The sequence below is a fragment of the Panulirus ornatus genome, chromosome 69 (genome assembly GCF_036320965.1).
Source record: "Panulirus ornatus isolate Po-2019 chromosome 69, ASM3632096v1, whole genome shotgun sequence".
NCBI lineage: Eukaryota > Metazoa > Arthropoda > Malacostraca > Decapoda > Palinuridae > Panulirus > Panulirus ornatus.
In genome coordinates this window covers 16,333,413-16,390,911 of record NC_092292.1, presented here as the reverse complement: position 1 = coordinate 16,390,911, position 57,499 = coordinate 16,333,413, and the positions used below count along the sequence as shown (strand labels likewise).

The following is a 57,499-nucleotide window of genomic DNA, read 5'->3' as shown; positions in this document are numbered from 1 at the left end:
AGATGCTCCTGTGTCAGTCGAATGAATATTCTCTGTATTAATATCATGAACACATTTTGAGAGAGTAGTGGTCTTCTAATACAGTAGGCTTACGGTCGAACGAAATGATCAAGCCCAAATAATCATATGCTGCTTATCTATTTACTATAATAACTAATTGCGTGCAAATAAAAGCTGCAGATTTTAATGACTGACTTCAGGAAAATAAGCGCTCCGCTATAAAAAAAAAAAAAAAAAATTCGTTTGGCAATGAGGAAATCTCAATAAAATTTTCTCTACAGAGTATGAGATGCTTCGAAAACAAGATTTGGCTGTCTCGTCTGCATCCCAGTTTTGAAGCACTGGCAGCCTTGCAGCAACATATCTCTTTTCAGTGCAACTCTGCTATTTTCCTTACCCTAAATACTAATTCATTTGCCTACTCTGCGTAAGCTGAGGGGCCTTAACGCTGTGTTAATCGACGGCTTAAATATCGAAATTCATGACGAGGCGCGTTACTCTTGTTAGGTAAGAGGGTCGTTACTTCGCAACATCCTTCGTGCCTCTGAAATTTACCCCAGCATCAAACCAGACGAAGAGGGTGACATAAAGATATGTAGACACATCGATCATATCCCAAAAAGCAAAGTATCCTAATTCATTTCATTGAGTTTTTCTTTCCCGACCTCACATATGGGAACTTAAAAATCAAATCTCGGAAAATCGAGATGAGCTTTCGTATTTTCTAACGTAAAGCTAGAATTCAGCTCCATTTACTGGTGTTTTGCCACCTCTAGTAACTTACTTCTTTCCGGCCATAAGAGAAGTACCCCGTGGGAGTGCAATGGACGTTGAAAATTCGTGTCCGAATTATATTCATTGGCAGGACAAACATCAGAACTTGCCAACGATGGGGGTGACGTTTTAGCAAATCAATGAATTTCGCGAGCGGACTAATAGACCTGGAATGAAGTTTCGTAGTGGGCCATGGGAGGAGAAACCTTGTTATCAAAATACATATCCGTAAAAGGTTAGATTACCTTTATATCTAACAACATACATACGTGACATACTTTTAAGAAAGGTTATTACTATGCCATCAATTCGTTCTCAACTGCGAAAGTATGAATATTATACCCACTTAAACTGAGTTCAAACACGAGCCCAATGATGATTCGATAATTTCGAACTTTCGATGATACTGAAGGTTGGAAGTGAATTCTTTTAATTTTATTTAAATCACATTAAAGAAATTTCTGTCGTACCGATTCAGCGTGTTTATTCTTTTTAATTCTGTAATATATATATATATATATATATATATATATATATATATATATATATATATATATAATTTTTTTTTCTTTTTCTTTCTTTCATACTATTCGCCATTTCCCGCATTAGCAAGGTAGCGTTAAGAACAGAGGACTGGGCCTCTGAGGGAATATCCTCAACTGGCCTCGTTCTCTGTTCCTTCTTTTGGAAAATTAAAAAAAAAAAAAAAACGAGAGGGGAGGATTTCCAGCCCCTCGCTCCCTCCCCTTTTAGACGCCTTCTACGACACGCAGGGAATACGTGGGAAGTATTCTTTCTCCCCTATCCCCAGGGATATATATTGGGAGGTGTTTGAATGGAGAAAAACTGGAGGAAGTGAAGTGTTTTAGATATCTGGGAGTGGATCTGGCAGCGGATGGAACCATGGAAGCGGAAGTGGATCATAGGGTGGGGGAGGGGGCGAAAATCCTGGGGGCCTTGAAGAATGTGTGGAAGTCGAGAACATTATCTCGGAAAGCAAATATGGGTATGTTTGAAGGAATAGTGGTCCCAACAATGTTGTATGGTTGCGAGGCGTGGGCTATGGATAGAGTTGTGCGCAGGAGGATGGATGTGCTGGAAATGAGATGTTTGAGGACAATGTGTGGTGTGAGGTGGTTTGATCGAGTGAGTAACGTAAGGGTAAGAGAGATGTGTGGAAATAAAAAGAGCGTGGTTGAGAGAGCAGAAGAGGGTGTTTTGAAGTGGTTTGGGCACATGGAGAGGATGAGTGAGGAAAGATTGACCAAGAGGATATATGTGTCGGAGGTGGAGGGAACAAGGAGAAGAGGGAGACCAAATTGGAGGTGGAAAGATGGAGTGAAAAAGATTTTGTGTGATCGGGGCCTGAACATGAAGGAGGGTGAAAGGAGGGCAAGGAATAGAGTGAATTGGAGCGATGTGGTATACCGGGGTTGACGTGCTGTCAGTGGATTGAATCAAGGCATGTGAAGTGTCTGGGGTAAACCATGGAAAGCTGTGTAGGTATGTATATTTGCGTGTGTGGACGTATGTATATACATGTGTATGGGGGGGGGGTTGGGCCATTTCTTTCGTCTGTTTCCTTGCGCTACCTCGCAAACGCGGGAGACAGCGACAAAGTATAATAATAATAATAATTATATATATATATATATATATATATATATATATATATATATATATTACCGGACTACGCCAGCATTAGGTTACACGGAGCAGGAACTCATCTTTATCAAGTTTATATTACTGGGATTACAGTCTCGTCAAAATCACTTCTCTCCCAGGGAGTCCACGTTTCCTGCTACTGGAATAGCGCAACCTCTGGGTGCACCAGCTTTTGAAAGAAAAAAATCATAAATAATTCCAGGACTCTTTCTTATATGTCCATTGGTAATCGTAACACACACATATATATATATATTACTGAACAGGTGTTACGAAGTGAAAAGTTAGTATGGGTAAGGCTGTATTATTGGGAGGTCAGACCTATCAAAGTTCTTATTCCAAAGGAGTCTACACTTCCTTGCAAATGGAAGTAGTGCAGCCTTGGGATGTAAGAGCCTTTACTTAGGAACGACTTGGTTATCACCATGACTGATCAAGAGAGATAAGCTACAGGGCTTTTCCTCGATAGATGAAAAGGAGTTCAATGTCGAGAATTAATTTCTCAAGAGGTGTACATTGTTTGCCTGCTACTGGTTAGAGCATAGTATAAAGATTTGTAGAGATTCAATAGAAAAGATCTTGGGGTTGTATAATTATGTATAGACTTACTTCAAGTGCTCCTTACACACAGCTGTAGTCTACATGGGATCCTGTCATTGCAGCAACTTGGTAAACACGGGTGCCTTGCAAAACCACATTCCTATACTTTGCAACATAGCACATCTGGCCTGCTCTCAAACTTCATACTCCAGGTGGCATTAATGCTCTTAAAACTGTAGACGGCACTGTATGTCTACCAGATATACCTGTTTCTCTTGGACATTTAGAAATCTGAATAATCATTTTAGGATCTTATTGAGAAATCCACACTGGCTACATTACTCTTACCCCTATACATATTTAGGCAGGTAGTTGGGAAAAATTCCAGTTTAAAGTGTAGATTATAACCAAGTCAACTCACTGAAATAAGATGACAAGCTCAGACAACAATATCTTAACTATCTCATCTTACTAATCAATTCATTTTAGGAGGTTGTAATAATCAAAACACAAAAGATCTGTGTAATGAATTATATTCATCTTCAACCCAATTTTATAACAAAGCTGCTTTATTTAAAATTGTGACATTGGAATAATTCATGAACCTTAGTAACAGAGACCTCAGTGCCATATAAAGTTAAAACATACAAAGAAATAACATAACATCACTAAAGAGGCTGAACTAATTCTGTGCCGTGAAAAAATTTATGAAAATCCCTTAGTGGTCAATCAGTTGTATTTAACCCTACTACACAGGCTCAGCAATAAATAAATAAATGAATAACATATATATATATATATATATATATATATATATATATATATATATATATATATATATATATATATATATAAATAATTACATTTCCCACTACATACAGCTGATAAGAAAAGCTGGGAACCTTATCACCTGCACTAGCAAGATATTTTCTTAAAAGAGGCCAGATAATGCCTATAAAAAAATGAAAATGAATATGTTTCATGTTGGCCTTCTTGACTGACTACACAGATTAATCCTCTGAATATGGATTTCATAAACCAATAATATTCATCAGTTTACGGGGTAACATATGTTGGTCCCATAACTGAACACAGGTCAAGACTGAAAAATTCTCCAGTACCAATCCACTCATCATTGTCAACATCCTTGCAGTCTACACCAATGTGCTGTGTACTGACTGATAATTCACTAGTGAAATCCCTGTTATAGCAAAGAGAAATACAAAATACAGCAACTCCTTTTTTTTAGCTTGATAATGAACTGTCGTATGAAAGCATACATTTAAGATACAAATAAAATATGCCTACACTTGGATGCCATTTAAAATTAACTTTGAGATACTTAATTACTTATACACACACCAACTTAAATGCACACACTCGCCTCTTGCCTCTCCCCCACATGTATGCACTGACAAGCAAGTACTGTACAATGATTCTTACTCTCTATCCTCTCACATCTTTCCCAATAACTATGACCTGCCCCATTTTAAAATACAGGTATTGAACTTCCTTCAATAATTGTGAATACTTTCCTTGTCCCTTCTTTTTCATTAACCTCTTTATATTTCAATTTAGGACCAGTCTTGATAAGGGCTTCGGTCTATAACTGGAGCCTATTATACACTCAAACATACCCATTCTTGCCCAGATAATGTTGTTCATTTTGACACATTCTTCAGGTCTCTCATAACCTTCCCCCCCAAACAAACCTTTGACTCACTCCATTTGCTGTCATGCCCATTAGAAATTTAATATTATATACAAAAAACTTTTTCTTCAGATTATCATTTAGCAGACGGTCAGATCTGAAGCATTTAGTGATACAGTAGCAACATTCAACATTTCCTTTTTTTCTGCAAAATGAACACATACCAAGTTCTTTCACATAATAGCAAATCTAATCATCACAAGCTATAGTGTATTTTACAACTTTCTACATTCAATAGATTTTCAAAATGAAGTAAGGTGGCAATTACTTTCCTTAGTTTACTTCAGATACTACATTCTTTCTTCTAGCTTATTTCAAGATATGGCACATAATCTCTGACATGTCTACTGACTCCACATGGAGGGGATTAAATATATACAAAATAAGGCGAGAGGAAAAGATTTTGGTCATTCAATAAGAACAGCATATCACATTTTTCATGTACCACCATTAAGTAAGTTTACCACTTTACTAAGCGTAAGTGGCTCCAGTAAGCAAGAGCATGAACTGCCCAATATTCAGGGTTAAACCTTACCTGGAGTTTGTAATGCTGTGTTGCTACTTACCAGTAAGCACTCTTGTCCCCAAACACAGGTATCAAACATCCCTTTTCAATATAATATCTGGTACAACTGCATCTTGATGAAAGGTGAAAATGCTGTTCAGACTAGATATCTGCCAAGCCTCAAAGACCTTTACCTATTTTTCTTACTTATTTTTCCTTTATATAAACTAATCCTAACAACTAATATAAAACACATGAAAGTGGATTAGAAATACTTTGGTTTATGAAAATGAGGAGTTCCATTACACCCATTAGCAACATTTAGTACAGGCGATATGTGCAATACATGAAAAGAAAAAATTGTGCCACTTATCATTAACGCATGACACCTAGCACGCATGACACTTAGCATATTTCTAGACTGTTATCTAAATCGAATTTTCATATGTGTGACCTTTGCCCTTTCATACTATGTCATTGGCTGACTTTTTCTAAAGTGGCAGCCATGCATCATTAGCAAGAAGTTAATGGCAGTATGTAAGCAATGCATTTTACAAGTAAAACTGCATTATTTCATGTTTATGGGGGCCAAGAGATTGTCATTACCTTTAGGTTCTTCTAATTAGAATTTTACTGAACATATTGCATAATTACATAAATTGCCAAAACTATATGTAATTCCAAAACCATGTGCTTATGCCCATGATGATATAGTTTTAGAAAAGGAATACTATTCACTAAGACTTAAGGTATCAGAAATAGTTGGGTGCATAATACTACAGGTACCGAACCATTTATCCAGAAAGCTTGGGACCAGAGGCAACGTGGATTTCAGGATTATCCGGTTTTCTGGAATACGGCCTATTATATAAGTACAACATAAAATAAACAATGAAAAATAAAGAACAACATTATATTGATACAAATAAACAACCTTCTCAAACAGGGTCTTTTTGATCTACGAAGCTTGCCACATTCAAATATTTATAGCCAGTTTCAAAAATATCCAGATTTCTGGAATCCAGAAAAATGGTTTGGTATCTGGATTTCAAAGTGGTTACTCACATAGTACAATACTGCATATCTGATCTTCATCAAAATATGCTGAATACACAAATATGCAACATCTTCATATATTATGTTCAGTTGGAACAGAGCTATCACAATATGGCAAGCAACCATAATATGCTAAGTATGATGTCAAGTAATACCAGCACTGGTAAGAATACCAATGAGTTTCACTCAGCATCAAGATGGTGCAACACATGCATCTGGAAAAAGGTTAATTATCACAGCCCCCACAAAAGTGGCACAAACTTATACACATCAGAGCTACTTCCATGCACATGCATTTAACTCTGTATGTCTTTTGATTCTTGGTGTGACTGGTGGGTCTTGTTTCCAATAAATCACCAAATGTGGCCATTATACTGCAGCAACTGGGCTGTGCCATGTTGCTGATAAATATGCAAATGAACTGGGACTAGTTGTCTGGGTCATCAAAGATAAACCTACAAGCACCAAGAGTGACTGGAACAAAATTCATCTAGCAATATAGTTCGAGTAACCTTATGAGTTGTCTTCAGCTGAAGCATGTTCCTCCAGACAATATTTGCTGCTTTGATCAAGCAAGTGGCTTCCTCACCCTGGTTGTCTCAGTAAAACTTTTCCATTTAACAGCCTGTGTCCTTGTCAAATACAAGCCGTATATCTTACCTTTCTGTAGTAACGCTTACATCAGAGTACTGGCTCTGGTTACAGCTTTCAGTTTTATAATATAGACTTGGGAAGTGCCCTCGTTCCTAAATTGCTAATAAGTGAAGTACAGCCTATTCAATCACGTGAACTTTAAGATTGGTGCTCTCTTCATCAGCATGGAGATCTTCTACACAAGACACAAGTTCTCAATGGCTTTACCATGACAGACCTCGTCATTGCTAGCCCAGTTTTCTTTGTCATGCAGTGCAGCAGCTTCATTACAGTGTTGCCAAGAACTTTACAGTACAATATTTTGCTTCCAAAGGAACTACGCTGTCAACACTTAATTTTGCATCAATTATTCATTTTTCAGGGTCTAAGGCACACTTTCTAACAAAATTGTCAAAAAGTAGACACTCTTGGATTGTTGTCCATGGTGATCACTCAACAAAGAGTACTTCCATGATGTGGGTTTTTCATCATGTCTATTGCTCTTCCCTTCTTTCTACCTTTCAGTTTGGTGGTGTTAACTTAAGGTGATAGGACTTGAGCCACTTGGCTTGGTGCTCCTACAGATCAACTGGCATGTCAGGTCAATCATCAAGCTTTGGATATCTATTGGTTTAGGTTATTCCCTAAAGTCATAGAACCTCAACAGGTTATGGTACACAACACTTTTGTCACTGCAATTACTTTCTGCTGGGAACTGCAGGCATTCAGATGTCATTACCCAACAAAAAATATACTTGTCCAATCTTAGGCTGTACTTGCTTTAAAATTGACCATGTTCAACTTCCACATTTATAAGATTATTTTGCTTGCCGTCATATCACCCTGCTTTCCCACATGTTCAAAGTTCACTACTGGAAATCTCATATATTTGCACCTTTAAATATAGATATTAAAGTTGTTGATACATATTGCATGACTATTGAGTCAAAATGCATAGTATCCTGACAATGTTAGTAATCTGCACTCAAATCATGATGTTAAGACTTCCTGCACTGACATCTTTAACCAAGAAAACATGGACATAAACACTTTTATGATGTTATAATGTAGGGTTACAAAAATATTAAAAAAAAGTTTTGAATAACTGTGGCATTAATTTGCTTGTTACAAAGTAGATGTAAAGCTTGTAATGTTCTTAATGGCATTATAGCAATCACTGACCATTAAGACATGGGTGGGGATACCAAATTTATGGTATAATGTCTAGTTAACAAGAATTATTAAAGAAAATGTTTTCTGGTAAAGGCTACAGCATAATGTCCACCACTTTCAATAAGGAACTTTCGAAACAGCCTCCACATTTGAAAACATTTGAGACAGCATAGTCTAGAAGTGTGCCAAGACTGATATATATTCTTATGAGGCCCAATTCTTTCACACATCACCTCTACTAACTCTGTTTTCCTAGAACAATCAAGAGCACTTAACAGAAAATAACCAAGCATGATTTGAAATTCTTCCCAACTTTATTACATGGAAGAAATGCTTTACTTTCACAGCCATGGTATCTACAGAAATTGATAAAAGGATACTAGTAATCATGGTCCATGTTTTAGCAAGTATCTGTTAGATCACTCATACTGGAAAGGTTTATTTCTAACCGAGTGATTTAAGTTCAGTGATGAGATTATCAAAAAACTTACTTGACTGTGAACACTGCAAAACCCTTCCCATTTCTGAAACTAAAGTTATGAAAAAATTCAAGATAATTCTTATAGAAATTTGTTAGTATATGTGTTCCATTGAAGTGTATCTTATGAAAATTAGCTTTGTTGTAAGACTAATTTTTGCATTTTGCTACATGTGTCTTGTACGACACATGCTCAGCAATCCTGTCCAGTTTAACTAGCTGGAACCTGATGCAAAAGCCCAACTACCTCATCAAAATTCAGCATCACCGACCATTCAAACAAATGAAATAGTCACCATATTCCCACCGGAGTCAGATAGTCTACAGTTTGAATACTGGAGGACGCCAGTCTAATAATTTTAATACTCAAGGTTGCCAGTTAAGCACTGGCCACAGAAAAGCTTAGTCCATAGGCTACATGCAAAGAGCAAATATGTTGTATTAACATTATAACACCTGAAGAAAGTATTAAGAAAAAGAGTATTCCATTGGTGAATATAGCTTGGTGGTGGCCCAAATGACCCTGGTAGTTGATAGACCTAAAGGCCAAACAAAAACCAATACACCAACAGCATGGTCCAGCACTCCCAAACAGTGGGATGGGTGACTCGCAAATGTTTTTTCTTTCATAATCTCCTCTATTTCAGTGCTGAATTTAATCTCAACATACAAAACTGATTTCCTGCAATTTTTTGAACTCATGAGGACAGAAAAATTAAATGAAAAGACATCATAACACATGGGGGTAAACAGCCTCTCTTCAACCATGAAAAATAGCTCAAATGCTAAAATATCTTTCTTTCCCTGAACTTTATCCAAAGCTAAAACACTGTCCAACACTGGTTAAATAATCATAATCAGGCATGACAATTCTGATAAAATGAACTGCTGGAAACATAAATCTTAAAAAATAAATCTGAAGTCCTAAAACTCTTATCTTGAAAAAAAAAAAAATTAATAAGAATAACTGCAAGCATATCTTATGGTGCACTTTGCCTAAAACATTTCCAGGTACTATACTGAAACTGAAAGTCTTTATAACACATGTACAGGACAAAAAAGTATATAATCTAGATAAACAAATTCAAAATTTTATTATGGGCTTACATACCAGTATATAAGTCATGTCATATATACAGGTCTGATCTGCTCCACAAAATCTAAAGATAATGCAGTTATTTCACCCTCCTAACTGAAGCTACAAGCAGTAAACCTAAGTTTTTGATTGATTCCAGGTCTAATAACCTTAATTGGCTTAAATAATACTTTAAAAATCAATTCTTAAAGACCAAGTATACAAGTGTAAGGCTTTGAATAGATGATTAAATATAAAGACCCTTCATGAAAATTTCAAAAACAGAACACAAATATCAAAAAATAGTGTCTGATTGTGGAGAGGAAGATATGGTTTCAATGTACTACTCATGACAGCCAGGGAACAGATGTGAGAGCTTGTGGCCTTTTCTTCATCTACTCCTGGTGCTGACTCACTCACATGGGAAAACGGTGAATAAATATGAATAAAGAGGCCTGCTTTGTACCAATAATTTATGAAAATCTCAAAAACCTGAAAAACTTCTCTGATTGAAAACGGTAAATTCGAACATGAAAGTAAACAACCTTGGAAGGAAACAAAGTTTCCCATAACACTCAATGGCCAAATCTTGGTAGTTATTCATACTATACCCATCTTGACATCAAAACTTATGTATCTACTTAGAACTTAAGGATGTACAATAAATTCATTTGTATCACCATTCTCAGAAATGAAAATCCTTAGTAATCATAATGATGGAGACATCTCATGGCTAACTTTCTCTTACAATGTTCTGATATAATAAAAGCAACATGTATTTCTTCAACAAATTATAATAATTGCAGGAATTTGCAGAATGTAACTTAGGCCAATGTTCACTGTATTCTAAGCAACAAGTTTCCTACTTTTGCTTAATCATGGATTATATTTCACCTTAAAAACCTGCTCTAAGATGCTCCCCTATATCTGGTATTAGGTTTAAGGCACTACTCATTTACTACTATTCATTCTGGACTAATATGAGACCTTTCATATATGATATAATGGTTTGACATTTGAAGAGTATCCATTATATCATAAGCAGAGGGAACAAAGGTAAGGGGGTGACCAAGGAGATACAAGAGTGGAGAAAATTAGGCATTTAGGTATGGGACCAGAACATTCAGGAGGGCAAAATGTGAAGATATTGGACTGAAAGAAGTGAAGAAATATGGTATATTGGGGCAACTTGCTGATTACAAGCTGAGCTAGGGTAGAAGCACTCAGGCTAAATAATGGAGGCATCCAGAGGGGCTTGGCTGTTGATAGTAGAATCTAGATTTCTAAAATTTTTCATGAAAGATAAGACAGGCTATGTAAATGAATCCATGGTTATTTGTTCCTGATGTGACCTCATGGAGGCAGGAAAAGCTTTTAGGGATGTTTACAAAAATTACATTAATAAATAACTGCAGTGTACAGATAGAAAAGAATAGAAAAGAATTTACATTACATACTTGAGGATAAAATAAATGTTTCGAAGACAAGGGGGCTATCAGCAATTAATGAAATGTACTTCATGCCTAACTCTCAACTATATGCATTATATCTAATATTTACTTCATGGTTTAACAATGTAGTAACGTTAGAGTCCTAAAGTTCTATATCATGCATATGCAGAGTATCAAAATCTAAGAATGTAACAGAGTTTATTCATGTTTCAAGGATGAAAACTAGATACATTATCATCATCTTAGTTCTCACTTATCTATTCTTTATCTGAATCAGTATTGTATATGTTAACAGCATTATTCTTTAAACCTAAATGCTTCTTTAGTCTTAGTGAGGTCCCAACAGTAACAAACGAACAATGGCCTGATTTGCATAAATCCACTTTGTATCTGTCATATACAACATACACAAAGTAGAGCCCACCATCCACATCCATGTCCCACAGATTATTCCATGGTTAAAGCATATCACATGGTGAATATTCAACTCGCATAATATTTTGATTCTTATTATACAGTTTGAACATGGTATAATAAAAAGGGAAGATTTAGCATGACTGATTCTAAATGTACTGTCAAAAAATAGAAAAAAAAAATTGTCCACCTCATATATTTTCAAAGGCAATGTCACACTTACATTTTATTACTTTGTCATCTCTCCTTTGGCCTTAATTACTATCTGTAGACATCTAGGCATGGAACTGGCAAGGTTCCTCAAGTCTTCTACGTCCATAATTTGGGTCCAAAGTGTCTTGATATCCTGATTGAGGCAAGACACAGAAGAGATGTTGCAGGAAGCAGCCACGTGATTGTGCGTTCTAAGCACCCAATGCACCTAGAAAGCTCAGGTGCCCATATTTTCTTGCTTCCAGGTGAGAATTCAGGCATTCTCCTCCTAAGAAAGCTAAAAGCCAACTATCTTGAAGCACAAGTGGAAGAAATACAGCACCCAAAAGCAACATTCCCAAAATGAAGTAGCAGCCTGGAAGAGTAAAGAAAGAACATTCCCTCAAGATAGCTTGAAGCATGCTAAGATGGGTTACTAGTGCTATCACCATTAGAGGAACTACTCTCAGTGACCAGATGTACAAGGATTTCACCGAGAGCATCATATGCTTGAACCCACAATAAACCTCAGCCGTGTATCACCTTCGAAAATATATGGGGGCGGACAATTTTTTTGTGGACACCGTATATCAAAAGAACTACCCAAAACCAAATAGCTATGGGTGTAAAATTACCTTTAATTCATGACGTGGCCTTTTTCACCTGGATTTCTTCAATGGACCATCCCTAACAGAAAACTTGAACCTGTATATCATGAACTCAGAACAATATCCTCATCCATTTGTTATGTTACTGTAAACTGACTAGTGTATGCGATTTTTTTCATCCTACTACATGCATATTCAAATGCAGTTTATAAAAGAGCTATGGTGGGATTTCATGTGCCATCTAGATGACACACTGAGTTTCTTTATTGGCATGAGAAACTTCCAGTATCCTGAAAGGAATTGGAATGGAGCTACTCTACATTAGCCAAAGCTTGATCATTTAAATGTTTAAATGTTTTTGTAAATAGGGTGAAAATTTTCTCCTTCAGAATTCTCAGACAATTACACATCTTCACGTCAAGAATGTAAATGTCTGTATCAATATATTCAGTTTCCCAACAGACAAGACTTTTCTGATGTTTACCAGTGTTAAAGTCACACTCTCAGTGAAACTGGAGAGAAGTTTTGTGACATTAACTTTTTACTTATCTTCTGAATTGGGACTGGCTAACACACAAAAGGCAGAACTATGAGTTGCTATACTTTGTTTGCGTAGTTCAGCTTTTGATGACAGGATCAACTGCTTTCGCTGGACAAGAATCCTAACTTTTGTCCCTTACATCAGTTGAGTAAAGAACATTAACATCCACCTTTCAAAAATTTGAAGTAAACACAAGTGTACACAGAAATATGTACATGTATGGCTTTACCCATTACTTTACATAAACTTGCAAATGGCCAGTGATTAGTACATGATTATCTTGATATATAAATCAATAATCTATAAATAATAAGTATAAATACATTTACCTTTCATTGATGATGGTAGTCTTATAATGACATACCTTAACTGATACCTGACCAACAATCATATTCAACATGTCAACAAGTTTATACTCTTTCTGTATGCCATTTACTACCCAACAAATCTAAATTCCTGTTACTTCCTTGAAAGTAATGATTCTATTCATATCACATAAGCCACTTTACACATTAAAAGCTCAGTGATACGAGTATATGCTTATGATTGCAAACGTCAAATCCCATTCTAGAAACACATTGGTCACTTTTATGGAAAATTCATCACAATAGTTCTGTTGATTATTTTCTTGAGGGAAAACAAAGGTGTGAAAATTATTTTTCAGTAACATGCAGTGGTATAGAAAAACAGTTAAGTACAAGTATGCTTCTTGACCTCATAATCAGTATTTACACACAAAAAGTATTTACAACCCTGTTATTTATACATTTGCATCTTGTGGCAAGTATTATTCATAAAATATGCATATGGAGTGATCTGGTATAACTGTGTAACTTTCACAATACACCATTAAGTTCCTCAATATAGCTAAAATATACCCACAGCACTATATTCAAAGTGCAATATAAAATATATAACTATACAGACCTCTCACTTCACTGGCTATAAAGGATACACACAGAGCTAGGTGATGAACTGAAATAAGTGCAAGATGTTATTCTAGGTGTAGACTCAATGAACATTCAAGAGATAATTCAAGGTTATACTCATCAACTAAATAAAATGCATAACTCATATAATCTTAACATATTTTGGATCATGCACCAACAAACCAAACTTTAGTAGTTCAATTCACATACCCATTTCATCACAAGACCAAAATGATAATCAAACTAATAACAAATCACGAACATGAAAAAAAATCCTCTTAACAAGTACTTCCTTTCCTTGGGTAAATTCCATTCCTTCAATTTGGTCAAACACAATTCATTCAACACTAAAGAACTATGCAATAACTAAGCAAACTATCTAATTACACTGCTTTTGAAAACATGTCATATAGGGGCCTGTAAATGAAAGTAACAATTCCTAAGTGTAACACAATTTCCACGTATGCAACGTCAAATAACAATATTTCAAAAAATACTGGTCTTGTTACAGCTCTTACTCTTTGATAGCACAAGCCCATTGAAATACCACCTAGTTTCCTTAACAAAGTTGGGGACATCCTACAGTGAAAATGATATGTGACCCGAAAGGAATCAACTGATTAATGCCACTTTACCCATTCATCACTTTGAAAATTCTCAAGTAGTAATAACACCTGAAAAAAAACTTTTCAGTGCCAAAACTTATGGTAAACGCAAGTTAATGCCAGAGATATAAAAGCTGAGCTGATGCATGACCACTGTAAATGCATGCACAACAGCATACAAAATGCTCATGAAGGATGGAAAATAAAAAAAATTATCAATTCACACTAGAGATAAGAATAAAGCCAATTTCAAAATTCTTATTCAGGATTCATTCAACCAGATATTAACTTTGTTTATTATGGAATCCTTCAGCCAGTTAATATAATTTTTCTGAGCAAATTCAATCTTCATCCACAGTTAACAAATCTATTCAAGATCTTCTCAAGTTACACTAACAGTCAAAAAACTAGTACTCACAGCTAAGCATACTGTCTGTTACAACAGTTCTATAGAAAGTAAATTATCACATCACTGTAATACCATATAATACATTGCAATATTCATCTTGGAGAATATAATTTTTCAACCATTACAAGAATAACTGATTATTTGTCCTGCACACCTTCACAATCACCATCCTAGACTCACCGTATGAAAAAATGGCTAGTAAGCTTAATGAATATGGATAAATATTTTTATGTAATAAGTGTAATGAATTACAAATGTATGGTACCATAGGTATACAATGTCCAGACTTTGTTCAAGCATAAACATGTCATATAAATATTCTAGTAAAAAACAAGGGAACCAACATCTATAACACAATGTAACATCTAACACACAAGCATGAACACCACATTTGCTAAGGACACAGATCCTTGCAAGAACACATAAGTGAACATGTGCATGAGATACCAATCCTTGCAAGTACACAAGTGTGAACTTGTGCAAGAGGTACAATGATCGTGAAAATGCACTAGCATAATCACGAGCATGAGATATTGATACATCTGGAACCATAAACACAGACACCTTAAGTGCACTGAATGAACATTTTCACAGACATTTCAGCAGTATCAATCTTCATGGTAAGCACAGTCCTAAACATTTAAAGAAAAGAGTAATAACTAAAAATAAAATCTGTCTCCATTTCACAACCCTTAGAAAAGGAGATCTTTTTCTTTCTAGTCCCAGTATTCAGTAAAAAGGATAGAATATTAATCATGGTTCTGAATCAACAGGAGTTTATCAATTATTTTCAGAAAAATATAAATCAAACAATATTTTCTTTGAAAATATCATCACAGTTTCTACTTTCCATTAAAACAGCAGAATATTTTGGTTCACCTGTAGCACATGCATATAGTCCCTACAGGAGTTTTTTTCTTTTTTTTATGGGATAACCACAGCACAAACTGGCTATAGACAGAGTGTAACTCCACCCATCTAAGTCTTCAGAATTTTTTTAATGAGGTTGTCATATACCGTGTCAGATGTTTCCAGTGCTACAAATCATAATCTGGCTTGGCAATTGGCACATGCAAGTCCAAAAAATCTAAACCACTTGATCCCTAAAAACTTGGATCAAAATATCATTTTCAACATCTCTTCATATCTTCTGCATATCTATCATATGAAGCCTGAAGCAACAATGTAGTTAATGAGTAATGATAAATTGCTTGCAACTTATTTCTTCAACACATCTGAACTGGACGTAATTCCTACTACTTTTTATGCATCACCATCTTTTATTCACTATTTCATTACAGTCACCGGGCAGTTTTTACATATTTCTATTTCTCCTTCTTTCTTTGATAGTACACAAAATATCTTGCAAAATATAGTCTTCCAAGTTTGCATGATATGTTTATAAATTTCATGGAGCATACATTAAGTGTTCATAGATCATGACCACGGGAGCCTGCCACAGACACACGTGTGGGAACACTTGCTGACGAACCCAAGCCTAGATCGCCATCATACACTGGGTTAGTTACACTCTGTGGAAAGAATAGGAATCCTTTTGAACTCCCCATTTAATGCTGAAAGCTCCAAAGAAGTACATCCTATCCCTCAAGAATGGACAGGCATTATTTTGATACAACTTTAAAAACACCAACTTATGAAGGATGGCACTAAGCTGCAAAAAAAAAAGTATGAAGCTTCACATATACAAAACGAACATAAAAAACTCAGATACAAAAGCAGAGCAGACAGAATTAGATATAAAAACATAACAACAATTAGTCAACCTGTCAAACTGAAGTCTGAAATACAGTTGTCCTCTGGTAATGTCTATCCTGAAAAGGATATCGAAGTACACAAAAGTTAAAAATTCTTGTACTTCAAAAATTCCTCAGAGCAACTGCAAAATCATAGATTGGTGAATAGACAGAGGCTGCAAAAGAAAAATAGGAGAAAACATCTAAGACATCCAACTGGTGCAATGGGGAGGCAATGACTGTTCTGTTAAGCATTTGGTTTGGACTTATCATTCTAAGACTATAAGGTATCAAATTTTCACTATTAATATGGTAACAAAGAATCTTAGGAATGTTTATGACATAACAAACAAAATATTGTTTCACAGAAATTTTCAACTTGTGCAACCTCCTGACAGAAGGTTATGTTTTCAAAATAGATGTTAACTTGAAATTTTGAAACATTTATGGTAAGAAAAAAGTTTGTTGCATTTTATAAAGTCTGTGCACATTACTTTAATGGCAGGCTTGTTGGACAATTAAATTCTCGAAGAATGTCCACATGAACGCCGTGCAACAAATCTAAGTATTCAAACCAAATGCCTCTTTGCCATGTCACATACCAGTCTGGTCGTTCAGTAGTTAGTAGTTCCATGGTGGTGGTTGTGGTAGTAGTAGTTAGTAGTGGTTGTGGAGGTGATGAATGGTGAACAGGGTTGTTAGTTACATGAAATTCTGGGCGTCAATACTGAGTTGGCTACGGTTATCTGCTGAGTCACGCTCCCGCTTTAGTATCCGGGAACCAGAGCCGATGAGTCCGTCCATAAGTTATCATGGAACAAAAAACAAAAAAAGAAAGGAACAAAATAAGCATGAAAAAAGTGCAAAGGAAAGGTGTGGCACTAGCTACAAAATATCAAAAATGTTCTAGCTGATGGCAGTACTAATCTGTAATGAATATTAGCAGCAACTTCACTCATCACACAGAATCTTGCATAAATGATAATAGCAAAGGCCAAATACATATACATGAAAACATTATGCATATAATTTCACCTATAGCATGATTAAAGCCAAAGTGGATGCTAGTTTCAACCCTACATTTCTACCGGAATTCATTATTCTTCCTAATAATGACAATTTCAATCAACAAAATGACAAAGATGTTTAAATGAATAGCATCAAAAGTTTTTGACCTACCAAACAAGATACCTATTTCAAACTCCTAACGTTCTGCACAGAATTTTCCTTTAGTAGTGAACATCTGCATTATCTGAGTGAAAACTATTCACATCAAAATATCACTGCAACTTATCACCTTTCAAAAACCTGAAACAATTATCCCACTGAAGTAAAGACAGCACCACAATAACAGAAGTGTGCATTATCAGAAGGGTAACTTTCAGCTTACAGTCTCATTGCTGTAACTGAATGGTTCACATACCTCTGAGCCAAATCTAAGAAGTACTATCACAATTTCCTAACATAAGTTTATCATCTTCACTTCTCTCTCTTATCATTCCTATCTTTTCCTGTGTACTTCTTGGGAATCTGAGGTCTCTCATAATCTCTCGCACATCCAGTGCCACCAATGTAAGTCCTTGATTATCATTGCCATTCTTTTCATCAGGTCATATGTCATAAAGATAGGGTGAAATGCTATATACATTTGAGTAAAGGGACAGAGAGCAGGTGCAGAAGACAGCATATGGTAAAGCAGGAAGCCATGTTTAGGAATTGTATGTATCATGGTTAACAGTGCTGACGAGGGAAACAGATGATAATGCAGATAGTCACATTTAAGAAGTGTACATATTATGGTCAACCGTGCTGACAAGGGAAACATATGGAAATGTGAAAAAATATATGGATTACAAGTGTGAAGGGTTCTGGTACCGAGAGTAATCTGAAATACATAAAATATCTAAAGCTCAGAGCACGTTTGTTTAGAGCATTTTGCCATACCTGTGCACCAAGAAATTTTGAAAAAACATTTAACATATTGTGCTGTGTAGTAAACTAGTAATTATCATCCTTCTCAACTTTTCCCTGGCAGCAGTCGAGTTGGAGGGAACAGTGGTTGGATAGGTACCTTTTACTTTCTTATCCTGTTTCCCCCACAATAATAGTATCTAAAAGTACAATGCTTTCTTCACTATTATGAAATTCTTATAAACAAAATCATCAAAAAGTATATCAATATTATTAAGTCTTGAAAAACTCATCAGATGCACAATGCAGTCATTAATCTATACCAACTCAACAAAGAAATCTGATGAAGTGTTTGTGCACCTTATGATGGCTACCATTAAAAAAATCAACATGAAGGCAATTTTCCATATCAACACCTCTGCACTCTTGAATAGTAGCACTAATAGTACAAGCTTCTATAGCACCAGCTTCTTTAGTGTGTGAGCAACCTTGGGATTAATGTACAATAAGCTACATAAACCTAGCTGCAGACACATTTGTTTCCACGTTAACACAGCAAAGGAAAGGTGATCATGTAGACAATTTTTGTGATATCAGCCTCTCACAGGCATTAATAACAGCCAATATGATGAATCAAGTGCTCTTTCTGACTTAATTAAAAGAAAAGGGCTGTGCACAAATTTACATCTGCTTAAAATAAATGTCATATCAAAACTGAAATAACAATATTAAGAATACAAAAGACACACATTATTCAAGTTGGTAGTGAAAATCAAAACCTGCCCTTTTCCACTGATAGGAAAAAAAGCAATATCAGTAAGCAGATAATGAAAGCATAAGATAAAAAGAAAACTATACTAAAGGGCAACTGAGTACTGCATCATCACACTCACCTTACCACTTGAATCTATAGAGGTGCGCACTCCTCCTGAACTGATAAGGCTGTCATCTAATGGGAGGTCATCATTGAGGGGGTCCCGGTCCTGATGGTAGGAGTAAATTTTATGCTGTATTCATATCCCACACTTAAGATCTATTATTCTAAACTCCATTCCTATCTACTGGATTGACTCATATGCAAACATGCACTTTTGTATGACTTCCTTTTACAGAAACAAAGTACCTAGCTCCAATCCCAAACCCACTATCTGGCAAAAAAGAAAGGATGCCAAAGTCCTGAAGTAGGCTTGCTACTCTGCTTCCCTTCTCTGTACTTGCAAGGCACTTAATAATTGCAAAGTAGCAAGCTATAAAACATTTTCTTGAATATTATTCAGGTATCCAATACTGCCAACAAAAAGTCAACCTCCTCTACCTAATGATAATCATATTTGCTTGATTCTTAACTTTTCACAAGAATGCATATATATATATATATATATATATATATATATATATATATATATTGGAACAATGTGGTATACCCGGGGTCGACGTGCTGTCAATGGACTGAACCAGGGAATGTGCAGCATCTGGGGTAAACCATGGAAAGTTCTGTGGGGCCTAGATGTGGAATGGGAGCTGTGGTTTCAGTGCATTATTACATGACAGCTAGAGATTGAGTGTGAACGAATGTGGCCTCTGTTGTCTTTTCCTAGCGCTACCTCACGCAGATGAGGGGGAAGGGGGTAGTAATTTTATGTGTGGCAGGGTGGCGATGGGAATGAATAAAGGCAGACAGTATGAATTATGTACATGTATATATATGTATATGTCTGTGTGTGTATATATATGTATACGTTGAGATGTATAGGTACGTATATTTGTGTGTGTGGACGTGTATGTATATACATGTGTATGTGGGTGGGTTGGGCCATTCTTTTGTCTGTTTCCTTGCGCTACCTCTAATGCAGGAGACATATATATATATATATATATATATATATATATATATATATATATATATATATATATATATATATATATTGGGAGGTGAGTTTGAATGGAGAAAAACTGGAGGAAGTGAAGTGTTTTAGATATCTGGGAGTGGATCTGTCAGCGGATGGAACCATGGAAGCGGAAGTGGATCATAGGGTGGGGGAGGGGGCGAAAATTTTGGGAGCCTTGAAAAATGTGTGGAAGTCGAGAACATTATCTCGGAAAGCGAAAATGGGTATGTTTGAGGGAATAGTGGTTCCAACAATGTTGTATGGTTGCGAGGCGTGGGCTATGGATAGAGATGTGCGCAGGAGGATGGATGTGCTGGAAATGAGATGTTTGAGGACAATGTGTGGTGTGAGGTGGTTTGATCGAGTAAGTAACGTAAGGGTAAGAGAGATGTGTGGAAATAAAAAGAGCGTGGTTGAGAGAGCAGAAGAGGGTGTTTTGAAATGGTTTGGGCACATGGAGAGAATGAGTGAGGAGAGATTGACCAAGAGGATATATGTGTCGGAGGTGGAGGGAACGAGGAGAAGAGGGAGACCAAATTGGAGGTGGAAAGATGGAGTGAAAAAGATTTTGTGTGATCGGGGCCTGAACATGCAGGAGGGTGAAAGGAGGGCAAGGAATAGAGTGAATTGGAGTCATGTGGTATACAGGGGTTGACGTGCTGTCAGTGGATTGAATCAAGGCATGTGAAGCGTCTGGGGTAAACCATGGAAAGCTGTGTAGGTATGTATATTTGCGTGTGTGGACGTGTGTATGTACATGTGTATGGGGGGGGGGGGTTGGGCCATTTCTTTCGTCTGTTTCCTTGCGCTACCTCGCAAACGCGGGAGACAGCGACAAAGTATAAAAAAAAAAAAAAAAAAAAAAAATATATATATATATATATATATATATATATATATATATATATATATATATATATATATTTCTTTTTTCTTTCGTACAATTCGCCATTTCCCACGTCAGCGAGGTAGCGTTAAGAACAGAGGAATGGGCCTTTGAGGGAACATCCTCACCTGGCCCCCTTCTCTGTTCCTTCTTTTGGAAAATTGAAAAAAACGAGAGGGGAGGATTTCCAGCCACCCGCTCCCTCCCCTTTTAGTCGCCTTCTACGACACGCAGGGAATACGTGGGAAGTATTCTTTCTCCCCTATCCCCAGGGATATATATATATATATATATATATATATATATATATATATATATATATATATATATATATATAAAGTATGACTACCTGCTATTTGTCCAAAGCAAAGATGGCATGTGGCTCAAAATGTGTGAGCTACTAAACAGATACCTAAAAACAATTTTCTTTCCAAGAAGTCACTCATTTACTTTTAGAATGTTTGCACCAATTAGCTGCAAGCCTAATGTGTGTCAAAGGTCCATTTCTGGCAGTCATGGTTAACAATAAATCAGGAAGGATACAGACAAAACGGCTTGGTATAACTCGAGCTTGTTAAATGATAATGCAAGCTTATCTAAAAAATGCATTATGTATGGAATATGCTTTTTCAATAATGCACTCTTCCTAATCAAAAAACATTCATAAATAAGCAGAATGAAAAAAAGAACATCTGACCTATATCAATGTACATAATGATAAAAATCAGTTTTAATTAACTGATGTTAACAGTTACAAAATGATAACTGTACCAAAATAAATGTATCATAAAAAGTCTATGATCCATGCTCCCCCATGGAACTGATACCTGCGTGAGCTGTTCTGTTGTCGTGAGAAGCCTGGCAATTGGAGCACAGCACAGTGGTGTGGTATCCAGAAGGGTGGGACGACTATTGGTTAAGAAAGGCTTCATAAACCGTACATCAAATTGAGACCATATACGGAAGAGCCATGCTTTTTCAAACTTGCTGGAACTAATCGCATCTGCTGTCCCCTCTCCTCCCTCCTCTGCACCTGGACCCTGTAAATATTTGTGTCTGAGAAGATGATGGAAATATTAAAGTATAGTTAAAAATGGTAATCCAGGAAACATACTATAAACTTTCTATGATGATGAAATTAGATAATACTGTGTTTTGATTACTTCAAACTGAGTAACAACTTACTCTTATATTTCAACATCTATATTAAAGTTTATGAACACCTGACCATAAAACTGTCTTTCGTAACTTTCTCCAGTGCACACATAAATCATCAAACACACCATCTGACAATATTGGTGGTCTAGAAAGCTTTTTTGTGGAATACCATAATCACACAGAGAAATTTATCAGTCAATCAGTCTGTCATTCTGCATTGCTTTCCATATCTTCATACCATTCCCCTATATTGACCATGTATAATTACAACATGCCGCATTTAGAGTATAAGCCAACATTTGCATAACAAAAGGTAACAACCTATGTTAAAATCAATGTAATTTAAGATAATGGCAAAAAATACATAACCAACAATTAAATATTAAGGAAAACTCCCAAAACTGCATTTCTCTACCAGTTGCAAATCTGGTGTCCAACATGGTACCTCTTACTATAAGATTTTAACTCTTTCACTGCTGATGTGAAAAGTTCATTTTCCAGTGCAACCGAAGAAGAAATGAAGTAAAGTGAAAAAAGTTCTCATTTTTACTGTGGCAGTAACTAGAGTACTTCTTCCTGATTACAAAAATTTTGAACTCTTATAAATACACTTGTTTATACCAAAACAGGGGACATGAATTCGGTCTATAAGTTTTGACACATGTATGAATGTGTTATTTCTTTTCTTGTTTCTTTCGTATCACTAAAATATTGTGTTAGCACTCTTCAGTATTTATGGCAATAGATCAGTTCATATGCCTATTTTGCTTTAAATTAATGAAATCTGAAACAAAAAAGTCCATGTAAATTCTACTGGAGTTTACTTCACTGCCACAGCGGTGTAACATCATACTCATACCTTTAACACATACAGAGTAACTAAGCTGTTAAGCCCTTTATTTTCTTTCAAGTGGGTGAAACTCACAGCCTCTGGCCATTTTCTATCATCATGCAATTGAAACTTGAGCTACTTTAAAGGCATAATGTTAAAATATTAGGCAAAGAAAAGTTGGGACATGCAGTGAAATATGGGGAGCCCAAGTTTTTTTTTTTGGGGGGGGGAGGTACAGTAAAGAAATTAAGCAGCTAGAGACAAATGGAAGTACACCTCCACTCAACAATACAAAAGTTTGATGAGCTGGCCTCAGCTATCAACAAGAGCCCAACCATGGAAGATATAATAGGAATGTCCTTTCTCTTGCTGGTTACTTACTTTGAACATAATAAAGGAATGTACTCTTTCTTCCCGTGCCTTTTCATTCTTTTAACCAGATTTACACCGCATTACTACTTGATTCTGTGTTAGTCTTAAATGTCTGCACCTCAATGAATGCTAATTACAGCATGCCAATCTTTTTCTTACTTCCAGTTACTTGTGCCTACAAGCAACTTTTCACTCTCCTACTTCTAATTGCACTTCAGTACACTCTTGCAGTGTGACAAACTTTTTCTCATACTTGAAACTGCAAGCAACTGCAGTTACTTCACATATAGGAAAGACACCCTATCTTTATCAATTACCTGCATTGCCATCTACTCTCACTGAATCTGATGCATATATGTAACTCTTACAGCAATTTTACATAACTTGGGTCTCAAGCCCAACCCCAAATGCTGGCAAAAGGAAAGAGATGCCAAACTCCCTAGGTGTAGACTTGCTACCCTCAAAGTTAATGCAATTTGCATGAGTACTGGTTCTTTCACCATGATGTGCCACGAAATTGGTAACCAAAAATATTGGCAAAATCTTTCTAAGAACTCTCATACTTTCAACACAAGAAATAACCTAATCATACAAACAAATAATCAGTACAAAGATCATGTATGTATCACCCAACTCTGAATGCAAAAAATGGAATATAAAACTACTGCTATGAATTACATATTTATATCCTTCATAACCTTTCAACTAAATAGGAAGCAAAAATCACTTTTCAGAATATCCATGCTACAAACTAACAATTCCAAAAATGCTGTAGCATGGAGCTTTTCAAGTACACTAACAGTAAGATGAGGGGCATCATCTGTGTGTCTAAAGTAAAGGGCTGACCATGTACAACATGTACAAGTGATTTCACTGGATACAAGTGTGCCCAAGGAGGGGTAGGTGTCAGTTATAATTTCATGGCTGTTTAACCCTTTTGGGGCAGTGGACTTCTAGGTGTTTCCCATACCCAGTAAATCTTTAGCAAAATCAAAAATACTAAATAACACAATGTCAGATAGACATTTAAACTTAGGTGCACTGCTAAGGCTTATAAACCTTCATGGATTGCTGCCATTTAATATTCATACTCAAGAAAGTGCTTGGTGCTGTATCCCTATGCATGTGTACCCAATGATTCCATGACACGATCCTCCTCCAAACTCAAGTCCTGTACTCTTATACTGAGTTGTTCTTTAGGTTAATATTGTTTATTTACACTGCATAGTATGGTGGGACCTCATGTGAAGTGGGCACACGGTATCTTCAAACCACAGTTATCTCTGGGTAAATGAGCCTTGGTGCTATTTCTGTAAAACAGAGACAGGAGACATCTGGTATCTATAGATGCTTTTAAAGTGAAAATCAGAAACTTAACAGTTACAAGGTCTATCTAAGCTGCATACCTGCATATGTTGTGGAAATCATCCTTTAACGACACGACAGATGAAACCATAAGAGATTTTTAAAGGACATACACACGCAAAAACATGATTCAATACAAACAAAACTAGAAACCGGAAATGCTGTTATAGGTTGATGACATGTTTATAGGACAGATGTAACACCAAAGAAAAATTTGGAATTGAATAAAAGAGGAAACTGAACCTGAATCTTAACAAAAGTAGTGCAACGGGGTATGAGAAATGTGACCAAGAAAGTGAAACTTTGTCAAATGAAAAGAAAATGTAATGGCTAACAAAAATACACAAAAGATTCTCAATGAAAGAGATACTGATGCTAAGATGTTTCAGAAGGTGATGAGAGTTAAGAATGCAGCTGTCTGACAGGAAAGTTATGACAGGTAAGGTTTTGATTTTTCAAACAAAAGTGCTTGTTTGAAGGTATAATTCAACCATACTTGACATATGACAATGAAGAATGGATCTGTATTAATAGAAAGAGACAGAGAGCAGAGCAAGTGGAGACAGATTACCCAAAACTGAGATGAGAATGGCTAACAAGAGAAAAAAGGTTTAGAATGTCATAGAGAAGAAAGGCATGGCCCTCAGTGAGAACAAGAAAGGCATGGCCCTTAGTGAGAACAAAGTGGTGTGGACATCTGAAAATAATGCATACTAAAAATATGACTAAAAAATTACATACAGGTAAGTGTAGGGAAGAGAAAATAAGGGAAATTCAGAAGTAAGGTGCATTTTCTAAGTAAGAAAGTAGCTGAGAGGGGTGAAATCAGTATGGAAGAGTGTATGTATGTATGTATGTATGTATGTATGTATGTATGTATATATATATATATATATATTTTTTTTTTTTTGCTTTGTCGCTGTCTCCCGCGTTTGCAAGGTAGCGCAAGGAAACAGACGAAAGAAATGACCCAACCCACCCCCATACACATGTATATACATACGTCCACACACGCAAATATACATACCTACACAGCTTTCCATGGTTTACCCCAGACGCTTCACATGCCTTGATTCAATCCACTGACAGCACGTCAACCCTGGTATACCACATCGCTCCAATTCACTCTATTCCTTGCCCTCCTTTCACCCTCCTGCATGTTCAGGCCCCGATCACACAAAATCTTTTTCACTCCATCTTTCCACCTCCAATTTGGTCTCCCTCTTCTCCTCGTTCCCTCCACCTCCGACACATATATCCTCTTGGTCAATCTTTCCTCACTCATTCTCTCCATGTGCCCAAACCACTTCAAAACACCCTCTTCTGCTCTCTCAACCACGCTCTTTTTATTTCCACACATCTCTCTTACCCTTACGTTACTCACTCGATCAAACCACCTCACACCACACATTGTCCTCAAACATCTCATTTCCAGCACATCCATCCTCCTGCGCACAACTCTATTCATAGCCCACGCCTCGCAACCATACAACATTGTTGGAACCACTATTCCTTCAAACATACCCATTTTTGCTTTCCGAGATAATGTTCTCGGCTTCCACACATTCTTCAAGGCCCCCAGAATTTTCGCCCCCTCCCCCACCCTATGATCCACTTCCGCTTCCATGGTTCCATCCGCTGCCAGATCCACTCCCAGATATCTAAAACACTTCACTTCCTCCAGTTTTTCTCCATTCAAACTCACCTCCCAATTGACTTGACCCTCAACCCTACTGTACCTAATAACCTTGCTCTTATTCACATTTACTCTTAACTTTCTTCTTCCACACACTTTACCGAACTCAGTCACCAGCTTCTGCAGTTTCTCATATGAATCAGCCACCAGCGCTGTATCATCAGCGAACAGCAACTGACTCACTTCCCAAGCTCTCTCATCCCCAACAGACTTCATACTTGCCCCTCTTTCCAAAACTCTTGCATTTACCTCCCTAACAACCCCATCCCTATATATATATATATATATATATATATATATATATATATATATATACATATATATATATATATATATATCCCTATATATATATTTTTTTTTTTTCAAACTATTCTCCATTTCCCGCGTTAGCGAGGTAGCGTTAAGAACAGAGAACTGGGCCACTGAGGGAATATCCTCACCTGGCCCCCTTCTCTGTTCCTTCTTTTGGAAAATTAAAAAAAAAAAGAGAGGGGAGGATTTCCAGCCCCCCGCTCCCTCCCCTTTTAGTTGCCTTCTACGACACGCAGGGAATACGTGGGAAGTATTCTTTCTCCCCTATCCCCAGGGATAATATATATATATATATATATATATATATATATATATATATATATATATATATATATATATATATACAAACAAAGTGCATATGAATGCACACCTTCATAGAAGATACAAACCTCCAACAACCAGGATCGGACCCAGGACCCCTGTGCAACAGGCGGGAGCGCTATCGTGATCATAGCCTAGCGGTAGCACTCCCACCAATATACATATCATGGGAGCTGATTGGACAGCCATGCATAAAGCTGTGGCCTGTAAGTGGCAACACTAGTGGGTAAATCCATGGGCATGGTATCCTAGATGTTAATAGCCCAAGCTGTTCTCAGCAATTTTTGCACAGTCATCATAGCATGCATCTACTTAACTTTCCCATAATCACTTGCTAGTAAGAAGATGGATAAACACTCTTAGGCATGACACAGAGAGGCCAACATAAAACCAAGTAGCACGTCAGTCTCACTTCTCAGGACAATATCATTAATCAACTACCTATGGAAAACTGTTCACCTGTACAGCTAGAATGAGTACATGTTCATCATAAAAAGAATTCATTTGATAGACAATATGCTTCATAGGCCTACTGATAACCCCTAACTAGACTTAGTATGATGATGTCAACAATGATCTATACTAGCTGCAATAATAGGTTAGGTTTACCTTTATGGTGGTAACGTCAAAATATGAATCATGCTGGTGACAACAGTGAACTAGCTTTACCATGCAGGTGTCAGTGATTTATCATAGTTACCCTGCTGTCAGACACAGCAAATGGAGATCAACATGCTAATGGTAATTACGGATTATGCTTACCAGCATGGTCCTTATGATGCAAAAGGCATAACAAGCTGGCAACTATATAAAATTAGGATTACCATGTTGCTCACAGTGATCAACTAGACTTACGCTGTTAACAGATTATCCACACCATACTCAAGGTAATGATGAATTAAGTTTACTACTTCCAGAACACTGTTGGACTATGATTACTATGTTACAGATGATGACAGATTTGCTTTCGTGAAGTTACTGGCAAGTACAGACAATGCTCACCATGGTCGTTGTAACGATGAGTCAAACTTTGAACCATATGTCACTTACACTTACTCTGATGAAGTCCAAGATTGCATTACCATGAAGAACAAGGTCTACATCAAGATTGATCGATCTTAAATAATATCCAGAGTAAAATATTTGCAAAATTCAAAACAAAGTAAATCATTTGAAGTATCCAATATGTTACTTTAGTACAACTGTTATCTTACTAATGAAAATATGCTTTAAAACAACAGTAAACAGGTCAAATATAAATAATGACAGTCCTGAATATGTTACTCCTTTCATCTATGAGATCTCCATCCTCAAACAATGTGCCACGATGATATATGGCTAATACCAATACAAACAGATGTTATACTGTAAGCACTGGCTACCATATGAATAAGTAAAATATATTATGACCATGCTATCACATCTGGCTTAGACAGACTACATGAGACATGGGCATGATATAAAACAAAATGTAAATTACAATTAGCTTTTCATGATTAAGTGGTCTGAAGATTTGACTGTTATGCATAAGATTGTGGTTATGAGTACCAATGATACCTCTATCAAGACACACACCTCTGTTCACCCATATGCAAGTACACACCATGTCCATGTAAATGGGTAAGTCAGAGGTCATTAAATATAATGTCAGCCAAATCATCCAACTATGTATACTATAAGATAAAAAACTGATCTAACCAATTCTGTGTCATGCCATTGTTAATGGTAGAATAAACTTTAACCTAACTTTTCTTTATGTTAGCTGAGATAGCACACGCACCTGTATGCCCTAATAATGGCTATCTAGTATATCTCTATTTAGCCTTAGCCAGATACCGATTTTATCAACCTGCTCATATAGGAAGATTTTTAGTTGGGTCTACTATGGAGCGACTGCCATGGCCAAGTAAACAATGTGGACTCAACCCTGGACAGCCCATGAATGCATCAAGGTCAGCAACTCTAACTGCTACACCATGGAAATCCATTGCTCTCACTACTGACTCAACACATACATAATCTAGATTCCTATCTACCTGCCCCCTTACATTAAATCCTCTTCTCACTTACTTTAAGTGTATCTGGAAAAGAAAGCTGTTTAGTTCCCTATTACAAACTTATTCTAAACTTCCCATTCCTATTTAGTTTTTTCAGGTTGTCTGGGGTCGTACAATGTTAAATCAGTCTACAGAAACCAACAGTTTCATGTAGATGCCTCAATCAACACAAACAGTCCCTCCACAGGATTCCCTAACATGAAACGACACAGAAAGATCCTGTATAACTCTTTACCCTCTAATGTCATTCTGAAAATCTACAACCTTCCCATTTAAAAAGTCAAGGTTTTCAACTTAAAAACTCTTTATTCTTCACCTTTATTCCTTCTTCTCAGTTTCTTTTGCTATTTCAATGACTTCCTTAAGTCCTGGCTTTGATGTGGACCTGTCCATGAATGATACCACTGAGAAAAATAAACACAGGAGAAAGTTCTACACAGAAATTACATGTCAAGCCCCTTTGAACTACTTTTTCTAGGCTATCCCTTAATCAAGTGCGTCTAACCTTTAAATGAATGAACTTCCTGCAAATAGGTTCCCCTCTGGGTGAATTTTCTAAGATAATAAAAGAAATTAAAGAAACATTTCATCCTTATCAACTGGTAAAGTATATCTTAAAAACATTATAGATAATACTACAAAAATCATAGTCATACATGTCTACATACCTGGTTAACATGAACATGAGAGAACTACAACTCCCCCCAACTTCCCTTGGTCACATGCCTGACATCATAAGGGTTTTGCCTGGCATTTGTCCTCATCTTCTCTGCTTTTGGTACACTATACCTTACCAAAATGATCTTGAGTATCCCTTGATATGTCAACTTCAGACAATCACTCCTTATCAGTATTCAAACAATCTCTCTGTCTCAATATCATCAAACATATCTGAATCAAAGTAATTCTGATCCAACAAATCTTGGGCCTAACAATCCACTGAGTACTAAAATCTCCTCAGTAACATCTAGAGGGTAATGAGAACTAGGCTGAGCCTAAACAAGTTGTCATATGCAAAAGAGTCTACAAGAACAAAAGGAGAAAATTCAAATTTGAAATGTGATCAATATATATTTTACTGGAATTCTTACAACAGAATAACGGGCACCCTTCACCAAAATAAATTTCAAAGAATTTAAAAGGATAGAGGTCTATCATGATCTAATGACTATGGGTGTACTCATGGATATTTCACAATTTCCATTGCTGCTTAAGAATTTGGGAAAAGGGTATATTATCCAAGTTATAATACAAGGAGAAGGATGGACTTCTTATGGTCAGCGAAATGCCAGTTTTTCTGAGGATTAAGCCAATGGCTATCCACTGGATCTACCAATCATTCCAAGTACTGTAAAACATCAAAACACCCTCTTTAATTCTGAATCAGTAAATCTAATCATAAAATACAAACTATCTACTGAATTAACAGAGATAAGAATATAGACATTATGATTAAGCAAGTCAGAAAAGGCGAAAGCTCGGTATAGAGATGGCATGTACTACAGTCAAGCAACTGATCACAACACTATCAATACAAGTATCAACGGCACAACATATGTAGACAACAGTCATCATCACTCTCCTTTGCAAGGAAACCATTACTGATCAATAATGAGTTTCTGTGCAAGTGTCAAGTGACAGTCTGTTAGATTTTTTTTTCTTTGTAAGTGCCACTCAAGCCTTAGTGATGTAAGCATGAGAAACAACTGAACAATTGCCTCATTTGCACTCATCTACTTCCTTGCTGTCAAGAGTAATGCATCTAAGCCTTAACCTAACATCCACATCCAAGCCCTACCCTACAGATTATTTCCTTGCTGTCAAAATTTATGCATTAAATCTTAGCCTAAAATCCACAACCAAGCTCTACAGATTACTCCATAGTTTATAAGAGAACTCCATATGCCCTAGTACACTCCAATGACAGCACATTACTCCTATACATCACATCAATCTAATTCTTTCCATCACCAGCACACCTCTCATCCTCTTGAATGTTCTAGCCCCAATACCCCATAGGTTCCTTCACCCCATCCTTCCATTTCCTATATTGCTCCCCTCTTCTCTTGTTCCCTCTGCTTTGATGCAGACAGTATATATAAATTTAAAAGGTGGTATGATAGCAAAGTACATTCATGAGACTGGGATCCATTACAGCAAAACTCCCTCCTCATATAGAACAAACTGGTGATTAAAAGAGGTATTTTTTTTTTTTTTCCTCTTAGGCAGCTTATGTCAGGACCATTCAACAAACCCTTACTGGCACTCTCAGTCAGAGTAAGCTTACTGCCTTATCTCTATATACCTCTGTCATTCCTTGCAAAATCAATATTACACATACCAAGTAACATCTTAGGCATTTCAATTCCAACATACCTACCCTCCGTCTTTCTTTTGCAGTTAAGCCCATTCATATCCATACAATACTGTTAGAACTACTATACATTCAAACATAACTATCTTTCCCCTTGAACACTGTCCTCTCCTTCAACATTCTCCATAATGCATCCAGACCTTTAGCCCCAACTCTTACACCTTTTGTCTCACTTCAGTCCTAACAGTGCAATCCATTGCCACAACCACTCCCAGGTACTCTTACTTCTTCCAAGTCCTCCTAATAAAACCTACTCAAATAATCACTGCTGCACCTCATTCCATAACAATAGTTCACATTCACTCTCAACTTTCTACTTTCATACACTCACCCAAACTCTGAAACCCACTTCTGGAGTTTTTCTCTGGAGTTTATGACCACAACCATGTAATCTGCACACCACACTTAATTCATCTCCTAGATCCTGCCATCTATAGCATACTTCAGTCTTGGCCCTTGCTCCAAGACCTTGGCATTTACCTCTCTAACCACACTGTTCAAAAAGAGTAAACAGCCATCATGAAATCACAAAACCTTACAGTAGACCTACTTTCACCATGAACTATTCACATTCCTCACTTCCTACATACAAACATGCATAACTCTCCCAAGAAAAACTTCTTAATGCATTTTATAACTTTCCATTCACCCCATATATTTATAGTACTTACTTAAGACATCTCTTATAAACCTATCATATGCTTTCTCCATATCCATAAATGCTACGTAAAATATCTAAAACAAATTCTTCATAGAAAGCACCTGGCCCACAAACCCTCTATCTCTCCTAAATCCACAATGATCCTCACCATTAAAATGCTAGGGGCATGACACCACCCATGAAATCACCGTTCTCCCAAACACCTTCTGAGGTATATGAAAGATTTATACCCTTGTGATTAGAACATACATTTATGAACCCTAAACAAAAATGTATTCTACCAGTCCTAAGGTACCTCTCCTTAGTCATGCAAACCTATCATCAGCACTGTCACTGCCTTTCTTGAGAAACAACTGCAGTTCCAACCACTCCTGCCAGTTTTCCACAGTCATCTTGCAAAAAATTTCACCATCTCCTCTCTTTTCCCCATATCTTTCACCATGGTCCTCTCATTTAGCATGCCACTCCATCCTTTACATACATCTTCCTACCTATCACTTAACACATATGACAACAAAAAGTTTAGCATCAAATAAAATCCATATCTGTTTTGAGAAAATTTTAGTCAATTTCCAAAGCCTGTCTGAACAGAGGCCTGACTTCTTTGCTCAAAATGAACTAATACAATGATGCATTATATTCAATTACTAACTCTTATCACCTCTAATTTGATTTCAGCAGTACCAGATGATAAAAATTACACATCCAAAACTCTACAAGCCTTGTATAAAACCAAAAATCTTACATTTTCATGAACACAATGTTACAATAACAATACTCTTGGCAGATATGCTTATGACAAGTTTTCCATCATAAGCTTGTTATATCCCAATATCTAAGGGAACAAACACATATGGCCACTATCAAACACATCAGAAGACTCAGCTCTGTAACCAAGAGGTGTCTAATAATGTTCAGTGGGTATATCTACAGAGGAGTTCAAAATAAAACAATCCTCTCTTTAAAAATCATCCTATACTAAGCATGCTTCTATTTCCTGTTTCTTCAATACAACAAAATGAAAAATCCTGACCACCAATTACTCCACACGTGGCACTTATGAGTTAAAAACTTTGTCATAAAAGGATATGTTATTTTCAATGCATCTGTTTAACATCATCTTAATCAAAACAAAATCAAAATTTGCAGCCACTTTTATGGTCCATATGAAAACTATAAATCATATCAATATAAATATATATAAAGAAGCATGCTTTACTTCATTTTAATACCATTCTCCTTCAGCATTCTAAATATTACTTATCCTCATTAGTTGTAAAGTTTCGGACAAAAAGCACATAGGACAAGACACACAGGCACTGAAAGAAGCAATTTCTAAAAAGTAAAGATTAAGAGTGTGAAACAAGAAAGAACAAAATAAGCTTAAGCTGTCTACTCTACAACCCACACCCCATGCAAAGAAGAGAAAACTAAAAGTTTACGTACCCTTGACTCATCAATGCTTTTGTAATCCTGAAACATCAAAACAGAACAAGTTTTGATGGCTTTGATGAAAATTATATATTGAAAAATAACATATAAGCTAACAAGCTGCTAAAATTATGAATTAAGCACTAATAAGGAGTTAAGCATAATGTATAATTTCACCATTGTCATAATTGTAATAACCTAGAATTCTAGGATTTTAGGAAATGGTTTACTTCCACTATTATATATATGGTATCTAAACTTAACATAAACCACAAATAACTTCCAAATCATAAGAAGATTCCAGCAAGGAGCCTCAAGGGTTAAACACTATATGTGCCACGTGTGGAGGGCTTGGTGCTGGCCATCAACAAAAGCACTAACAGGCTATCTTGTTAAGATGGATAAGGTACTTCTGTCACATTATGAAGCTACTGCACAGTTGTAAAACTACCCTCTAAAGTTAAATCCTGTTTAAATACTAAACACCAGTTTGCAAAAATTAGCGACTCCTACATTAGTTATCACAAACAAACCAATGTGGATTACCATCATATAAATACTGGTGGGAAGGCATCAAGCAATTTACATATCAAATAAACAACAATCTATTTCTGAAAAATGATTTTCATTGTGTGAAGGCATAACAATATCAAGACACAACCCTTGCTTCAAAAACACCAACACCTCAAAGACCTAAACCCTAAACACTGAACTCTGATGAAGGTATCAGCAATATGCACCAAAGCACAGGAAAGACTATAGTTCTACCATAAGAAGACAGGTTCATTCCTGCAGCCAAACAAGCACTAAATACCTCAGTATTATACCAACATTAGTCATTTTGTCATGCCCAGGCCCTGCTCTAGCAAAGAACTCAGTGGGAAGATAACCTGAAGTCACTAAAAGGCATCTTAACAAGATAGTTACACTTCTATAACAATTACCTAATTCCAAAGTTTTCCAAGAAATCACCCTACAATCAAGATGATTGTTAAATAGGCCTTGCATAAAAGAAAACAATTCAGACAAAGATAGAAACAAACCAATAATCACTCATCACTTAAAGGTATATATTCCATAAGCATTTTCTTTAAGACTCTTAGCCTGACTTTTAAGATGTTGAAGCCATTCTGTGTAGTGCCCAAATAAGCATTCTATACGGTGAATAATAAATACACATAAAACTCATTTACACACCAATTATAATATGAAATAGTTCCAATAATTTTGAAGTTTTTACTGAAGACATAAAATATTCTATAATCGGTGTAGACTCATGGTAAAGTGACACACTGTATAAATTCTGTGTAGTACCCAAATAAGCATTCTATACGGTGAATAATAAATACACATAAAACTCATTTACACATCAATTATAATATGAAACAGTTCCAATAATTTTGAAGTTTTTACTGAAGACATAAAATATTCTATAATCGGTGTAGACTCATGGTAAAGTGACACACTGTATAAATGTGTTGTAAGAAAAAATTCACTTTTGGGTGGGGTTCAACTAGAAATAAATAAGATGCACTAAAAAGACTCAGGCATGCATGTTGATAATAACTTACATTTCTGATGGGCTGGAACTGGTTCAGGTGATGAGTTTCATCATCTTCAACATCGACACTAAGTGAAAAGGAGCCTCATTAATACATGTAGCAGATACAAATGGTAAAATCTGCTGTAAATGTTCAGTAAAGAAAAACTCATATATGATATTTTTTTACATGTGGCAAAGTCAATACATTCATTATAAGATTTTGAGAATCTGACAAACATTAGCAATGAGTGCAAATTTTGGAAAAATGAAAATCAAAATGGAATAAACTACACCAAGAATATACTATGGCCTAAACAGATAATGGTGAAATTCAGTCTTTCAGTAAATACCTGTGAAACAATACTTATCAAAATTACTGATATATGTTGCCAGAGTTGCTGTGCGCAGATGATGATGATGTTAATTAAATCAGAGAAAGAGCTGGAAAAAACAGTGGACCATTTCATGAAGAATATTAGAGGAGGATGCTGAAAGAGAATGCAAATAAAAGTAAGATGCTAATTCTTTACAGAGATAGGAGATCAGAGAGTATGATCAGAGAGTATGATCAGAATACACAATGATGAACTGGAAGTTTGTGGATGAGTTGAAATACTTATGAGTAAAGTTTAGTGAAAATGGTAACATAAAAGCTGAAGCTAAAAGCAGTCATGCAACAGAAAGAAATTAAGAGGTGCAACAAGAACTCTGGTAAATGGGAAAATGTAAGCCTATAATAAGGAAAAAGCTCAAGAGGTGGAGTACTTGTCCAAATAATAATGTGTGAATCCAAAACTCAAGTTTGTGTACAGGTCAGGAAAGAAAAAAAAAAAGGAAAACACGCACAGCAAAGTTGAAATTAAGATGAAAAAGGGAATGGTAAATGGTGCAAGATGGATATGCAGTGTGAAGAAATCTTCAGTAAAGAAACTGGATGAAAGCTTTTTAGTTGCAAAGGTAATAAAGAACATTACAGATTGATCAACATATATACACATACATATGAGTAAGGTAGAAGATAAAAAACAGAAAGCAGAAATGGAAAACTGATTTGGGCATTGGATATTTCAGATAAAGACACTAAAACAGGTAGATACTAAAAGATTCAATGCAATAAACGCATTTTGTGTATGGTTGAGTAAATGGATGTGCTGGTCTCACTTGACTCAGCAACTTTGAGCACAAAATGAAAAAGATGGAAAATTTCTAAAAGTGTGGAAATCCACATTCAACCTCAACACACCTGGCACAAATTAAAGCATAAGAGTGATTTTCAGAAGCTGTATGGCTATGGAATTAGGAAAGGAGTAATGATGACACACAGATAGATAGATAATGAATAGATAAGAAAGATAGATTATAGATAGAGATCTTCCAGATGAAGATGCTATAGGAATGATTGGCAACTGGATGCAATGAGAGCATATCATGCAATGGCATACATGTGGAAGTCTTTATTCCACTTTAACATACTGGGCATAGGTTGAGGACGTATAAGAGTGAATTCAGAGGATATATGTACCTCATCCACAGCATGGTGCTGGGAGTGAAGTTAATGACGACATTCAAAGAGATAGGTGGGTGGGGAGGTAAGTAACTGCAGACAAATAGATAGGTGGGAGAGTATGTAACTAAAAAGCTAAAGAGAAAGAAAGACAGTCTGTCAGTCTGCTGTCTATAACTGGACACCAAAATAACAAGTGGAATGACAGCCCATCAAAGAAGACATGATCTACTGTTCATTCATTACAGTCTACTCACGGTATTCCCAGCCAAGACAAGACTTGCGTAGTAAGTCCACCACATAAGATGACAGTTACTATGACAATGAGAGAGGTAGTGGTCAAGATGGTTTTCCGCGCATCACTGCTTGTATTGCGGATAGCCAAAGCAAAGGCAATAGCTCCTCTAAGTCCTAGGGGAGAATAAAACATGTGGAAGAAAATTTATCAAACTAGCTAGCCCATGTCACTCATTATAACAGAACAATGGGGGAAACAAAAATGTTACTATAAGTGAAATGTTCACCACTATGACCTCCACATTCCAAATACAAGGTAAAATTTTGAATGATACCCTATTTAAATATTTTACAGATCTATCTGCTCATCTCTCTATGTACTTACATACTTTTCTCAGAACTTCAGTCAATAAACATCTTTACACACTTAAGTACTGCAGACTCATATAAGCATCAACACACTTGTCACAAAATTCTATGAAACATGCACTGACTGAATGTCCTAAGAAATGATCATTAATAAAAAATAAATCCATTTCAGGAATAAACTCTAATAAACATGGCAGAATCAAATAGCAAGAAAAGAAAGTCCAACAAAATGGTAATACAAAACATGAATATCATGGACTTTGAAAAGTGGCAGGAAAAAGGAAAAAACTAGGTGGTAATGCAATTTGAATATGACTAAAGATCCATCAAAGAAAATAGCCGATAATAAATATATCCCCTTACATAATCCTTTAATTTCTCCCAAAACTGGGCTGTAGTGGGAATGTTGTCATGGTCCCATGTGTCAGTTTGTTTGATTCATGCTCGGATTAGCATGCCTTGGTGAGCAACTACAGACAATCAAGATGATGACAATCAGTTGTTAATCTGTCAATTAAATCATATGAATATGACAGGGTGGTACCTGTGTCAACTAGGCATTAGCAACAATTTCCGTAATGGTTCATCATATTCCCTCCCAAATAACATTCTCATAATCCCAAGCACACTCACTCATGCAATACCATACTATTTCTTTAGAAACTAAACAGCACTACACTGTTTTCAATGTACACCATATATTGTTAAGAAATGAAAATTCATGTATTCAATACATCCCTCTTCAAGTACATTTGAAAGGTGCTTTTTTTTTTCCAATGCCCCAAAACATCATAAACTTCCTCTTCTATAACTTCATACAGATCTATTCCTTCACTCACTCCTCCACGTTCCTCACTTCTACTACTACCAATCTCATGAAGTTATAATCCTTACTCTATTCCTTACCAGGTATGTAAAGACTATCTCTTGCAATTCATGCAACTGTAACCCATGCACATACTTATACTTTCTTCATGCTTTAATTCTGTCAACTGAAATATTCATCTATGACTTAATTTAAACACTCTATATACATTCATGTATTCGTTTACCTCAATGCTTTTCCGTTTCATTAGTTATCCCATGCACAACAACTCTTCCTACCACCTCAACTGATATGCTGTTTACACCAACGTACCCATTCAACACCTCTTTTAGTCTTCGGTCCTATTTTACCGACACCCCTGGATCTTAGTTCATCACCATACATTTTTTTAAATATTCTATATACCAACCAGGTTATTCATATTCTTTTCTTGTAACATCAATACTATTCATCAAAATGATATACCTGAGAAAAACAGCATGTTCATAAAGTTGACAGGAATCTTAGGGCGTCGTCCAATATTGAGCAAACATGAAAGTGGGTAGATGTTCATGAACCTTCCAACTATGATGGCTACAAAAGCAATAAATATAAAGGCTGGGTCCCATTTGTGGTGGTCAAAGGTAAACATGGAGACACCAATATAAGAGAAGATGAAGTTTTCTGACAAGAAGTTTAGCAGTTCAAAGAGAGTCTTGGTGGCCCCACGACTCTCTATTGACAGATTGTTGTAAGTGTAATGTGCCTGGCATATCCCACAGAACAACACAGCAACAATTCCTGAAAGAGAAACATGAAATTAATGTCTTTCACATCAGTCTGGGAGTGTTAACCACAATCAGCCAACTTGCATCAGATACTTTTAAAAGAAATGCCATATTCTGAATCCAAGTGTACTATCTCTCTTCAAGTATATTCATTAATCTGATAAACCAATGTAGTTCTAAACTGTAGTCTGTAGGGTTTGACTGAGTATGGTAGTCTCTGCTTTCAATACATCATATATGAAAACTACAAATGGATGCATGCAAATGATGCCATTGTTAATTAGGTCCTGACATCACCTTACTAAAGAAGAAAAGGCAATCAGGTATAGAAAAAGAAATGTAGAAATCTATATTCATGCAACATATGTGAATATGATACTTGAAGCTCTTTGGCAGTATTCCCTTGGTGAGAAATGAACAACACTCACAAATGATGTGCAGTCAAAGTAAATTTTCCAACATATAGACTCTGTTCACACTCATGATGTAGACTATTTCAAGCCAAAGGCCACCTGTCTATGCAATCGCAATGAACAATCTCTGGCTTCAGATATTCAAGACATTTTCCATCTTTGTGCTTCTCATCCCCTCTGATTAAAGAGGTAACTATTTAGACAGACCATGATAAATATCAAGAAAACAAACATGGAAGTCAGAGACTTCTTACCTGTTAAATCTGCTGCTTCTGCCATAAGAAATGTGGAGTATGACATGAGAACAAACAATGCCGTTTCCAAGAGAGGAAAATCCTTGAGTCGCGTGAACTTTGTGAGAATAGCAGTGAGGCACCCCATCACTGAGCCTATGAGGAAGGACATACTGAAGATCCACAGGAAGTTGAGTATGGCCAAGAAGAATGCAGATGTCTCAAATCCACCACTAGCACTTCCATAGCTTTCTATGGCACTATTTAGAATGAGAAAAAAAAATGTTACTGGTCCATCCAACAATACATATCACTTAGTAGCAAAAAAGCCTTAGCAGTCTTCTGAAGAAATATTGTAGCACATGTTGAGAAATTGCCCTTTCCTCCTACTGACTATTTTCTTTAGAACACGATTAGACTCTAAAGACTATTAATTTTCCCCTTACTCACCAATTTTTTTCTGCTTACACAATTATTCTGTAGCTGATTTGTAACATGCTTAAGCAACCTTGTGATTGATAAATGATGAAGAACAGCCTTATTTGCTCACACCCACTCTCTAATGGCTATTGTATAATGCAACAAAAACCCTATCCACAACCAAGGTCTGTGCCTCACTGTGGTTTCTCCTGGCTGCTTCGTATCTACTTTTTTCACAATAGTAAACAATTTCTGAAGTGGAAGAAGTATGAGGGGAAAGAAACTGAGGAAACCAAAGGTTCTTGGGTATCTGACCCTAAAAATTCAGGAGAGCACCAGGTGTATTATGGATAGTATTAGAATGATGTGGTATATGGATGCAAGACTATGCTTCTGTCTAGTTTTAAGAATGTGGTTTTTACATGAAGTTATGCCTCTTCCTTATGGAAGTAAAATAAATATGTGTGATGAGCAATAAACCATCCTCTCTTAAATATCTCTGATTCAGTATTATCATAAAAAAAAATTACTTTATGCACAGATATCAGTCATTAGGTAGGTAACTCTCTCCTGACCCAAGATTACCATGTATCTTACAGTTCAAAGGGGCATTATGCTATTAAGTGGAAGAAGTATTTGCCTTATTTATACCATATGTCAATTCCTTCATTCAAAGCAATCTATGACTTCATAACACTTTGGCTAAAACAGCACAATAGTTTCTAAATGCTTTCATTTAGTTAAATAACATACCTGGATAACACAATAGCCACAGCATCATTTAAGACACTCTCACCAAAGACAAGAGCATACAAGTTGACATCCACATGAAGATCTGAGAAGATGGCTAAAACTGTGACTGGATCAGTGGCCGAAATAAGCGCACCAAACAGCAGACAGTCTATGAAGGCTACAGTGTAATTTATGAGCCACAGGAAACCATACACCAAACCACTGAAAAAGTAAGATATCAATCATTGTTACCTATGATTTACCTTTGATGATCGTAGTTTGATTAGCATACTTTGATGAAGTATGGGTACAGGAGTGTGATTTGTTGTATAAGGTCTGAGCAGTAAGATTGGCTGAAAACTCTAGCTTGTAACAATGAAGCAATGTCAAATTGAAAACATTAGTTCCAAGTAAGACACTCCTCTTTCTAAGCCTAAACAGGCAAGCTCTGGGAACTATGACTCTAATGCCCAGCCACTGCCCAGTCAAATGGCCCAATTACATATATCAAAGGAAACAAACCTCAAGATACTAACTACAAGGTATATATGAAATTATCCCTTGTTCTCAAACCCCAAAAACTACATTAAAGGTCTATCTATAGCATGATGAGCCAGATTAACTTGTCTTTTAATGAGAAAACAAATGGGTCCAGTAGGACTTATTGATCTAACCTTCAGCAAACCCATCAAAAATAAAACAGCTCTCAAATTTTTAATCTATTCTTTTAAGCCCAAAAAACAAGCTGACACTACTACCAGCACAGCTCAATCAACAGTTAAAATCATCACTGCAACATTCACCAATTATTTATCTAAGTCAAGCTTCCTCTGTCTATCACAATATATTCTAACTCCTAATCACTTAAAATTATTAGTTTTAAAACTGAAAAGAAAATAATCAGGATTATGAAGAATATGGCCACTGGAAAGGATAAGAGCTTACCCAACAACAAATGAAGATACAGCTGTTCCAAGGAAGGCAAATGTAAAGATGGCACCAAGGTTTTTGAAGAAATGTTTCTGAAAAAGTAACTTGCATTAAAATCTTTACTGAGATTTGGCAAAAGCTAACCACAGAAGCAAAAAAGAAGAAAAAAAAAAGATTATCATCATAAGTCAATACATGAAGAGGATCTATTCTAGCACTAAAAGGACTCTAGACTCTACAGAATAATGTTGGTATTCAAAAGGGTATGTACATAATATTTTCCATGTTTAACAAAAACATTCTAAATCAGTTACCAAATGTTAATGAAGATCTTGGGTTATGGAGGTCTTAATTATCATATTCCTAAAGAAATTTTCAACCACACTTACAAATGTCTTTGAAGTCACAAATGGAAAAGCACTTTTGACTTAGAGAGCCTTCTCTGTGCATTATGACATGTGAGCCAAGGATATTAACATTCACTGACAAAACACCAAAGAATCCAACTTCATTCCGACATCCAGTCTCCTAATAAAGACAACATTTCTAAATAATGCATCTCCTCCACTGGGACTTCAAACAGTCAAGTTTCCTCACAATCCCAAGATTTACTAGCAATCAGTGGAATAAGCCACATTACTTCCACCAATCTACCCTGCAACTTATCAACAAAATGCTGTACAATGTGCATACCCTTCAGCACCACATGTGACTTTTCATATTGAAAACTAGATCATAACATACCAATTAAAGAGTACAGTATCATTTTTGTCTCAGAATTATTCTCTTAAATGATTGGATGTATTCTCAGAATTATTCTCTTAAATGATTGGATTATTCATTCATAAATCTAAGTCATAAACATATGATATTCCATACCCTCTTAAGGCTGTAACCAGCACTGAAGATGATGGGTGGCAGAAGAATGTTGAAAAAGATCTCTGGATCAAAAGTTGCCTGAAAAACAGAATTTTTTCATCATAAACTACGTATCAGTAATCAACAACTAAGAGGAAATATTCAAACTTCTTTATGTAACAGGGTAATTTATGCATTTATACCAATGCAACAAATCTGCACATTATGGTAGTGGTAGCCTAACTATAATGGTTCTAAGTCTCCCATAAAAGTTTTACTTTAAGGTTTACCTTTTACAACTGAAATGCATTCATATTATGTTCATATCTATGAAATAAAACAATATGCCATACCTTCTGAACAATTTCATTCTCCAAACTTTCTGGAATCTCTCCTTTAAAAGAATAGGCATATGTTCTGTTTTGACTAAAATTACCTGAAAAAAGAAAAATACATATAATACTTGTAAACCTACAAGAACCAGTTGTCTTTACTTCCTGAGTATTCAAATTTCCTTAGAAGACTTCCATTAGATCTTTGTGCAAAATGGATCTAAAAACAAGCTTGGAAATACTGATGATATTCAAATAGTATACAGTATTTCTACAGGAGTAGAACCTAAATGTTCTAATAAGGTATTACATCATACATATCCTGTCTTTCCTGCAAAAGAGGTGAGCTCCATTAGGTACAACAAATCTAGAGTGTGCATTAAACTGTAATTGTGGTTCATATCTAAGTCAAATGCTTCCATCAACACGCTATTAAATATCATTTCCTTTAAGACTTTCACAACTTTAAACAAGTAAATGCAAAATGTCATATTGCAAGAGCAAGACATGCTATAAGTAATGCACACTCCTTAATTTCAGGCTGCTGAGTTGCAAAAATCTTTTCAAATAACAATATAAATGGTGCAACTGTTACGTATTATGTAAAATTGTACACATTCTGAGATTCTATTATTCCCTCTATTCCAGCCTGAACCTCTCCAATTGCTGAGTCAACAACTCTTATCTTACAAATTCTAAGTTTTTAATGGATAACATTTACCTTAAAAAAATTCCTGTACATCTACAACCAATTTGCAAATTCATGAGTTTAACACAGCGGCCAATGCCAGTCCTTCCAACTTACGGTTATCTTTACCTGGATCCTTAGCTTCTATAAGATAACATACAAATCCATTTCGGTATGGCCCTATATCTAAGAGAAGCTTATTATCACATTAAAAATGGAGGAAGGAGGTACCCAACCTACCATGGGTATACTTAAGCCATAATGTGTCTGGGGGAGCATTTTCATTGTAAGACTGCCCTTTTGCTTCAATTACTCTGATGTGGCTTAAGGATGTACTGTCTCCACTGTATCGTAAAATGGCTCCCACTATCAACCCTGTAAAGAAAAACTTGCTTAATGACAACAATATACACAAAGACAATCATACATGTGCAGCGTCTGGGGTAAACCATGGAAAGTTTTGTGGGGCATGGATGTGGAAAGAGAGTTATGGTTTTGGTGCATTATACATGACAGCTAGCGACTGAGTGTGAACGAATGTGGCTTTTCTTGTCTTTTCCTTGCGCTACCTCGCACACATGAGGGGGTAGGGGGTTTTCATTTCATGTGTGGCGGGGTGGTGACGGGAATGAATAAGGGCAGACAGTATGAATTATGTACATGTGTATATATGTATATGTCTGTGTGTGTATGTATGTATATGTATATGTTGAGATGTATAGGTATGTATATGTGCGTGTGTAGACGTATATATATATATATATATATATATATATATATATATATATATATATATATATATATATATGTACGTAAGTACAGTAGGGTTGAGGGTCAAGTCAATTGGGAGGTGAGTTTGAATGGAGAAAAACTGGAGGAAGTGAAGTGTTTTAGATATCTGGGAGTGGATCTGGCAGCGGATGGAACCATGGAAGCGGAAGTGGATCATAGGGTGGGGGAGGGGGCGAAAATTCTGGGAGCCTTGAAGAATGTGTGGAAGTCGAGAACATTATCTCGGAAAGCAAAAATGGGTATGTTTGAAGGAATAGTGGTTCCAACAATGTTGTATGGTTGCGAGGCGTGGACTATGGATAGAGTTGTGCGCAGGAGGATGGATGTGCTGGAAATGAGATGTTTGCGGACAATGTGTGGTGTGAGGTGGTTTGATCGAGTAAGTAACGTAAGGGTAAGAGAGATGTGTGGAAATAAAAAGAGCGTGGTTGAGAGAGCAGAAGAGGGTGTTTTGAAATGGTTTGGTCACATGGAGAGAATGAGTGAGGAAAGATTGACCAAGAGGATATATGTGTCGGAGGTGGAGGGAACGAGGAGAAGAGGGAGACCAAATTGGAGGTGGAAAGATGGAATGAAAAAGATTTTGTGTGATCGGGGCCTGAACATGCAGGAGGGTGAAAGGAGGGCAAAGAATAGAGTGAATTGGAGCGATGTGGTATACCGGGGTTGACGTGCTGTCAGTGGATTGAATCAAGGCATGTGAAGCATCTGGGGTAAACCATGGAAAGCTGTGTAGGTATGTATATTTGCGTGTGTGGACGTATGTATATACATGTGTATGGGGGTGGGTTGGGCCATTTCTTTCGTCTGTTTCCTTGCGCTACCTCGCAAACGCGGGAGACAGCAACAAAGCAAAAAAAAAAAAAAATAATATATATATATATATATATATATATATATATATATATATATATATATATATATATATATAGGTATATCCTCCTAAACTTGGGGTACATAAAGACCCCCTCCTATATACAAGTTCCTGATGAATTAAGCAACGTATTAGAATAAAAAAAAAATCAAATGGAAGGTTACTGTGATAGCTAGGAACTATTATGGGTGGCACTAATAGCATCAAATAACTGTTGTTGGTTCACGGTGTTTCCTCAGTAGCATTACTCTCATTCTTTTCCACCATGTCACAATCTATTACAATATGAATGTAAAACTCTCTTCCCATAATAAGCAAATAGAAATCACTACAAAGAAAAGAGGCTTAATAAAAAGATGATACTGTACTATGAATCAATGCTAAGCAAGGTAAAAGAAAATCATCCAAAAGATAGACGATCTTAAACAGCAATCCCCCAACCCCATGTTACATATATACGAGATCTCATAGTAATGCCACATGACTTCAAGAGAGCTAATTAAAGTTTACACGTGCACTTCACTCCAAAACCAGAGTCTTGGGATTCTACTTGTCTAAAGAAATACAAAACACCACTCACATGAGCACTAAATATCATCTGGAAGGAAAGCCTGAACTATGGCATAATTCCATGGTCTAAAACTGACTCACATTGCTCCATGTGGCTGTCTCTTAACATTGTAAACAAATATTGTATGTATTTCTATATGTATATACATACTCACCCACATCCCAGCCTAAGCCATATACCCATTCATCAACCAGCCCCACAAGGAAGATAAACTTGGTAGGCCAAAAGCTGACTGCCATGCCAAGAATTCAAACCTGTGTGGGTATGAGGTGACTCCCAGTTAGTAAAATCAACTATTACAAGTGGTGATGTGTGATTACTATATAAGTGTTATGGGGAGAGATTTTTACATCAATGATGCCCTGTCTTCTTAACCTTGTATAAAAGCAGCATGTCTTTACTCCTCCATATGTATGAAAACACACACATACACACCCTATCCCATGCCAGGCATATGTTTGCTGCAAAAGAAACCCACCCCAGCAAACACAACCACTTTATCTGACATTCTTCACCAGAGAGCAAGGGAAAAATGAGTGTTTCTTCAATTATAACACAAAATATAACGTAAAATCTTGGTCTTTGGGGAAGCTGTGTCAGGTTTTCATGGTTTATATTGATATCTATAACTGCTTCAAGTAGTTTTATTTAGCTCCACACCTCTTATCTTTATATATCTTCATAATACCATTATAACTTACTTGTTATCACTGAATACAAAGGGATCCATATCATACTTTACCAGTTTAAATCACCAAATCCATTTTCATTGACATCTGTAAGTTATTTCTGTAGTGCGTAAATGACATATCTACTAAACTTTTCATGATCAAATCAAAATGATACCTGCTAATCTATAATGTACTACAGAAAACCTAAAACAGAATATGAACACTTCCACATTTGTCAAAACAGCATTGTACTCATTGTGCTTGCAGCCACAGTAACCACAACTCCACAGAGACAGCAAAACTGATAATGAGATAACAGTAAATGATATAATTGGTAGGTTTCACATGACTGATGATCATGACTACCATATTTTAGGTGAAGCAACAAAGGTGGGAAAAAATAATCCTGACCAGTTCTGTGGTAAAAATACCTTAACAGTAGCTTGGGTGAATACAACAAATTTTGAATTACCGTTGATGATTCAGTCAGTTTTCCGCCATCTTATTTAAGCTATTGTAGCCATCCCCCTCCACACTTTTATTCATGAGTCTCTCACAAAGGGAAATCTTTTTTCTGTGCAAAATAAGCATGTCAGGGCAATGTTTTATTTTACTGGCATTTTCTTCCTCTGTGAAGTAAAGTTTACCATCTGAAAAATATGATAGATTTGGCACTATTCTATTTTCTTAATTTCTATTTTCCAATATTAACAGCTTTCTTGACATTAGGGAGGATCATGTGGGGTTAAGCAATATAAAAAAAAGGCAGAACCATGATAGCAATTCAGAACATTAACGTAAAACTCACCTAACTTTTCTTAGCAACTTATATGGCTGAAATACATCAATCATTATATCATTTGGTACATAACATCATGTGGAAGAGTACAAGATATAATCCACTGCATCGACAGGATTGCATACAATGTTCAGCCCCTACTTGGAAAGCAAGATCATCTCATATTTCACAAGAAGTTAGGTGAGGTGTTCAAAAGTTCTGCAGATTACTGTTCTATACATCTATATAATCTATATTGTTCCTGTACTTCATTACCTTCCCCACTAACAAATTATTAGTGTCTTATAGCACTGGTTGGACAACAACAATGTCAACATTGTTCACACTGCTTTACATTGAGGGAAGCTAAGTTATCGAATAGGACAATAATACCAGAGAGGCAGGCTTTCTCTGGTTGAGGGTTAGTTAAAGCCGGCTGGTCTGACTTTTTCACCTTATCACTTGTAACATGTGGCATCAGTTTAAGGGCACCAAAGAATTAACATTGATTTGAAAGAAATGCATGTCAATGGAGACCTAACAATTAGTAGAAGTGATTTTGGAGCATCATCTATTATCCAACAATAATAAATATGGGGAAAGAAGCTATAAAGATCAGGGAGAATGTGAGATTAACAAACAAATAAGGGAAACAATTTTAAAAATCAAGAGAAACTTTGAAATCCTCACCTAACATCTCCTCACAACAACAAGCTATAGCTGAAATTAGCAAAGTTAATGTGCTGCGCCACTGGGAACAAAATTATATGACTTTCTGAAGGGAAAATGTAGTGGAGCCACTTTAAAATTTAATTAACCACATTTTCCCTAGATCCTGATAACCTTCACCACCATTGCCGTGTTAAATACTAATGACTATAATGCTCCACAACTACTGTAAAACAAACTCTAAACCATTTACCAAATCTTTCATTACTGGCATCCAACCATTTAGCTTATGAATTCACGTTTCAAATAATAAAGTGGCAAAAACATTTACCTATAAATCTAATCAACACAGTGGAAATAAGAAAAAAAAGGATGTTTACAATGACGGCATGACATTGTCTGACCAACTGATGCACACTTATCGGCAAAGTAACCACAACGTTATCAATCACTGAATCATGCCCATATAAACTGTGCTTCTCCTGTACGGCTCTGAGAGACAAATCTTATTGTCTGTCAGTATGACAGCAAATACTTAATCAAAAATTTAGTTCCACAATTTGTACAACTCGCCGGAAATGAAACAAGACTATCAGCAAGCATCTTCCTTGGCAACATTTTGAATATGATAATTAACGCAAATAAGGAATGTAGCTTCATCAGAGACATTTTTTCCTCATCATAAAAACCAAAATCAACTTTACCGTAGATTACTGCAAGGCCAGTTTCGTGTAGATATCTTGCTCTTCGGTATTTGAAGATCCATATTGTGACCACAGTTAAAATCAACAAAAATGTGTATAATAATATGTTTAAGCTGTCAATTCGATGAGTTATCAAATACTTCTCATCTAATTCAATGTCTGTACCAGTTGAGGGCTTGGCTTTCACATAATGAAGGAAGGAAACCATGGAAATTGCCAGAAAACAGCGCGTCCCACCACCTGCCATGGTGAATGTTTACAACTGGTATTGGAATCAATAAATCCTGGGGAAGTTAACGTGGTAACAGATGAGCATCATTAATCACCTATGTCGTCGTCCTCTTATCTCCAATAATTCTTTATCAAGAAGAACTTATCACTGAATTTTTGCACATTACTCATATAGAGATAGATTTATTTAAGTAAATGTATGACATTAGAGCCAACGTAAGGGTTCGGCTCGAGTGTGTCTATAAGAAAGATTCCGAACAGCTTTTGAGAAAGAATCGAGTATCTTATTTGAACAGGTTTGCAACACATCAATAGACGGTGAGAGACTAGCTCAACCTGTCATGGTCACGGGACCAAAGGGCTTCCTCCAGATAGGGAAACATGGAACGACACCAATATAATTTAGGGACAGTTATCAGTCGCCTCCCATTTTGACAGCTTGGCTGTATGCCTTGGTGCAGCAATCAAAACAGCTCTCTACACTAAATATGCACTACACATTATATATATATATATATATATATATATATATATATATATATATATATATATATATATATATATATATATATATATAGATTTTTTTTTATTTATTATTTCTTTTATCTACTTTGTCGCTGTCTCCCGCGTTAGCGAAGTAGCGCAAGGAACCAGACGAAAGAATGGCCCAACCCACCCACTTACACATGTATATACATACACGTCCACACACGAACATATACATACCTATACATTTCAACGTATACATATATATACATACACAGACATATACAAATATACACGTACTTAAATCATGCTTGCTGCCTTTATTCATTCTCGTCGCCACCCCGCACACATAAAATGACAACCCCCTCCCCCAGCACGCGCGCGAGGTACCGCTAAGAAAGGACAACAAAGGCCACATTCGTTGACACTCAGTCCCTATCTGTCATGTATAATGCACCGAAACCACAGCTCCCTTTCCACATCCAGGTCCCACAAAACTTTCCATGTTTTACCCCAGACTCTTCACATGTCGTGGTTCAATCCATTGACAGCACGTCGACCCCGGTATACCACATCGATCCAATTCCCTCTATTCCTTGCACGCCTTTCACCCTCCTGCATGTTCAGGCACCGATCGCTCAAAATCTTTTTCACTCCATCCTTCCACCTCCAATTTGATCTCCCACTTCTCGTTCCCTTCACCTGAAACATATATCCTTTTTGTCAATCTTTCCTCACTCATTCTCTCCATGTGCCCAAACCATTTCAATACACCCTCTTCTGCTCTCTCAACCACACTCTTTTTATTACCACACATCTCTCTTACCCTTTCATTACTTACTCGATCAAACCACCTCACACCACATATTGTCCTCAAACATCTCATTTCCAACACATGCGCCCTCCTCCGCACAACCCTATCTATAGCCCATGTCTCGCAACCATATAACATTGTTGGAACCACTCTTCCTTCAAACATACCCAGTTTTGCTTTCCAAGATAATGTTCTTGCCTTCCACACATTTTTCAACGCCCCCAGAACATTCGTCCCATAAATATATTCATATATATTCATATATATATATATATATATATATATATATATATATATATATATATATATATATATATATATATATATATCCCTGGGGATAGGGGAGAAAGAATACTTCCCACGTATTCCCTGCGTGTCGTAGAAGGCGACTAAAAGGGAAGGGAGCGGGGGGCTGGAAATCCTCCCCTCTCGTTTTTTTTTTTCTTTTTCTTTTTTTTTTCCAAAAGAAGGAACAGAGAAGAGGGCCAGGTGAGGATATTTCCTCAAAGGCCCAGTCCTCTGTTCTTAACGCTACCTCGCTGTCGCGGGAAATGGCGGATAGTATGGTAAAGTGTGTGGAAGAAGAAAGTTAAGAGTAAATGTGAATAAGAGCAAGGTTATTAGGTACAGTAGGGTTGAGGGTCAAGTCAATTGGGAGGTGAGTTTGAATGGAGAAAAACTGGAGGAAGTGAAGTGTTTTAGATATCTGGGAGTGGATCTGTCAGCGGATGGAACCATGGAAGCGGAAGTGGATCATAGGGTGGGGGAGGGGGCAAAAATTTTGGGAGCCTTGAAAAATGTGTGGAAGTCGAGAACATTATCTCGGAAAGCAAAAATGGGTATGTTTGAAGGAATAGTGGTTCCAACAATGTTGTATGGTTGCGAGGCGTGGGCTATGGATAGAGTTGTGCGCAGGAGGATGGATGTGCTGGAAATGAGATGTTTGAGGACAATGTGTGGTGTGAGGTGGTTTGATCGAGTAAGTAACGTAAGGGTAAGAGAGATGTGTGGAAATAAAAAGAGCGTGGTTGAGAGAGCAGAAGAGGGTGTTTTGAAATGGTTTGGGCACATGGAGAGAATGAGTGAGGAAAGATTGACCAAGAGGATATATGTGTCGGAGGTGGAGGGAACGAGGAGAAGAGGGAGACCAAATTGGAGGTGGAAAGATGGAGTGAAAAAGATTTTGTGTGATCGGGGCCTGAACATGCAGGAGGGTGAAAGGAGGGCAAGGAATAGAGTGAATTGGAGCGATGTGGTATACAGGGGTTGACGTGCTGTCAGTGGAGTGAATCAAGGCATGTGAAGCGTCTGGGGTAAACCATGGAAAGCTGTGTAGGTATGTATATTTGCGTGTGTGGACGTGTGTATATACATGTGTATGGGGGGGAGGGGTTGGGCCATTTCTTTCGTCTGTTTCCTTGCGCTACCTCGCAAACGCGGGAGACAGCGACAAAGTATAAAAAAAAAAAAAAAAAAAAAATATATATATATATATATATATATATATATATATATATATATATATATATATATATATATATATATATATATATATGTGTGTGTGTGTGTGTGTGTGTGTGTGTGTGAAGAAAGAAAAGGACGTGTTTTGTAAGTTACACGTCATCCAACATCTTGGAGCTTCTCTTATCAGTGTGACGTAACACCACTGATAAGATAGAGATTCGAAGAAAAATAATCAACCGAGATATACCGCTGATAAACCATTACGAAGCGGGGCTTTTGTTTTTATACGCCAAATTTTGCAATTTCATGTCACCATCGTACACGGTCAATAGCTAAATGGGTAAAGATATCTTGGCTAATTTCTCTAAATCGTCAACAAATACTTTCGTTCTATGATTTAACTGAGAGATTTGCCTCCAGCGACGACTCAATGGGTTGCTCTCTCTCTCCCTTGCAACGACGTGGACGTGACCATTGCAGTGGCGAGGGGGATTCCGTTGCACGCCAGAAAACTGTATCTGTGAAAGTGATCATGTCGAACGACTTCTTTAGCAGATAGAGCAAAATTTAGATAGATAGATAGATTGTATTGGGACGCCCGGCAGTAGAATGAGCTTGGAATGTATGAATTGCATTCTACTGATGTAGACTTAAAGGGTCTGAGATGTTGATGATACGCCATTAGATTCCACAGTGGTCGGAAGGGTCTACAATGGTGTCAAAGACTCTCACAGTGGCGAGAGGGTTATTCAGTTGGTGATAAGGGTTCCGTGCCGGTGATAAGGTCTCGCATTGGGGTCAAAGGTACTGTATTGGTATTGGAGCTCATCATTGGGGATCAGATTCTCTTGAAGTGATTGGCTTCCCCAGTGTTCAAGCAGCCCACTGGCCTTACCGTAGCTCCAAGATGTCAAATAGTAATGAGGGGGAATAGTGGATCTGGAAGCATATTCCAGTGTGTGTGTGTGTGTGTGTGTGTGTGTGTGTGTGTGCGTGTTGTTTGTCTTTCTGGTTCATTGTCTCCGAATTTTCAGGGAATTTCGATGATAAACAGTTAGATATGAGCCATGATATGATGGGTCTGTAATGCTGACTAGTCCACCGTCGTTCTAGTCTGCTTGACACTGATATAAAGGATCGTATATCCGTATATTTGGTTCTTGGGTGATTTCCCCAAAATTTTTGAAGGCAATAGTCATGATCCAAATGCCCTACTGCACTTCCTCGCTCTGAGCTGGACCTCACCATAACCTTGTAAGTTTGTAAGCTTCCTTCCTTGTGATTGGAAAGTGTTGCTGAAGGTACGACATGAAAAAAGAAAGAAAATCATGACATCCTCCCACTGCAAGTGACATTTTTGTACAGTGTGGGGAGGGAGTTGTGCACTCGTGGGGGTTCCCCCAACCACTTTGGAAGTCATGATAAAGCTACTCAAGTAATGTTGGTCTTGTTCGTCACACTCAAGAATCAGGGCACACACTCATGTGAACACGAGAGGGTTAGAAAAGCTCCATCCTCATTCGCACAGAAGGGTAATAATACCCACACAGTACTATTATTGGTGTCAGCTTTGACGAACAGCTTACCAGGTTACATCTCCCTCCACACCTCCGCCTCACCAACTTCCGGAACTGGAGCAATGTCATCCGCACCACCATCAGCCATACCATGACTACGGTCATGCATGGTCATGCACACCAGCCTCGCTTCTAACCCCCTGTCCCACTCGCCTACTGTCTCGCTAGGCTCCCCTCATCTCCCTCAACTCCTTCTAAAGTTGTTCAGTCTACGGAGCTTCTCGTTTGGCATTGCGGATGACAGATTACGCCGGACGTAACACATTAGTATGAAATGAATCATCTACCTCTCGGCTCCACACAGTCTTCGTCGACTCAAGACACCAGAGCACCTTGCACCGGAACTCAAGACTATCTGAACGAGTTTGATTCCTCTCATGAATCACCGATGCTCCTTCCTCCAGCCTGGTCTTCCTCCTTATTCATCCCAAGGTAGAGTCTATCAGAAAAGGTACAGAAAAAGGCAACCAAATTCTCGGTCCCTTTTTCACCTCCTCTGAGGACATGCTCAACTCACTGACTACCCCGATTCCAGGCGTCATCTGCTTCACATCTGACAGTACAGGATTGAAGTTCCTGCCCCATTCTCGCCACCGTCGCCTCCTGCTACATGACGTCCCTCGTCCCCAGGCTGCAGTTGGGCAATAGAATCAAAACAAATCGCTCGAGTTCATACGGATTATCACAAGAACAGCTCTCTCCCACCTAGGAGGATCATCTTCAATGACTGGAAGACTGAATCCTAAATTCCCCCCTCTGTATTTGTGGAAAGATTGCATATTTACCCCCTTTCCCCATTTGCAACCCATCTTATATCTCTGAATTAAAGTTAAATGTAATTTCCTCTGTATTCTTCAGTCTTTGGCTGCAGGCTAACCCATAAGCCATTAATTATTATCATAATTATCTAAAGTACTTCCGAATACGTAAAGAGAGAGAATAGATGTTCATTTGTTTTCGGATCGCGTTGGTGTTTCTGCGATCCCTTTTAGGAGTGTTATTGATAATATGGTCTACAAAGATTGGAACCTGAAATGAAACATATCATTCTCAGAATTCTATGCTAATGTAAATATCACATGTACATTTAGCAAAGTTTTTACGTTATGAATATACATGTATCAGAAGGAGGAGTGAACACTGCCCACAATAATGATCTAAGGTAGGTTTTCCAAGGATTCTTATCCTTTGATGATATTGAAATACCAGAGAGAAATGAAAATAGGAATATACTCGGTTACTTATGACATGTAATAGATGATATCTAGAACTGGCTAATGTGTATGTATGTGTTTATATGCTTATACATCCGCCTATTTTGCTGATATTCGTGACATTGTTTAGATACCTCTTATCTATATACCAAGAAAAGAGAATATATATATATATATATATATATATATATATATATATATATATATATATATATATATATATATATATATATACTATCATCAGATGGACGAGAGGAAAGGAAAGTATAGCGGGCCGTGAGAGGCTGCAGCCGTACCCATGTTTACACAGGTAATGCACAGTCACCAGACATCCCCGAGCTTGTTGTGTACCTGAGAAAGTTGTGTGGCTGCTGGAAGGAATCCTTGACGAGCCTGATACGGCGAGACTAAGCCATGCCTTCCTGGTAATGTCATGCACTGTATTTCTGGAGAGTTATAAGTTATAAGTTATCAAATGGGTTCTTCATGGGAACAAAGTTCCGTGGAATGGTTACTTTAATGTATCGTTTGTAGTTATAGTTGCTATAGAATTTTTGGGTTGATGTTCAGTGAGGTTGACAAACCAGCTACGTCTGGCTCATTTCCTAACCCATCATCAGAATGCGTACGGTTATTGACTACTTGAGTGAGACAGTGTGCCTCAGTGTACCTATCATTTTCGTCTTAGAATGCGTACATCTACACGAGCCTGAGTCAGCAGCTTTGTTTCATTGCAGGAGAGGCTCGTCGAATGTAAAAAGGCTTGTAATGTCAGAGGAGCGCCACCAACTGCTGTGCGTGTGCGTGAAAAATGCGGATATAATCGCCACAAGTGTGGATACTAGGTGAAGTCTATGGCCGCCGCAGATGTGAACATGACTCATCTAACACATCAGTTTTGATCCTGTCAACAGATGTTCCAATTCTATAAGAGAAAAAAAAAGATAACGTTTTCCCGTAACTTTACCGCTTTGGTTGTATGTTTATATCCCTATTCATTAAGGTAAACGTAGACAGCTTGCAAATAAATCCTATAACCTTGCTGACCCATAGCATACAGATTCCAAATGGCTATGCCAAATGTAAAATGCTCATGCAATAGCTATGGAATAATATCAAGGCTTGTGACTATAGCTATATCATCTCCCCCCGTTCCGGCAACGCGTTCTTGAATTCTGATTCGGTAAATGAGACCATAAAACCACTTGTAGTAAAGAGTGAGCGATCTTTCCCCCATTAAATCACAACCCGGCTGGAGCCAGACGCAACCTGATCCTACAACCACCACTGCATCATTCGATCGTACTATGACTCTCGACTTCTAATTCATTGTGTGTGGAGCTGAGGAGCTGAGCGGCTGGATGCGATCGCTTAGATGCTTAAGCTCCCGTTACACTCAACCCTGATGTGTACTGTTGACGGTATTCTCCCACTTGGACAAAAAGAAGTTGTGCGAAAGATCTTTGGCATTCATCTTCGAAGTATTAATCGTCCAGCGAGTAATGGGTTACCTTGAAGAGGAGCCCAAATGACGGAAAAGAAATACACTCCAACCCAAACATATGCAACAGTGAATAAAAGGGAACGTGCGGTGCAAGCAATAGGTACATATGAACCTTACGTGGACACTCTATACTTGGTAACTGCAAAGTGTGTCATGTAAACAGTTTTGAGTAAGTTTGTCCTGCTAAGAGAGTGAAAGATTCCACATCTCGATCGATGTGAACTCGTCCATGGTTTAGTGATCAATTGTCTATCAATGTACACCCATTTTATGTTGAATATCTTTACACGGATGCTGAAATATATCGCAAGCATGCCATTCATTTTCTTAAGCCGTGACCCGAGTGTTCACAGTCGTCTTAGATGTTGATTTAAGTATCAGGTTGCACAGTCATGTCTCGGGGGAGGCTTCTGGTTGCTTGACCTAGCCGCTATGCCTGTTATGGTGTCTGGCGCAAATAGACTTCTCGCGGTGTTGAGAAATCTGTTGATCTTCATACAAACAGGAATTTGTGCAGTCGAAATATAAAACGGAGAATGTTTGTTTTCTTCAATGTCATCTTTAAACTTACAGGTCTTACTTATCTTTCTCTTTTTTTTCATACTTTCTCGATTATCATTTTAAACCTGGTTTCTCTGGATTCATTTTGCCTTTATCATCCATCTTCTTGGGTGTTTTTCTTTTTTCGACATCACTCCTCTTCATCGTCAGCGTCTTCGTCGGGATAGTCTCCCTCCTTCTTCTTCTTCTTCTTCCTCCTCTTCGTCCTTTTCTTCTTTTTCCCCTTCTGCTTAGGTGTCTCCAGCTCCTCCACCTCCAGGCCTGATTCATCGTCCTCCTTCTTTTCTTCTGTCTGAGAAATGAAGATGATGATTAGAAAACTCTACTCTCTACTCTCTCTCTCTCTCTCTCTCTCTCTCTCTCTCTCTCTCTCTCTCTCTCAGATCACACGTCTCCCCTAACCTGGATCCTGGTGTAGTTCATGTAGAGGTAGTCCTTACAGAGTCCATCACACAGTTCTTCGCCACACTCCTTGCAAGTAGGGAGGCGCGTCTCAGGTAGCGAACCACGCCCAGGTACCACCTGACCATAAAGAGAGTGTGTGAACCTGCAGTGTCTTTGACACTTGCTTCAGAGACATTCTGACGTATGATTAAGCAGCGGTACATCCCTCCCGCTCACTGAAGATCGTACAACTTTATAACTGAAGCCTAAAAAAATGTTTGATTAACCCCAGAAACCTCTTTAAGGCAGTTCAAGAGCTCTTTTGAGTGCCCCTAAATGCTATGAATAAGTCAAGGAACACTTCGACTGTATTTAGAAATATTTGGTTTGAACGGAGAAGCTCGTTTGTAGGGATTATGTTTTGCTAAGACGTTGAAATTTATTGTCAGCTTTCCAGAAACCCTATGAGGTCTTTAGACACTCCAAGATTATCATTTCCAAAAGAACTCTGTAGTTACTTAGACAGAACCCATCGCATAACCATGTATGGGGTCAAAGAGATCTCCATAGTCTCT

At 37.1% G+C, this 57,499-nt stretch overlaps 2 protein-coding genes across 8 annotated transcripts in view; both read right to left on the bottom strand.

The window, feature by feature from the left end:
* Positions 1-13,511: 13,511 nt before the first annotated feature.
* Nhe3 (Na[+]/H[+] hydrogen exchanger 3) lies at positions 13,512-48,953 on the bottom strand. Of its 7 annotated transcripts, XR_011712418.1 has the most exons (15): positions 48,690-48,947; positions 43,871-44,005; positions 42,964-43,046; positions 42,632-42,709; positions 41,768-41,844; positions 40,844-41,044; positions 39,692-39,930; positions 38,723-39,037; positions 37,083-37,236; positions 35,350-35,407; positions 33,794-33,820; positions 22,027-22,239; positions 19,318-19,407; positions 17,116-17,278; positions 15,670-16,291 (listed from the first exon to the last, which is right to left on the bottom strand). XR_011712418.1 is itself a non-coding variant. In XM_071660027.1 (14 exons), the coding sequence occupies exons 1-14, from the start codon at positions 48,934-48,936 to the stop codon at positions 16,190-16,192; spliced, it is 2,019 nt and encodes a 672-aa protein (XP_071516128.1). In that variant the 5' UTR covers positions 48,937-48,953; the 3' UTR covers positions 13,512-16,189. The 7 variants fall into 7 exon arrangements, 6 of the variants coding, with proteins under 6 accessions (XP_071516128.1, XP_071516129.1, XP_071516130.1 ...); XM_071660027.1 differs by lacking the exon at positions 17,116-17,278 and having other exon boundaries at positions 13,512-16,291; positions 48,690-48,953; XM_071660029.1 differs by lacking the exon at positions 17,116-17,278 and having other exon boundaries at positions 16,149-16,291; positions 19,323-19,407.
* Positions 48,954-54,301: 5,348 nt separating this feature from the next.
* LOC139747583 (uncharacterized) overlaps positions 54,302-57,499 on the bottom strand; it is a 14,239-nt gene continuing 11,041 nt past the window's right edge. Inside the window, exons 6-7 of the mRNA XM_071660019.1 lie at positions 56,943-57,062; positions 54,302-56,832 (exon numbers count right to left, since the gene is read on the bottom strand). Of these exons, the coding sequence (XP_071516120.1) occupies positions 56,671-56,832; positions 56,943-57,062 (282 nt within the window). The 3' untranslated portion in view covers positions 54,302-56,670. The remainder of the gene's footprint in view (positions 56,833-56,942; positions 57,063-57,499) is intronic.

Coding starts and splice junctions, on each gene's coding strand:
- Nhe3 (XM_071660027.1), bottom strand. CDS start 48,936: ATGGCAGGTGGTGGGACGCGCTGTTTTCTGGCAATTTCCATGGTTTCC. Junction 39,931..40,843: donor GTGGCTATTGTGTTATCCAG/GTATGTTATTTA, acceptor CATTCTAAATAG/TGCCATAGAAAGCTATGGAA. Junction 19,408..22,026: donor CAACAGAACAGCTCACGCAG/GTATCAGTTCCA, acceptor TCCTACCATCAG/GACCGGGACCCCCTCAATGA.